At 36.8% G+C, this 67,696-nt stretch overlaps 3 long non-coding RNA genes across 3 annotated transcripts; all 3 read right to left on the reverse strand.

The window, feature by feature from the left end:
• Positions 1 to 16,497: 16,497 nt before the first annotated feature.
• LOC139780876 (uncharacterized) lies at positions 16,498 to 55,407 on the reverse strand. Its single transcript, XR_011720365.1, has 3 exons — positions 54,633 to 55,407; positions 53,920 to 54,212; positions 16,498 to 27,454 (listed from the first exon to the last, which is right to left on the reverse strand). It is a non-coding gene; the product is annotated as an uncharacterized lncRNA (long non-coding RNA).
• On the reverse strand, positions 47,501 to 49,443 carry LOC139780877 (uncharacterized). Its single transcript, XR_011720366.1, has 2 exons — positions 47,802 to 49,443; positions 47,501 to 47,677 (listed from the first exon to the last, which is right to left on the reverse strand). It is a non-coding gene; the product is annotated as an uncharacterized lncRNA (long non-coding RNA).
• On the reverse strand, positions 49,879 to 53,909 carry LOC139780878 (uncharacterized). The gene is made up of 2 exons (XR_011720367.1): positions 52,159 to 53,909; positions 49,879 to 51,824 (listed from the first exon to the last, which is right to left on the reverse strand). It is a non-coding gene; the product is annotated as an uncharacterized lncRNA (long non-coding RNA).
• Positions 55,408 to 67,696: the final 12,289 nt, after the last annotated feature.

Consider the following 67,696-nt stretch of genomic DNA (forward strand, 5'->3'; position numbering starts at 1 on the left):
ACCAATGCAAAATTATTGTTAGGGACTTTTGAAGGTCTCTAAATACGAATGTAATATCTAGATCTTAAAAATAATACCGTAAAACTGTTCTAATCATCCTATCGGTGTTACAGCGACAGCTTTTGGCGCTACCGAAGCGACAGTTTTTTTCACGTAAATCAAGTGACATTTCTGCATTTGGTCGGCCATATTGGATCCGCCATCTTGAATTTCCGAATTTCGACTTCACATTCGGAATCAGCGACCTCGAAAACCCCCTAGTACCGACTTTCATCCGAATCAAGTGACATTTCTGCATTACGGGCGGCCATATTTAATCCGCCATTTTGAATTTCCAAATTTCGACCAGATTCGGAATCAACGACCTCGAAAACCGCCTAGTACCGAGTTTCATCCGAATCAAGTGACATTTCTGCATTTTTTTAGAAGATATACAATTAATTTTTTTTACTTTCTTCATTCTCGGCGCTGCATCAGTCCGCCATATTAAATTTTCACAAAAGGCCACATGGCATTAAAAAGTAGACACTTCAACGAAAATTTTAAGCCCTGATTGGTTGAATTATGTCAAAAATTGAAGTGGGCAGGAGAGGACTCCGACACGCGGAGAATGCCCCATATATATATGTATTTTTTTTTTATAAAGGCCGCTATTCTCCGATTTGTTATTCCGGGACAATGTTTGTCAATTACTCGCGAACCGCAAATGAAAATATGGGACCAACGCGGCAAAAGATTTTCAAGGGATCGTATTTCACTGTGTTATATCAATTACAGTAGCAAATAAAAATTGCCCACTTACGAGCTTGACTCCTGTCGCTTCAAAATGATAAGGAAACGGACGCGTTTTCTTTTTTGCTTCCTCCGTTTAAACGAAGCTTTGAGCTGGAATAAAATGTATCTATATTATCTAAAATTGACGTAAGCTTTGAAATTTTGCCACTCACATGTCACCAGCTATCGTCAGCCTCAAACTTGAAGTGCGCACTATTACCCACTGCGCGCTAGTCCCCTACTTTCCCCTACACATGTAGGCGGGGGAGAGGCTACTACCTCTCCCCGCAGGCATGGGTGGGGGTGGACCTCGGTTTGCGTGGAAAGTTAAAAACCCGAATCATACAATGATAGATCTCATTTTGTCCAATAAGCAGGGGTGGGATGGGGTGGAGTGGATCTCGCTTTGCGTGGAAAGTACAATGCTGTCTAGAGAACCATCCACGCAAAGCGAAGTCCACCCCACCCCATCCCACCCCTGCTTACAGGGCGAAACAAGGTCTATTATTGTATTATTGTATCAAGTTTTCAACTTTCTACGCGAACCGTGATCCACCCCCACCCATCCCTGCAGTAGCCCTCCCCCGCTTACATGTGTACTTTCGGCACGATTACGATAACTGTATATAGCCCCTTAATTTGACGATGGTTTCTGGTAGAATTTTTTTTACGCTAAACAAAAAATTATTTAGGTCTTGTAGGGCTAACTGCTCTACCCAGTGAGAAATGTATAGTTGACCCGACGTCGAATCAATGTCGATAACACAAGTCAACATGAATTTTGCGTTTGAAATTAGGGTATGCAATTACGATAGGTTTATCGACAGTCATCCGAAAAAAATTTATATTTCATAAAAAAGTTTGCTTTTGTAGCCAGGAGAACGTTTGTACGATATTTTAAAAAATCTATGATTTTAATTTTTATCTGTTAAAAAACTAAAACAAATATATTTGTATATTATTTTTATTAACTTTAACTATTATATTAGCTTACAAAATAATGGAAAAAAGTTCGAAAGTGAACCCTGTTACTCTTTCTTTTATGTTCATGAGTACTTTTTCTTATTAAACCCCAAATATAGCTATATTTGGGGTTTAATAAGAGAAAGTACTCATGAACATAAAAAAAAGAGTAACAGGGTTCACTTTTGAACTTTTTTCCATTATTTTGTAATCTAATATAATATAGCTATATTTGGGGTTTAATAAGAGAAAGTACTCATGAACATAAAAAAAAGAGTAACAGGGTTCACTTTCGAACTTTTTTCCATTATTTTGTAATCTAATATAATAGTTAAAGTTAATAAAAATAATATACAAATATATTTGTTTTGGTTTTTTAACAGATAAAAATTAAAATTATAGATTTTTTTAAATATCGTACAAACGTTCTCCTGGCTACAAAAGCAAACTTTTTTATGAAATATAAATTTTTTTTCGGATGACTGTCGATAAACCTATCGTAATTGCATACCCTAATTTCAAACGCAAAATTCATGTTGACTTGTGTTAGTTACTGTTTCTATAAAAACGCAAAAATCTGTATTATTAGTATTACCACTACAAAAACAAACTTTAAAGGGGATATTGATATTTTTCCTTTATTTTGGTGCATGATGAATAGGAAAATCATGAAATGAATCCAAGGACAAGAAAAAAAATTTTTTTTGTAGAGTTGTGTAATCTAATGTCGAAATAAGTTGAAATTTTGGTTGATTCGACATCGAAGTTGTATCAAATATTAACGAACTTTCAACTGTCGTTTTAACTTTGTTCCAATGTCGAATCGACCTCCTTTCATAACGGTTTTTCTACGTTGATTTGAATCTGATTATACTATACATTTACATACCTCCACTAAATCGGTTTTATATATATATATAATATCCTCAGTTCTCTTATTACTATAGTTAAAAACTAATATGTTTAAAAATTAACTTTTTTTAACTTAAACATTTTATGTTAGTAGTAAGAGAATTATGCGAGTTTTTTATTAAACCGATTAGTGGAAGTTTGTAAACCATATAGTTATTCACATATTTTTATCTATAACAGTATTAAATTAATATGATTTTTATGTCGCACTTCCATATACCAAAATGTACATCAGAGATTAATACTTTAATTTTGGTTTAATTTATCTTTTATCCCTTTCTAGTTCTCAGATTTAGAAAAAGGTAAAAGGTAAGTTTAAAATTCTATATTGATAAAGAAATAGATTATTATAATTATCTTTACTATTATAATAAAGAGACAGAGTTTGTAGCCTTTTTTTTGTTCGCTATGATCTCGAAAATCATTTGACCGATTTAAGTGAAATTTTAACAGTTGTTTCTTTAGCGTCTCGAGAGTGTCATAAGCTACGTATGATCATCCTTATGCATATGGGGATTGCGCATGCGCAAATAATACACAAAGGCGGTAACTTAAGAGCGAATCTGTGATGTTATTTTTTGACCCGGTATTTATTCTTTTTGAGTAGAGACTAAATAAGTTGTTAAATTCACATCAATTAATCAATATCGAAAGTCGCTAAATTCACATATTAAATATTAATCAATATTGCAAGTCGCTAAATTCACATATTAAACGTCAATAACAAAAACTAACAGTACAGATATTGAGTAATTATTAAAATAGTAAAGAAAATAAATAGAAGATGGACAAAGAATTTCATCAAGAAAATAAAGAATTTAAAGAAAGTAAGTTTAAAAAAGATGTAGGGTGGTGTGGGGTGATGTGCAACATGGGGTGATGTGCAACGTTTCCGATTCCTGGTCTGCATGTCGACATTTGACAGAACCGCATACTGCCATGTGTTTGTGTCGACAGTACCCTTACGAAAAAGTAGTACTAGTAATCAGTACTCAGTACTGAGTGATCAGTACTTGTAGTATTGAGAGTATTAGTATGTTAATACTCATAAATACTGCAGAATGGTCAGTACTGTGTCTGTCAGTGCTTACAGTACTGGCAGTACTACAAGCAATAATACTCATTAGTACTTCAAAGTATTGAAGTGGTCAGTACTTTATCAGATTAATATTCGGAGTACTATCATGATAGTACTGCCAGTACTGTAAGAAACTAATAGGCACAGTACTGACCATTCTGCAATATTCATGAGTATTAACATACTAATACTGTCAATACTACGAGTACTGATTACTCAGTACTGTGTACTGATTGCTAGTACTACTTTTTCGTAACGTATCTTGGAAATACTAAATTAATAAAATACTAAATTAATAAAATACTAAATTAACACACTAAACTATCAATATGACGTTATTTTGATATCATCTTGACTTTTTGTTCTACTTGGATAGTACTGCGTAAGTAGGGGAGAGTGGGCTCCCTTGAGCCACGGGGTCCAATGTGACAGTGCGAGTTTTCTGTATTAACGTTCTGCAAAATAGTGACGGTGGGTATGAAAACTTTCGTTTTTAAAACATATAACTTCCATCAAAAAATTATGCCGAAATAAGCATATATACTTTAGTTAAAGGCAGATATGTAATTAGAGCTTTGCAAAGTAAATTTTTACTTGTCATAACTTTTTGATATGTATGGATTTCCAGGGATTCTACAGTTAAAAAAAAATTCATAAGACGTTTGTCGGGATCTAGGTTCAATACCAACGTGCGCACAAAAACATTTAATTGTTCTGTATCTGAAATATTTACGATAAATAATATCGATGTTCAGTGGGGTCCAATGTGACGCAGGTTGATGGGGTCCTCTGTACCACGCTTACAGAACTATCTAACCTACCTACGTGACAGCGCGAGTTTCCGTAGTGTGTTTCGATCGCGGAATAGTAAATGTTAGTGCCTAAATTTTCCTATAAAATGAAATAATTTCCATCGATAATCATAGCCACACTTTCATTTTCTCTTTTTTTCACCCTTTAGTTACAGATCACATGTAATCGAGTCGCTGTGAGGCAATATTCGTTGATCTCTGCTAGGTTACGACAAAAAGTGAGGTTATAGGACTTTGTTTTCAGTTTTCAATTTCTTAGGTCATCTGATGAAACAAATATGACACGATTATTGATAAATTGGTTCTCTAGCACAGTCTTGGTTTTTCAATTGACCAAAGATTTGTAATAAACAGGATTTAAATAGATCTCTTCTACGTGTCACAGGGTACCCTACCTTTCACATTACATGTCACAATGTACCCTACGCTATGGCTCAATCGACCCCACGCGTGGGATCCACTGTGACAAACGAAAAATTTCGAAATATCATTATTTTTGCAAAATATTTCTGAAAATTTACTTCTTAAATCATTTACAAACAAAGTTTATTATATTAAACATCGAATAGTCTCATTTATATTATAATGAAGTTATTAAAAATTATTTTTAATGTGATTTGAAAAAACGTGGTACAAGGGTGCCCACTCTCCCCTACTGCGCCTGTACCACACGTTAGTATCCCACGATTATTCGGTAAGTACTAAAAGAGTACTGGAGGGAGTACTGGAGGGAGTGCTGGAGGGAGTACTGGTGGGAGTACTGGAGGGAGTACTGGGGGGAGTACGGGAGGGAATACTGGAGAAAGTACTGGAGGGAGTACTGGAGGGAGTACACTAGAGGAAGTACTGAAGGGAGTACTGAATGAGTATTGGATGAGTACTGGGAAGGAGTACTGACGAAGTCAGTATGGTCGAATTTAGTAGTACTTTGAGTACTTATGTCTCCAGTACTTTCGCCAATACTTTTTTCAGTATTAAAACCAGTACTACTTTTTCATAAGGGTACCTTGTTTTAGATAAATAACTCGCGAGATAGCACGCACCCTGGTTTGCTGTACAAAAAGCGAGTTAAATTTCTCGAGCTGAAAGTTTTTTTTGCTTTTCACATTCATAGTGATTTCGTGAATTGGTTTTAGTCATCTTATAGGTAAATATTTTTATATTGTTAGTTTTTCAAGTGCTTTTGATAATCCAAAGCGATTTTGTGATTTCCTTACATTGTGTTGGTGTCACGCCAGTCCGCGCAAAATAGCGTGTTTGGGGTTATGTGCAACACTTTTTTTGGGGTGATGTGCAACACTCATTTTTCGCTAGTTTATCGCTATTTTACGATTGAACATGTGTATATGAAGTGTTGTTTTAATGCATTTTTCAATGTGTTTAGTCATTATGCCACGAAAGTATAAAAATAAGGGTATCGCTGTTCCGGTCAACTATTTTACTTGTGACAACTGCGATTCAGATGATGAAAAATAAAGTTTTTTGCGTTTTTCCTTTCATTATATTAATTTTTAAGCGATAAATAAATAAGAAATCAAATAAAAAATGATTTTTTTTGTGTGAAATTTCCATTTGTCAGAGGTCGATTACAACTCAGTGAAATTTTTTGTTCACCAGATTTCGATTAATTTGTATTTAAGAAGCCCAAAAACATTTAAGTCGATTGATGTCGATATTCATGCATTTTTTACCTTAATTTTACCTGTGTTGCACATCACCCCAAGATTTTTTGAAAATGCTAAAACAGACGTTTTTGAAAACTTGAAAAATTTTTAGGAAAAATTTAAAATTTTGAAAATCTAATTATGCAGAATTTTAGTATTTTCCTTCCTCTACATTATACAGCCATGATATATTCAAGAATTTGATTTTTGGATATGTTTTCCGAGCAACGAAAAAAAGTGTTGCACATCTCACCCCACACCACCCTAAATTTAAATATAAATTAAATATTATATTTACATTTATTTAAATGTAAATTTAAATATTATATTTACATTTATTTAAATGTAAATTTAAATATTTACATTTATTTAAATGTAAATTTAAATATTATATTAATTTGTAAATTATGTGAATTTAAATATTATAGTTTTAAATGACGGGATGGACGAAATATTAATTATGGCAGCTGAAGACTATGAAAAGGAGATGGGAAATGAAGAAGAGAAAAGGGAGAAAGATGATGAAAAAGAAATGGCAAGTAATGAAGAGAAAAAGGAGGACGATGAAAAAGAAGAGAGAAGGGAGAAAGGTGATAGTTTAAGCAAGCGTAAAAGCAAGCAAGACTATGAAAAGGAGATGGGAAATGAAGAAAAAAAAAGGCAGAAAGATGATGAAAAGGAAATGGCAAGTAATGAAGAGAAAAAGGAGGAAGATGAAAAAGAAGAGAGAAGGGAGAAAGATGATAGCTTAAGCAAGCGTAAAAGCAAGTGTAAGCGAAGAAATTATTTGGGGCCAGAAATAAAGAATGAATTGTTTCAGGGACAAAAATCATATGATAGACACGATATAATTACAAGAGTTTTTCATTTAAAAATGAAAAAGCTAATGAAGCTATGCACAAAAAATGTAATATTTGGGATGGTGAAATGTTACATGTTTAGTGTGGAGTGGCAAAAACGAGGTTTACCACACTGCCATATACTTCCATGGTTGCATACAAAAATTCAGCCAGACGAAATAGACAAATTCATTTGTGCAGAACTGCCAGATAAGGAACGTGATCCATTGTTATATGCAATAGTGTGCAAAAATATGATACACGGACCATTTGGAGAGCATAAAACAGCCCTATCATGCATGAAGAATAATAGATGTTTGAAGAGATATCCACGAAATTTCATTATAGAAACACAAACAGGACACGATCCAACTTACAGACGAAGGAGTCCAGAGGATGGAGGATATATTGCAAATCTATACTATTATTATAAAGCAACAGGGTTTGCAGTTTTTTTGTTCGCTATGATCTCGAAAACCAATGGACCAAATTTTTACCAAGCCTATATGAAATAGGGGTAGAATTTTCCGGGGAGTGTTATAGGGTGTATAGTTTTTCGTTACCGATCTTTTGGAAACCGGTTTTTGTAATTTTTTCAATTTTTCGGGAAATAATTGACGGAATCTCAAAGAATTGTATATAAAACAGGGGTTGAATTTTCCGGGAAGTGCCATAAAGTGTATAATTTTTTGTTACCGATCTCTTTGGAAACCGGTATCAGAAGTTTTTCGAATTAGCCTTTTTTTTGTTCGCAATGATCTCGGAAACCAATGGATCAAATTTTTACTAAAAGTATATGAAATAGGGGTAGAATTTTCCGGGAAATGTTATAGAGTGTATAGTTTTTTGTTACCGATTTTCTGGAAACCGGTTTTTTTTAATTTTTCTAATTTTTCGAGAAATAATTGACCGAATTTTAAAGAATTGTATATAAAATAGGGGTAGAATTTCCCGGGGAGTGCTATAAACTGTATAGTTTTTTGTTACCGATCTTTTTAGGAACCGGTATCTTTTTGGAAATTGGTTACGAAATTTTTCCAATTTTTTAGGAAATAATTGAGTGAATCTCAAAGTATTGTATACGACAGAATTGCATTTCAGTCGATAAAAAGTAATATTTTTCAATTTATAGCATTTTAGAGAGAGAGAAAGAGAGAGAGGGGGGAAGGGGAGAGAGAGGGAGAGAGAGGGAGAGGGGGAGAGAAAGAGAGAAGGGAAAAAAGAGAGGGAGAGAGAGGAAGAGAGAGAGAGAGAGGGGGGAAGAAAGGGAGAGAGGGAGAGAGAGAGAGAGAGAGAGAGAGAGAGAGAGAGAGAAGAGAGAGAGAGAGAGAGAGAGAGAGAGAGAGAGAGAGAGAGAGAGAGAGAGAGAGAGAGAGAGAGAGAGAGAGAGAGAGAGAGAGAGAGAGAGAGAGAGAGAGAGAGAGAGAGAGAGAGAGAGAGAGAGAGAGAGAGAGAGAGAGAGAGAGAGAGAGAGGGGGGGGAAGAGAGAGAGGGGGGAGAGGACGAGAGGGCGAGAGGGAGGAGAGGGAGAAAGAGAGAGGGAGAGGGCGAGAGGGAGAGGGAGGGGGAGGGGGAAAAGGAGAGCGAGAGTCTTATTACATATGTCCTCCGGGGCGAAGCCCGGGTAACCAGCTAGTCTTAATATATGTGGGAAAATAGTGAGAATAGATAATAGATGGATTGTTCCATATTGTCCTATGCTGACGAGATGTTTACAGGCTCATATAAATGTTGAATATTGCCATTCGGTACAGGGCATTAAGTATATATGTAAATATATTAATAAAGGTTCGGACCAAGCCACGTTTACTGTTCAAAATGAAATGGATGAAGTGAAGAAGTATGTAAATGGTCGTTACATAAGTACCTCAGAGGCTTGCTGGAGATTTTTCGATTTTTTAATTCATGAACGATATCCGACTGTAATGCATTTGGCAGTACATTTAGAAAATGGACAACGTGTGTATTTTACAGAAAACAATATTCAAGAAGTTATTAAAAATCCACGAAAAACAACGTTAATCGCGTTCTTCGACCTATGCAAAACGGACGAATTTGCAAAAACGTTATTATATCATAAAGTTCCAGAGTACTATACTTGGAACAATAATACATTTATGAGAAGAAAAAGAGGGCAAGATGTCGAAGGACATCCTGGTATAAAAAAGGATTCGGCTCTTGGAAGAATTTATACAATTCATCCAAATCAAACCGAGTGTTTTTATTTGCGAATGTTATTGCACCATGTCCGAGACCCAACTTCTTTTGAGGTGTTAAGAACGGTAAACGGTGTGATTAATCCTACATTTAAAGCGGCTTGCCAAGAACGTGGACTTTTGGAAAATGATGACCAATGGAAAAACACACTCGCTGATGCCGTTGAATTGCAATCGCCGAGAGGATTAAGAGAATTATTTGCAATTATTTTAGTATTTTGTCAGCCGTCGCGAGCAGTCATATTGTGGGAAACATTTAAATTAAATTTATGTGAGGATATTTTACACAAAGAGCGTTGTAGATATAATGACACAACCTTAACATTATCAGATGATATCAGTAATAAAGGTCTAATTAAAATAGAGGATGAGGTTGTTAGACTAAGTGAGAAATATTTGGTAGATTACGGTTTAATGTTACCAATACATAACCAAGAAAATGCCATAAACTCATTTGACGTGATTTTAGGATGTTCATATGATACGAATGAGTTAGAAGAATATGTACGTAACAACCTTCAAAAATTAGTAATTGATCAAAAAATGGCATTTGACAAAATTATGGATAGTGTGAACAATAATTTAGGAAAAGTATTATTCCTGGATGCTCCTGGAGGAACTGGTAAAACATTTTTATTAAATTTAATAATGGCTAATGTGAGATCAAAAGGGGAAAGGGTTTTGGCTGTAGCATCGTCAGGTCTTGCAGCAACTCTGCTTAGTGGCGGAAGAACGGCACATTCAACTTTTAAATTACCAATAAACGTATTTCAGGAAAAAGAAACAGTGTGCTCAATACGTAAAAATGGAACACTTGAGAAAATAATACAGGAAACAGTATTAATAGTGTGGGATGAGTGTACGATGAGTCACAGAGCCCACATCGAAGCAATCGATCGAACCCTAAGAGATTTAAAATCATGTAGCAAAGCAATGGATGGAGTGACATTTGTTTTTGCAGGGGACTTTCGGCAGACATTACCAGTTATTCCAAGAGGAACAAGAGCAGATATTATAAAGGCATGTTTAAAATCATCTTACATGTGGAATTTTATAGAAAAATTAAATTTGAGAACCAATATGAGAGCACATCTTGGGAGAGGGGACTTCGAATTTTCACAGCAATTAATAAATATAGGAGAGGGAAAAATAATCAATGAAAATGGTTACATAAATATTGACGAGAAAATAGGAAAGGTTGTAAATACTATAATCGAATTGATTGATGAAGTTTACCCTGATATTGAAAATTTAGTAGAGAAATCTTATAATTGGCTATGTGAAAGAGCAATTGTATCGCCAAGAAACGCATCAGTGGAGGAAATAAACAACATAATTTTGGAGAAGATAAATTGTGAAAGCCGAGAATACAGATCCATTGATACCGTCATTAATAATGACGATGTAGTACACTATCTCCAAGAATTTTTAAACGCACTTAATCCATCAGGTTTTCCAATGCATTATCTGAAACTGAAAATCGGAATATCAGTAATGTTGTTGCAAAATTTGAATCCACCGAAATTATGTAATGGCACTAGATTACAGATCAAAAATATGTGCAACAACATAATCGAAGCTATTATCCTTACTGGTCCAGCAGCAGATGAACTCGCCTATATACCTCGAATCCCCATGATTCCAACGGATTTGCCATTTCAATTTAAACGACAACAGTTTCCAATTAAAGTGTGCTTCGCAATTACAATTAATAAATCACAAGGACAGACGTTTAAATATGTTGGAATTGATTTGCGTGGGGAATGTTTTTCACATGGACAATTATATGTTGGATTATCTAGGACTGGAAATGCAGAAAATCAATACATTTTACTACCAGCAAACAGGAAAACGAAAAATATTATTTATCCAGAAGTTTTGTAAGTTTAAAATGGAACAATCAAAAATAAAAAGAAATTTGTATGAAGGATGAGTGTGAGTTAAAGTGTTGCAAACATATTTTTGGGAAATAAAGCAATTTAATTAAAAGAAAAGTTTCGTACAAAAGTTTAGTGTCAAAGTCAAAAAGGATGTGTACCCGTGCAAAATGGAAAAACGCACACGCACACGCACACGCTCACGCACACACACACACACACACACACACACACACACACACACACACACACACACACACACACAAGAGGTGTAAATCCGACCAGGCAACCTCCACGTGGTACATCTTGGGTAATGCTAATGCCGGCGGTATTGACACAAAACTGAGGTACGGCATATTATATGCAAAAATGCTTTATTTTCGAAATATAAGTTTGTAATATTGAAAATTAAAAAATAGCAAAAGCTACGTGTATGAGAGCCATGCATATGAGGTCGCGAGCGAAGCCGCGGGGCATGCTAGTATTATATATAAGTATTATATACATATATTTATATATACATACATATATATATATATTGTATATATATAGTTTATTTATATTTGAATTTATATATATTTATGTCGAATTAATCGTGCGTTGAAGCCATGAGTCAGTTCTACTCGCAAAAAAATTTTTTTTAAATATCCCTCCATTTTTAAAGTTTCGCGTTTAATTTTCAATTATTTATTATCACTCACATCAACTAGGGGAGACCGGAGCGGAGTCATCACTACAATTATCTCGAAATCTGTATGTTGTGTGAACTCGCCATTAATATTGTAAACACTACTTATTGTGCCCATGTGACCAACGGAGTTTAGTGAAATTATATGCCATGTTGTGATTTCCATTAAGGCAAACGTGTTTTCGGAGGTCAAAAGTAAAATTTTTTGCGCGTCGAAAATTTTAAATATTTTAAATATTATTTTCTCTCCGAATCTCGAGATAAGTGATTCTGAAGAGTAATGCATGCTGAACACGAATCCAGTGATAATATTTCATGAGCAATCAAACTTAAAATCTGTGTCCTGGGCGAAGTCGTCACCAAGCCATATCATGGAGGTTTCGGGCGAAAATCAAAGTCAAAGAAGCAGCAGTGGTCAGATTCCGGCAAGGACTTGGATAATATGTGTTGCGTGTGCTCAGAGATGACAGAATATAGAGCTGACGAGAAACAGTGCATTTCGTGCGAGCGTGGGGCACATAAGTGTGTGCGCTTTTCTTGTAATTATTTTTCGCCATCGTGTTTTTAATTAATGTTTCTATTTTTTTATTAAAAAATAATTAATAAAATGTTTCCTATCATTTTTTATGATCGAAATTATAAATTTTTATTTAAAATTCAGTCCGAGAATGGAGTGATGACTCCGTCTCGGCAATTTTGACATTTCAATTTTTGCACCTTTGTCGTTTTCACTTTATACCAGTTGAATAAAGCGACGTAGACCAAAAATGTCCTTATAAATTTTGTAGTCAAGGGTTCACTCTTTACAACGGTATACCATATTTTACTAAATTTATTTGTTTTGTTGTTAAAAATCGGCATCGAAAAAATAGTGACGACTCCGCCCCGGTCTCCCCTATACTTAAAACTAATGATTTAAGCAGAAAAGTTCGAAATTTATCCGCTGCAGACACAAATTTTGGCAATTTCCAAACTGCGCACTATTACCCGCCACTTTCATTTTTGCCCGACTTTGCATAGTCTTAAATATCGCTCGATAAATATTTAACAACAAAATTATTATCAAGTATGAGTTCACATACTTGTAGGCAAACGTTTAAAGGTTCCATAGCTGCATTTAAATTAATTTTAACTATAAAAGCCATTTTGTACCTATTAACAGATTTACCTTAGATGCGCACTATTATCCCACTTTCCCCTACTGTCTATATACACATATCAGCAAATTAAAGTAAATGTACCAATGCCTGGACACGTACATATGTCTGGATACTTTTATCATTTTAGTCCTTAAATAAGTTATAACGGAAAATTAAAATAAAAAATCAAAGATAAAAATATTTTTCTTGTATTATATTTTTATCTTTGATTTTAATTCGCATTATACTTATTTAAAAACTAAAATGATAAAGTGTCCAGACATAGGTCTTAAGGGGGAACCTCATGTAAAACGCTGAAGACAAGGCAATTTTCTGGAATTTTTTTTAAAGAGACATTAAAATGAAACTTATTGAAACTTGGGTAATGGTTTTAGCAACATTTGTAGATGTAAAAAAATATTTTTTTATTGCAAAATTCTTTATTTATAAGTAGCAACAAAGCCTATTTTCAAAGGCCGCGGCGCCGGACTTCACAATTGGCGTGCAGCATTGCGCCTGCAATTAATCACTGAATCAAAAATACAAAATCTTTTTACTTTTATTATAAGTTACCATTGTCGGTAAACCTATTTGTTCAGTAAAAAATGCAAAATTGAAAAGATAACAGGACTTGGAAAAAAAATTCGATTTTTGTGGAAAAAATGTTGGCTTTAATTATGCAATAAAAGTTATTTAATTTGATAAAATGACTAAACAAGTAGGTTTACATACAATGGGATTTAGTTATCTACATGCATGCCAAAGGGCAAGTCGATTGGTCGAATAGTTTATGAGTAATCTTGCACGCCAATTTGAAAAACATGGTTTTGAGAAAAACGCGTTTAAAGTTTCAAGTTCTCGGAGCGCGCGCTTTACTTGCGTAACGCTCAGGTATAAAATCGCCTATTTCAAGTTCGAATTTCGCTCTGGAACTTTGGGAACATATTCTAAAGATATTATACTAATGATTTATGCAATAAAAATTTTTTCGATTTTTTTGACCGGTTACATGAGGCTCCCCCCTTAAGTGTCCCGACATTGATACATTTACCTTACTTACCTGATACAAACTATTATAACTATTATAACTTAAAGTATTTTGTTCATACTTTTTAATAAATAACGGCTAAACTTTTGTAAGTTCGTCAGAACCATGTCCTTGATAATATACATTACCCTTATGGAAAAATACACTCAACTTTTGGTGTTAACCGTTAAAAAAACACCATAAAAAAACCCTTAAAGTTGGGTGTAATTTCGGACCGCCAATTGAAGGTTAACCATCATTTGAAGGTTAATCTTCAATTGGCGGTCCGAAATCACACCCAACTTTAAGGGTTTTTCTTTGGATAATGGTTAGCCTTCAAGTGATAGTTAACCTTCAATTAATGGTTAATCTTTAAAAATGACGGTATAAATCCTAAAAATATGAACCCTCAAATGAAAGTAACAAATATGGCGTCCCAATGAGAATCTCTTAAGGGCTCCGCTCGCTGAACCGGACTCCTCGCCTCGACCCTCCCTCTCGGACGCTAGCTGCCGCAGCTCTCCCTTTCCTGGCGGTGAGCTCTCCCTGGTGATCCGACTCTCGCTCGGTTGATCTCCAGAACACGCGCCGCAACGATCAATCCGTCAAGAAAGAGGTAACGAACTCGACACGTTCGAAGAAACGCAAGCAAGTGCGGCAATGACACCTAACGAGTGAGGAAGGAGGTGGGGGCTTTTTGAGAGTGGCGACTCGCGCGTCGCGCCATCTAATGTGAAACGATCGAGCGTTGTAAAACGCGAAAAGAATTCGAGCGCAATATCTGAACAAATTATTTAATTTTTAATAAGTCCAATTATTAATATTTATTTTCATAATTGAACTTATTTTTTATTTTGATAAATGTAAATACAAATATCTTATTGTATTAATATTTAATATTAATAATTTAATTAGTTGCTTAATTTAACTTCTTGTTTAATAAATGAGCGGATGTAGTACTGAAAATGTACCTATTATATAATATTTTAATTTTCAAAATTGTCAAATTACAAACAGGAATTTTGTTGTGACTTTTACAGTTATAAAGTAACTATTTAATGGAAACGGAAGCCTAAAAAAATTAATATTGTAACGCAATTATTATAATGCTCAAAAAATAAAATATTTACATTATCCATGTCTGCCAATACAATATAATTTTTTATTCATATTGTATTCTATATAATGGCAATGTTATTATATATTTGACAGGCAAATCAAAATAGCTTCGAATCGACATCGAAATGATGAAATATCGATGTCTTAACAGAAAATACATAATTTGCCTGTTTACAGTCTGGCGCGATGAATGTATGTCACAAATAATCTCTTTTTTTTTTAAATGTCATATAGCACAAACATCGAAATAAGCTTCAAATTTCGAGCATTATTTCGATATGATGTAATATCGATGATTTCGACGTCAATTAGACGTCGATTCGATGGGTCATTTCTCGCTGGGAACGATTAGTATGTCCCAATAATTACTTTTTAACCATTCTATTTACAAATAATAATTATTATTATGTTCATAAATGTTACATTTAATGGGTTTCCTGTTAGAAATATTTAACTTAATGCTTAAAATATTAAAATAAAGCTTGAACAAATTTCAAATGGAGACCCATGATTGGTCGCATGCAATCCGCGCTGCTCTCGATACGCTTCATGAGTACCTCGGGACCGTGAATCTGCGTAACGAAAACAGCGGAACGCTTGTGATTGGTAAAGGCTCTCGTTCCGCGATTTTCTGCGTACGCCGTTCCGCTGCATGAGTTTGCACCCTTAGGTGTCATGGCCGCACTTGCTTGCGTTTCTTCGAACGTGTCGAGTCCGTTACCTCTTTCTTGACGGATTGATCGTTGCGGCGCGTGTTTTGGAGACCAACCGAGCGAGAGTCGGATTACCAGGGAGAGCTCACCGCCAGGAAAGGGAGAGCTGCGGCAGCTAGCGTCCGAGAGGGAGGATCGAGGCGAGGAGTCCGATTCAGCGAGCGGAGCCCTTAAGAGATTCTCATTGGAACGCCATATTTGCTCTTTCATTTGAGGGTTTATATTTTTAGCGTTTATACCGTCATTTTAAGGATTAACCATTAATTGAAGGTTAACTATCACTTGAAGGTTAACCATCATCCAAAGAAAAACCCTTAAAGTTGGGTGTGATTTTGGACCGCCAATTGAAGATTAACCTTCAAATGATGGTTAACCTTCAATTGACGGTCCAAAATCACACCCAACTTTAAGGGTTTTTCTATGGTGTTTTTTTAACGGTTAACACCAAAAGTTGAGTGTATTTTTCCATAAGGGTAGGTCATTGAAATTGGTGAGGTTACCCTTAAGGGGATCCTATAGCCATCTGTATTACCGACAAAATTACCATTTTCGTAGTTCTAGTCTTTCGTCGCATTAATTTGACAGAATTGAACATGCTTCTCCACGATTGCAGTACATATATCAATGATCCCAGGAAACTTTAATTTTATATGAAAAACGAGAAGTAATTACAAAATTACAGATTTCCTTACCCACTTTTATCTCAATATAGCGTCTCAAATTGTAGACGAGCTGTCAACTCATCATAACATGTACTTCATATAACAGTTACACAGTTTGTACGAACGATGAAAGCAAGTTTGCTAGGGTTGAACTGCACGAAAGAACATTGTCAAATCGAGATTAGGAGTCTAATATAAGAGTACAATACGTATTACAATTTGTGCGTATGTGTGCGTACTATAACCTTGTCTATCCTTGTTTATATCCTTGTCTATACAAGAATAGATATAGGTAACATAGAAAACAATCGAAATTATCGACATCGTTGGAGTTCGGCCTTTGCTATAAGGTCCCCTTAATCTAGACATTTACCTAAATTCCTTCCTTTTTTTTAGAAAATAAGATAAAACTTCATAATTAGAGCCTATACAAGAAATCAATTGGGAAGAAGGTAAATTTTATCTATTCTTGCCCCCTGAATACTGTTGATAAAATTTGGAGGTCGCTTGTATTTTTTAAGATATCGTCATAAAAATGAGAAAAAATGCGATAAACTTTTAGTATTAGGGAACCACCCTCAATTTCCATAATTTTGTAATATATTGTCAAGGACATGACCCTGAGTAACTTTTTCTTATAACAAAATCGGTGGTTATTGCTAATTTAAAAAAAAGTTTGAAAAATATACGAATTTGTGTCAATGCTAAGGGAAGTAATTTGCTAATATGTGTATATAAACAGTACACATATATGCGGGGGAGGGGCTACCCCTCTTCCCTCGCAGGCAGGGTAGAGGTGGACCTCGTTTCGCCTGAAAAGTTGAAAACCCGAACCGTACAATGATAGACCTCGTTTCGCCCTATAAGCAGAGGTGGGGTAGGGTGGGATGGACCCTCGCTTTGCGTAGAAAGTATAATGCTGTCCAGAAAACCATTCATGCGAAGCGATGTCGACCTCACCCTACCCCACCTCGGCTTATAGGGCGAAACAAGGTCTATCATTGTATAGTTCGGTTTTCAACTTTCCACGTTAACTGATGAGGTCCACCCCCACCTACCCATACTTGTGGGGGAAGGGCGGTAGGTTACATGTGTACTGTCTACACACATCAGCATACATATCAGCAAATTACTTCCCTTAGTATTGACACAAATTCGTATATTTTTCAATTATAACTTTTAAATAAGCAATGACCGCCGATTAAGTTATAAGAACAAGTTACTAAGGCTGAGTTTCCACTGTGCGCGTCACGCGTCGCGTCATCTGTCGTTAACCAATCTAAACATCCCATCACAAATAATGTAATAGAATAGGATGTTTTGATTGACGCGACGCGTGACGCGCTCAGTGGAAACTCAGTCTAAGAGTCATGTCCTTGATAACATATTTCAAAATTATAGGAATTGGGGGTAGCTCCCTAATACTAAATATTTACCGTATGATCATACATGTGGTGATCCACCCACACAACAATTAGGTTGGGTTAGGTTAGTTTTTTTGGAGGTGGAGCCCCCCCCTCGCAGGGGCAGAACCCGCTGTCTATATACGGTATCATAAAATTATATACTATTATTCATTATATTTTCTTTGCTAATAACTTTGTAATAAGTAACGACCCCCAACTTTTATCAACAGTTTTGGATTCAGGGGGCAAGAATACATCAAATTTACCTCCTTCCAATTGATTTCTCGTATAGGCCCTAATTGTGGAGTTTTACCAATATTCATCACAAGGGAAATAATGTTAAAAAATATATAAAGGATACAGGGAAAAAATGATACTACTTTTTGTCAAAATTGATCTGATCATGTTATCTTGTAGCATTTTCAAAAAACTTTCATAATTCTTATCCGGTTTGATCAAGAACAGTTACAATTCAATAGAAAGAAGACCGAAAGATGTACCATGCTGAGAAAAAAACGATCATAATCCACGCGCTTGTTGGTATGGTAAGAACCATAGAGTCCAACATACAAATGTAAACACTAACAAGGAGAACTTGGTAACGCTGATATGAACCATACATTAACAGTTTATAGGAAAGGGAATTTTCTGAGTATACATATACCTAAAATAATATTGATTATTGATGTAAGGAAAAGTTAGTTGTTAATTAATATATACTTTTTATTCATCAAATTTTTAACGTTATATTGTATGAAAAATCAATAAAAAATTTTGACTATTTAAAAATTTGTTTTTTAACCCATTCACTGCTTTAGAGAATACTCGCACGACGATATCGCCCGTCAGACGCTTTGAACGAGAATACTTGCGCGACGATATCGCCCGTCAGACGCTTTGAACGAGAATACTTGCGCGAGCAATATCATCGCGTGAGTATTCTCGTCCAAGGCAGTTAACCCTTTCGGTACTGAGAGTGACTATAGTCACTGTCCACATGCTGCTCACTGCGGCCGATCAACTTGAAATGTTAACTTAAAATGCTTCTGTTGATAAATTTTTTAAATTGTTTTTGTTATTGAGTTTTATTACATATAATAATTGAAGGCGTTAAACGTCGAGTGCCTAGCTCTCTCGGCCGAATCGCGTATATCGGCAGATCGACGCTTCGGCCACTGGAGAGCCGTTTGCGTCCCGGTCGCTCCGGCTACTAGAGGACCGTTCGCGTCCCGGTCGCTCCGTACAGAAAGGGTTGATGCTTCTTTGCTTATAAATAACAATGATCTATACTCGATGTTGAAATCTTTTTTGTTATTAACTCTTAAATGGTTAGCGAATAGTCAATAATATTTTAGGTATATACTCAGGAAATCCCCCCTTATAAACTGTAAATGTATCTACAATCCACATTCCGTAGTTCCCAAATTCTCCTTGTAAGTAAACACTATGCATTCCGATGTTCACTGCCAGTACTTATATTTCAATAGCTTCCTAAGATATTTTGAAACTTAAAATTGCACTTTTCTTGAAATTACTCTGGATGGACATTAATCATTTTTCTCCTGTATCCTTCATACGAAATCAATATTTTGGCTCTCTTATGTAATCATTTTAACTTTGTGACTTTTTCAATATGCTCAATTATTTTAACACCTCTTTATCTGATCTTACTATAAGTATTAAATGGAAGGGTAAAAACCACAGTGGTATAAGTAAAAATTTTCAAAATATTTTCTCGTGTGCATAGATGCAATCTGTACAATATATAAATTGCATCTATGCACACGAGAAAATATTTTTAAAAATTTGACTTACACCACTGTGGTTTTTACCCCTCCAAATGTAAATAAACAGATAGCAGAATTTGAAAAATAACACTGCGTAATTAGGAATTCCTCTTTGTATTTAATAAATATTTGTATTTTCTGTTTTCGAAAATGCTTTTCAGTAATTTTATTAAATTTTTGTATTTTTGAATCTCCAAATATTTAAGATAGTTGCCTCGCGAGTACAATCCAAAATTGTATACTCTAAGGCTTATATTATCAGTTCACTTTTATCGATAAAAGCGCGCTTTTATTTCTGAAATGCTATAGTATATGTAACGTGAACTACAGCATCTCAGAAATAAAAGTGCGCGTTTATCGATAAAAGTGAACTGAGAATACGGGCCTAAGTCGACGTCAAAAAATCCAACTACCTATGGTTACAAGCTGAAAACTTTTGGATAGTTCTGTCCCTCACATAGAACAAAAGACTGTTCTTTTATTTTTCGTCTTCAGTCGCTCCTTCACGTCGAAAAATCGTGAAAATTCAGGTCTATTTATTATTGTATTTCTAAAACTAAACGTTCAATATTTGATTTTTTTTTTACTAGTATTCCTAAAGTGTCCTTCTACTATATATTCGTTTTTCATCACTTTCTTGTTGTTCGTTCTAATTATTAAAATTCAAAATACGAGACTTTCGTATATGCAATGCACGGAAAAGGTGCAATTTTTGATAGCGATTATCTCGCGTTCGGAACGGTCAATTACTTTGAAATTGTACAAACGTGTAGATATCACATTTATTAACGTATAGTTAAATTTTTCTTGCCTATCGATTCACGAGACAACTACCTTAGCAATTTTCATTTTTGCATCATTACGCTATATTAAACTTCTTTTGTTTTTATATCCTCTTTTTCTTTTAAAATCCTTGAATCCTTCAATTATCGGATCTTTGTATCCGCAAAATCATAATCGTCCTACAAGCTTCGTCAGATTCTTGCAACAATCCAGTTATAATTATATATGTCGTAGGCGAATAGTTATTTTAGAAAAATAGCTTTTGACTAGTCAAATGCTATTCAAATAGGCAAATGGTATTCAGCGAAACATGCATTAATGTATTTCAAGTAAGTACACATGTAGACGGGGGAAACCCTTCCCCCGCATAAAAACTAATCTAACTCCAAACCTATTTCTAAAAACGGTAAATATTTATTATCAGGGAGCCACCCCCAACTTCCATAATTTTAAAAAAGTAATGCTGTGAAGGTTTTAGTTGCGGGTCGTTGCTTATTAAGAAGTTAGATAATTCTTTTTCTGGCGGACGAATCATTGCACTACCCGCTGCCCCGCCTCTCGCGGGACTAACACCCCGCGTTAAAAACGCGCCAGTAGGGACAACCGGGGGGTTTTTAGTTGGTGAAAGTCCAACATAACCGCCCGCCCCCACCCCGGGGGGCGGGGATATCCGTACGGATTTTCCCCGCGTCAAAAAAAAAAAAGAATAATTCTTTAGAAAAACTTACACAGCTCCTTACCTCAAATGTTGATAAAATTATGGTCATTCGACACGTTTTTGAAACGAAAGAATGTTGTGTGAGTGGAAAAGTGTATACATGGATGCAGTGGGTGCCGGGGGGCTCCATCCCCGCAAAAAACTAATCTAACCCAACCCAACTGTTGGGAAAGATGTTTACCAAGAAAGCCGCAAAAAAATATCAAAATTCGGAAAAAGTCCTATTCTGAATAATTACCTACAATTTATTTCCATTTTCCTAAAAAGCGTTCAGGCAAATACTATTTGCCTAGGAAAATAGCATTTGAACACAAATAAACGGACGAAAGCCATTTGACCAGGCAGATAGCATTTGCCTAGTCAAAAGCTATTTTCCTAAAATAACTTTGCCTACGACATATATATATATATACACACATATATATATATATATATATATATATATACATACATACATACATACATACATACATACATACATACATACATACATACATACATACATACATACATACATACATACATACATACATACATACATACATACATACATATACATGTATTACTTATCGGCGTTAACATTAACACATTTTGGAATTATTTATAACAAAATTTTCTAATTTGTTTTTTCATCTTTTTGTACTCTGTACCATATTACTCGGTTCTAGGAAGAAATCTCCCCGGAAAAATCCTCTCCGGAAATGAGCTCCCGGGAAAATCTCCCCGGAAAAAATCTCCCCATCCAAAAATCCAATAATACTATATTTTAAATTGTGTGTGGCATTATTTGTGGGACTCCACTACCGTTAAACTAGATACATAATGTGCCTTGCAAACCACATGCGTGGGCTTTCCACGCGTGGAAAATTGTAAACCCATGTGGCACCTCGTTTCGCGTGGAAAGTGTATGCGTGGAGGCAGTAGGTTCCGCCCCCCTGCGGAGGGCTCCACTATCATTAAACTAGACACATAGTGTGCCTTGCAAAGCACATGCGTGGGCTTTCCACGCGTGAAAAGTTGTAAACTCATGTGGCACCTCGTTTCGCGTGGAAAGTGTATGCGTGGAGACAGTAGGTTCCGCCTCCCTAAAAAAAATAGGTTTGTAAGGCGAAACGGGATTTATTCCACACTCATGTGTCTAGTTTAAGGGGATCCTATAGTGGCAGTCGTTACCGACATTTAGTTAAATGAGTTAAACTTTTAATTGGCTTTACGGAATTGCAAAATTCTTTTACAGAATTGAAGTACGTACAAAAATGTAGGTCTGTCTGGTCGACTTTACATCAAAAACAAAAAAAATTAAAAATTTGAGCACATACAGCTGTCACTGACGACAATATTTGCTTATACAAAAATACTACAGGTTACATATACAAAATGATATACGGTCAGACCTAGGGAATACATTTCAGAACAATATCGTGCAATTAGAACTAAGATTGAAAGCCTAGAAAAAAAGATTACTTCTTTTAACTTTTATATGTGCAAAAGCACATTCAGGTTGATAGGATAAGCAGTATTGCGTGTAGCGAGAGATGGCGCAGCAATCGAACAAAGACAGATGCCTCTCGTTAGACAAGGACAGATATAGATATATAACATAGAAAACAGGATTAGAAATGTTGACATTATCGACGTCGAGGAAGTTCGGCCGACGCTATAGGATCCCCTTAACGGTAGTGGAGCCAAGTTGGAAAAAAAATGATCAAAAGTTTTATAGCAGAGATAGATGTAAAGTGTTGTATGGGTGGAAAAGTACATCCGTGGTTGCAGTGGGTTCCGCTCCCCTGCGGGGGGCTCCACCTAAAAAAAAACTAACCTAACCCAACCCATTTGTTGCGTGGGTGGACCACACATCGCTCATGTAATACAACAGCGTCATAACTCAAAAAATAGAAATTTTTAGTTATTTATACAGTTCGAATGGTCTTTGTATAAACTTTAAACTGGTAGACCGTCATATCTGTAACTTAAAAAACTCGCCATCAGAGAGCGTTAGTGTCGTTCTTGTCATTGCGCTTTGTAATAATTCGAAACTTTAAATTGCGTTTTTTAGAAAATAAAGTTTTTTGACTTATGACGTTGTTGTATGTGGTTAAAACCAAATTGTGGTATTGTGTGTGTATTGTGGTTAAAACCAAAAATACTATTGGATTTTCAAATGGGGATATTTTTTTGGAGATTTTTTCCGGAGAGATTTTTCCTGGGGGACAGAATGACGGTTACGTCATAATCAGGATCACGAATAGGATCCTCGCCGATCTTCGCTTATATATTCATTTAAGGATGTATGTGTGACAAATCAAATCCATTACCAAAAATCTAAAAATTTCATAGATTGTTCTATTATTACGTCTAAGTATCTGTGTAAAATTTCAGCACAATTCTCTTACTGGTTTAAAAGTTATTGTAATTAAGGATGTATTGGAGGTATTTCAAATATATTCAGAAAGTGCTGTAAATTGTTTCTAAATTAAATTAAAAATACTCTGTAAAATTTTGAAGTTATTTAAGAGTTATTTAAGTTTAAAGTTGATAAAATTAACATTATCCCTTATAGAGAATCGACACTTTGCTGTAAATATAAATAAAATATAAATAAACCATTAAGATATTTCTTAAACTTTTTTTATGTGTAAAACATACATCATTAATATTGTATTTTAAGTTTCAAAATTTTTTGCCACAAAAAAATTTTTTTTATTGTTTAAACAATACTAATTATTTAAATAACAAAAAATCATACTCAAACTGTTAACGGTAATCCCTTCTAACATATAAAAAATGTTGAGTTGTTTAACATACATGCAAAGTCTTCAATCAAGAAAACAAAATTATACTACATATAGCTATAGGTAAAACATCCTTAATAACAGTCACTACTGTCACAGCTTTGTTTGTTTGTATTTAAAGAAATTCGAAATAAATAATGTCGTTGTAAGGCGTATTTTACAATTAAAAAAAAAGTCGTTTACAATATGTACAATCAACATAATTCAGATAACAGTTTTTATATATATTCTTATGCACATTTATTTGCGCAGCAACACGCGATATAATAAATTAATTCTTTGTAGAACTATATAATCGCAATTCAGTTTATATGCAAAAACCATAATTAATTAACATTTAATTATCAATAATCCTATTTATATATTTTATTAATAACACACATCAAGTATGTTAATCACTTTATATGTTTCCTAGACCCTCACTGAGACACGCATTTAGGGATATAGTAATATCAATTCTTGTATATTTATTTTCTTTCTTGCATTTCTTATTTAAAGTTTCTATTAAATTTATTTATTTATCCATTGACATAAATATATGAATATTGTTATAATAAAATGTATTGGTAATTTTCCAGCTGCTTTTCTTCTACGATATTTTCTTTACTCTATCTTTCTTTTTATACAATTAGTTGTAATTATTCGGTGTATACAAGATATTCTAAAAAAATATGAGATTCAAAGTTCTTTTATTTTTCCGTTAATTGAAAAACGTTGGTCCATATTCTGGTTAATGTTGTATTTAGAGTTAAATCTGGTCAATTGTGAATCTATTTACATAATTTAATGTGACTAACATATTAAATAATATAATTTAATAGTAAAAGTATCACACATTTGAAGGAAAATAAAAAAGGAATATTTGATAGAATTTCAAATTAATGATATCAATTAAAGATTACATTGATTTGTCTCTTTAAACTATATTTTCTTACGAATAAAACTATTGGTACATGTATTTTTAGAATATCTTATATACTTCTTAGGCATACAGTTTTAAACATGTTATTATTTATTATGGAAGATCAACACAGTAATATCTTACAAAAAAATAATCTACAACAAGAGGCTTTATATGATCGATCATTTTTATTTTTATAAAGCTTCAACCTTTGGTTCTGCCTTCATTTCTACAATAGCTCTACAACGATATTGCATACCTTAATTTTTCTTCATTCAATTTTGTGTACTTCATTAAAGTTAAATAAAAACATGTTATTGTTTTTATTTATAGATCTGCAGTATTTATTTACAATGTAAATAATTGAAAAGATAGCCAAAGATTACGAGATATGGTCGTGAACCATTTTGATAAAACCATAAGTCTGAGTATATCGCTGAGCATATGCATTAAGAATCTATTATTAAAGAAAGAATGTAATTTTAAATTAGTTAAGAAATTATGATAAACAACGATTGATGGAGTGCAAGAATCCTAATTAATGTTTATATTTAAGATTTCATGGTATTGAATACCATGAATACTATATAATACTGTAAACAATATCATAGTTTCTTGATTGATTTATATAAAAAATTTTGAAATCTAAAGATATGTAGAAGCAAAAAATTAGAGATCCAAGGATTTACTTATCCTGTGGAATATGTAGTCACAAACATGATATACGGGATTCAAATTTGTGACATTAAGGATTATTGAAATTAGGGATTTATTTAAAAAATATAAAAAATTTTGAAAAGAATTTTTGAATTTTTATATTCTTAAATTCTTTCTTAAATCCTTAGATCCGCGACTATTCAAATTTTTCGAAATTGTCGAATTTTTATCACCGAATTTTATCACTTTCAAATTTTTCTCAATAATATAGATTCATAATCCTTTATATTGTTTGATTTTTAAACCATTTGATTCGTAAATCTCAAAATTCTTTCTTCGATTTTACGGTCTTAACGCTTTAAGACTTCTAAATTTTTGCATAACTTTTGACATTCAATATCTTTGGTTGTGTTTTACTCGACTTCTATTTTGCCGAATCTTTGTTTAAATATTTTAATTTCCTTCTTCTCCCTTATTTTATATTTTGATAAATTAATATAAATAATAAAAAATAATACATGTATAAAAAAAATAATTCGACAATAACAATTTATTATACATCTGCATGTTCTGAATTAATATTTTTAATAACAAATAAACATATCTTAAACGCAGCAGTACGCTACTTTAATACCAAATAAATAATATGTATTAAATCGGTTATTTAAGTAAAATAACATGTAAAATATGATATAATATCTAATCGAGAAAAATACTTCGTGCATTTATCTAATAGAGAATAAACGATATAAACTTTATCCTATGTGAAGAACGTTTTCAATTGTTGCACCGAGAAGGTAATTACCTAAGATTTATAGATTCACAGATTCTTAAATCTTTGAATTTCTAACATGTCGGGCTTTCAATTTTGCGGATTTTTAGATTCTGGGGAATATGGGAATGTATGTGGCAAAGAAACTCTACCACTTGCAAAAATCACAGATATACGAAAATGACATAGATATGAAATTACTAGTAAAATTATATAATTAGAATTTTTACATTTTGAGAAAATATCAAAATGTAAAAATAATTCATATTCCATAGAACCAATTTAAAAAAATCCAAGATGATGAAATCTGTGACTCATTTTATCGAAGTGTATAAACTAATAAAATACAAGTGCAAAGCATAAGCATCAGTTAGGTTGTACCGATGTATTCATATGAGCTAAAGTGATCATCATAATACCCACATGTTTTACATAGACATTTAAAATGGCATTAGTATCTAATAGAAACAATCGTATAATGTTAATCGTCTCTTTCTCCCCTTCACTCCATTCTCTTCTTCTTTCTGATCTAAAATGTTTATCATTTGAAGAAAAAAAGAACTTTTTAGCTCAGAACACAAATGCTTTAATATGTAAAGCTTAAAGAGAGTTGGCTTAAAGAGTTCATACTACCATATTTTATAGATACATTTCATGGAGAATTATTACATCATCATTATCTTGTAACAAAATTCATGTAGCGACTCATACCACGAGAGAACAAATGGTCTATTTTCATTTATATGAATTCCTTTTCATCTGCTTTCATGTTGCGTCGAATGATATTGATTGTTCCCATTGCGTAATAGATATACAATAAAACGTGAAATCCCAATAACACTTGGAGAAACAATAGAGAGTAACATTGCAACAGCATCGATGACGTAGTTGTTACTAAAAAGCGACAAGAATTAAATATAGGCAGGAGAAAGGTTTAGGGTGAGGCGAGAAATGACATTGTTGCGTATCGTTGCACGCGTTGTTCTTGAGCTCTTGATTATCTGGATAACCATGATGCGACAGTCGTGACAGACAACAACGGCGACGCCGCGTAACCGTTCCGCCGCCATACGCTGCTCCACACTCGGTCCGCTCGAAGTGGAGAATGTCTTTGTAGTTGAGAGAGCAGCGGGACTGCCGCCACCCTTGTAACATCTACGCAAAGCATTAAAATTATTCAAGTAAAATATGAATAAGTAAGATGCCATTTAACACGTCGGTCGCAGTACTTATGAGATATAGTTTCTAACTTCGAGATAGCGCTGTAGTCAAATGATAAGCAGTTGAATCTCCCTCCACGTAACCTTATCTCTTAAATTATGGTTTTGCACAGTTGCTTCTCATAATCAAGAGTCATTCATGGATATTCAAAAATAAAAAGTTAATAATCAACTCGAATATGGTAATAGTTTAATTAGAATATGGTAGTATGAGAGATACATGCGAGAATTGTATATGCAGTAAAAACTGTCTACATTTAACCGCCGAAGCCGTATAAGGTTCTTCCTTGGCGCTTCAGGACATAGACAACGTCCATGGCAGTCACAGTCTTTCTCTTTGCATGCTCGGTGTAGGTAACCGCGTCACGAATAACGTTTTCTAGAAACACCTTCAGTACACCACGTGTTTCCTCGTAAATTAATCCGGAGATACGCTTGACGACCACGACGTGCCAAACGACGAATGGCCGGCTTGGTGATACCCTGGATCAGGGATCGGCAAAAAAAATTTCCATTTTTCGTTCTTTAATTACTCACGAAATGAGCAATAAAACCAAATTAAATGTTTAAATAATCAGCAAATTAGTAATTAGTCACAAAAAATTACTAATTGCTTAAAAATTAATATTTAGGCAAAAGTAAATTACCCATTACTCAAAAAATGAGTAATTCGTTAGAGAAGAATTTTCCATTACCTGAAAATTAGTATTTAGGCGAACATAAAATAATTTTTATTTACAAATTGATAATTAGTAGACATAAATTTTTTTATTATTAAAATAATTAATAGTTCGTCAAAATGAATTAGAGTAGACCGGGGCACGTTGTCACATCGGCTTTATTTAAAAAACTAATAACCAGAGGGCAGCACCCGTCATTCCCAAAACGTGTTAGGCCCAGTTCAACAGTGGCCAGTTAGCTTAACTAGTAGTTAACTTTCACTCTCTGTCTATTTCTAACCTCAAAGGTTAGAAAGAGACGGAGAGTGAGAGTTAACTACTAGTTAAGCTAACTGGCCACTGTTGAACTGGGCCTTAGTGTATGCCCATCTTTGGTGTGTTTACAGTGTTGAGATTGCTCCAGCCGTGTTGACGTAAAATCAACTTGAAAGTTTTTTGCGACCGTAAGTAAAATTTTATTGTCTAATATTTAACGTACTGGACATGAAGCTTATGTTTTTTCAGAATAGACCTTTATATTATCTTAAAGTATGTACTTTTACCTACCGCGTGCAATACCTAACCTTATGAATATCTAAAACGTGTCGGCCATGAGGCTGTTTGGAGTAAAAAAATGCCCTCGGGGCACGTTGTCACGAATTTTAATGTCATAGGTGCAATTGGGATATGGTGCGCTCCTACAAACGGAAAACTGCGAGAGCCGCAGTAGTCGATCTAGAAGTAATTCGTCTTGCTGTTAACGATCAATAAGTTGCGCATTCGAGTGGAATTCTTGTATTTAGATTAAGACGAAAACTTCGTGCTTTTTGTACTTTTTTGAAATAAAATAAATGTTTCTGTGAAGGATTTTACTTTTTTACATTGCAGCGCACTATAATATATTGATATTTACGTTGAATACAGTTTGGATAACATTTTGCATGCAATTACATTTGATGTGACAACGTGCCCCGGTCACGGGGCACGTTGTCACAAGCGACCTGTCATTATTTATTGTTATGTAACAACTGTAGAGTAACAATCACACAAAATTCGATACTGTCCAATTGAAGCTGAGGGTTCACTCGAAATTTTGGCATATCACAGTACTCTCAAATATTGAATGTAAAAAATACAAAAAATATTGAAAAAAATGTGTGACAACGTGTCCCGGTCTACCCTACTATTTATTTGAAAACTAATAATTACACAGCCCCACAAAAAAAAATTTTTTTTTGTCCGGCGGACCGGACTAGTCAATTCTTACGTATTTTGGGTCGCTGAATCCGAATCCAAGGTCAGAATTCAAAAGTTGGTTCGTGTTTTTTTTTCTAATCTCAAAAAATATACTTTTTTAGTACATTTTGAGCCGTAATGAAAAAGCGCGAGCTAGTTTCGAAATTCTGACCGTGAATTCGGATTCAAAAGCTTGAATTACATAACAATTGACTAGATTTTTTAATACAAAATGGCAGATCCAATATGGCGGACCCAATATGGCGGATGTTTTTTCAAATTGATCCGATTCGCTTGAAACTTGGTACTCGGGAGTTTTTGTGGTCGCTGAGTACGAATCTAATGTCAGTTTTCCAAAATTCAAAATGGCAGATCCAGTATACCCGATGAGTTTTTGAAAATTGACCAGATTCGCCTAAAATTTGTTACTCGAGGGTTTTTGGGGTCGCTGAATACGAATCTGACGTCATATCATAACATAATCAAACTGAAAATGCAGTTTTTCCCACATGACTCTGAGAAAGTACAAATCTTATATATTTGACGTCCAAGACCACAATAGTCAAAATATATCCACCCTGGCGAAAATAAGAAGTTTCATAAACGTTTATTTGATGTTTACGTGAGCGTTTGCGGAAGTTCGTTGAGAGTTTAGAAACGGTCAGTAAAGAGTTCGTAGAGCGGAAATTGCAACGCTGCAGCGTTTGAAAGGCGTTTGTATATAGTGTTTTTGAGAGTTTGCACAGCGTTTACATGACGTATGACGTTTGCTGAGAGTTCTTTAAAACATTTAGAGATCCTCTGTTAAGCGTTTAGGCTGCATTCGGAAACGTCACCCGGGTACACACGGGTATACTCCCTTCTCCTTCTAACTCGCTGAGATAGAAAGAGAAGGGAGTATACTCGTGTGCACTCGGGTGACGTTTTCGAACGCAGCCCTGATAAGTCGAAAGCGTTTGCTTTCATCATTGAAAACTGCGTGCAGCCTCTATTAAAACGCTGTATATAACGTTTCATGAAAGTTCTGAAAAGCTGAGGCAACGCTTTTCAGAGAACGCTCAGTAAACGCTGCGTGCAGAGAGTTTGCTGTCAGATTTTTCAAACGTTTAGCAAATGCTTTTCCCAACGCCGTAAGACAAGCGTTTTCAATCCGTTCAGCAAACGCTCTTCTGATGGCGAATTGTAGAGGCGCAGTGAACGATTTGTAAGGCGTTAACGCAAACGGCTTAAAGACGCCCAAGAAACGCTTTTCCCGACTCCGTAACACAAGCGTTTTCCCTCCGTTCAGCAAACGTTCTTCTAACAATGCCGCTAGGCGGCGTATCTTTCTCGCATTTAAAATACATCCAGCCGCGTATATGAGCAAACCCCCTGCGAGGCGAAAAGCAGATTTTAACATTTAACGCTCTTTACGCCGTTTCTTCTAACGACAAGAGTAAACGCCCGTTAGGGCCTAAGCAGAATGGCTGTCTTGGTAATGCCTTAAGTCTTTGTCTTATGTAACGCACAATACTGTACAGTACAGGGGCCCAAAACCGGGCCACGAAGCTACCATCCGTGGGATTATGCCTGAACGCCTCTAAGGCCGTATCCTCTCTAGTCAAAAGTGGCAATGATATCTCTAGGACTCTCGTGAGTCGAAAGGCTCAAAACAATGTGACACACTACTAGGCGGCCGGTCCTCGCGGGCCGGTCGTCGCACGAGCCCGGTTTGCCGTACGGCGCCTCTGCCCGTCGTCGGGATCTCACCGCTTACGACGGCACGGCGTCTAACGGTCGAACATGAGTTTCGCGAGTTCGATGTCGAGACTCGGAATCGTCTGTAGACGACTTAGGTCCAAGACTTAAGGCATAACTTAGGGACAAAGACTTAAGGCATAAAACATTGCCAAGACAGCCATTCTGCTTAGGGCCATAAGCTCAATAGAGGCTGCACGCAGTTTTCAATGATGAAAGCAAACGCTTTCGACTTATCAGGGCTGCGTTCGAAAACGTCACCCGAGTGCACACGAGTATACTCCCTTCTCTTTCTATCTCAGCGAGTTAGAAGGAGAAGGGAGTATACCCGTGTGTACCCGGGTGACGTTTCCGAATGCAGCCTAAACGCTTAACAGAGGATCTCTAAATGTTTTAAAGAACTCTCAGCAAACGTCATACGTCATGTAAACGCTGTGCAAACTCTCAAAAACACTATATACAAACGCCTTTCAAACGCTGCAGCGTTGCAATTTCCGCTCTACGAACTCTTTACTGACCGTTTCTAAACTCTCAACGAACTTCCGCAAACGCTCACGTAAACATCAAACAAACGTTTATGAAACTTCTCATTTTCGCCAGGGTGGATATATTTTGACTATTGTGGTCTTGGACGTCAAATATATAAGATTTGTACTTTCTCAGAGTCATGTGGGAAAAACTGCATTTTCAGTTTGATTATGTTATGATATGACGTCAGATTCGTATTCAGCGACCCCAAAAACCCTCGAGTAACAAATTTTAGGCGAATCTGGTCAATTTTCAAAAACTCATCGGGTATACTGGATCTGCCATTTTGAATTTTGGAAAACTGACATCAGATTCGTACTCAGCGACCACAAAAACCCCCGAGTACCAAGTTTCAAGCGAATCGGATCAATTTGAAAAAACATCCGCCGTATTGGGTCCGCCATATTGGATCTGCCATTTTGTATTAAAAAATCTAGTCAATTGTTATGTAATTCAAGCTTTTGAATCCGAATCCACGGTCAGAATTTCGAAACTAGCTCGCGCTTTTTCATTACGGCTCAAAATGTACTAAAAAAGTATGTTTTTTGAGATTAGAAAAAAAACACGAACCAACTTTTGAATTCTGACCTCGGATTCGGATTCAGCGACCAAAAATACGTAAGAATTGACTAGTCCGGTCCGCCGGACAGAAAAAAAATTTCTTTTGTGGGGCTGTGTTAGTGGAAAATAATTGCTAATTTTTTCAACAATGAATAATTAGTCTCAGGTAAATTACTAATTATTAAAAAATTATTATCTGGTTCAATATAAATAACTTAATTACTGCAATTAAACGTGGTTAAAAAAATTATTTTATTAATATATGTTACATATATATATATCTCAAATTTTGAATCGAGTTTCTACAGTAAAGAGCAAAAACAAGACGCCGTTTGAATTGTGGCACAATAAAAAGCTAGATATTTCAAACTTTCACGTGTTTGGTACAACATGTTATTCACAAGTACCGAAAGTATTACGACGTAAGCTGGACAAAAGGGCGGTTCGTCGAATCTTTGTCGGGTACCAAGGAGAGTCAAATAATTATAAACTATTTGATCCTGAGACACAAAAGTTTACTCATGCCACAAATGTAAAGTTCGATGACGAAGTTAGAGACTACGAATTTGCTACGGTTACAGTGGGAGACAACACGAATCCTGAAGAATCAAAGGATCAAGTTAACAGCAATGAAGATGACGAATGAGTCGAAGAAGCATCAGAAGAGGAAGCCAAACCAGTTAAACCGGAGGGAATGAATTTGAGACCACGTGAATCATTGAAACGACCGGTGAAGTTTGGTCATGCGATGCTGGCAATTCAAGAGCCACAAACTTATATGGAAGCGATATCATGTCCTGAAGCAGAACAATGGAAGAAGGCCATCGACGAGGAAGTCGAATCGCATATGAAGAACTCTACTTGGTGTGAAGAAGAAATGCCATCAAATAAAAGGGCCATTAAGTGTCGATAGGTGTTTAAACTGAAACAGACTCCTGGTGAAGAGGATCGGTTCAAGGCAAGTTTGGTTGCCCGTGGATTTACACAACGCAAGGGCATCGACTACGAAGATGTGTATGCACCTGTGGTTCGAGCAGATAGTTGCAGAGTTCTTTTTACCAAGGCAGCAAAAGAAGATCTCGAAATGAAGCAGTTTGACATTAAGACTGCGTTTTTATGCGGTGAATTGCAAGAAGACATTTGGATTGAGTTGCCGGATGGACCGTGACCGAAGGGACATCGCGTGAAGCTAAATAAGAGTCTATGTGGACTGAAGCAATCACCAAAATGCTGGAATCTTAAATTCCACGAAGTACTGGAAAGTTTCTCGATGAAAAGGTCAAGCGCAGATGACTGCATTCACATTGGACGAAGAGGCCAGCACTTTATTTATTTGGGCTTGTACGTAGACGACGGGACAGTCATGAGCGATTCAGCGGATCTTTTGAACGAGTTCTTAAATAATCTCAAAGCAGCCTTGAAATAACGATAAAGGAACCACGATTCTTTGTGAGTTTGGAGATTGAACGTGACCGAGAGAAAAGAACGATTAAACTTCACCAACGTTCTTATATTGAAAGGCTAATTGATAGGTTTCGAATGGAAGATGCAAAACCATCATCAGTACCAGTAAACTCGTCGATCAAATTGTCAAAGGAGATGTGTCCGGCCAATGATGAAGAAAAAGAAGAGATGCGACAGAAACCGTACGACGAGCTACTGGGGTCATTACAGTTCGCAGCCAACATGACACGACCAGACATAGCGTTTGGTGTGAATTTGCTAAGTCGATTTAAGGAGAATCCGGGCTCTCAACACTGGATGGCGGCAAAACAGATTGTTCGATATTTGAAGGGAACAATCGAACAAGGAATCATCTACGATGGGTTTAACAAAGACGACACGGCATTGACAAGCTACTCTGACGCGGATTGGGCCGGAGATCACGATGATCGGAAATCGACAACTTGCTATATCATGCTGATGTGCGGCGGACCAGTGGCTTGGGCTTCGAGGAAGCAGGATGCGAATGCACTTTCGACGCTAGAAAGTGAATACGTTGCGGCTGCAGCAGCAGTACAGGAACTCATTTGGTTAAGACGATTAATTAATTCCTTAAATGATAATCAAGATTTCTTAGTATTATTGTGTGACAATCAGGGTGCAATTCGATATAGCGAAAGTACTCAATTTTATCGACGTACTAAACATATAGACAATAAGTGGAACTTTGTTAGAAAAAAAATTCAAAGTGGTAGGGTTAAAATAAAATATGTGCCTACTGAATATCAACTAGCCGACATTTTAACAAAGGGACTAGCTCGAGTACGTTTTAATTTTCTTAAGAAACTATTGTCATTGCGCGAATAACTAAATAGTGGGAGTATCGTAATAGTATTTAGTTTATCGCTGAGATAATTCTTTTAATGTTTTAATGGTCCTTATCATACATATAGGTGGATAACATTGTGACATTCCTCAACTTTGTTTTAAGCGCGCGCTCGTGTGACTCTAGCCCTCTATTATGTTTAGCTTGCTCTTCTTTACCGACTACTTTACCGATTGGATTTATTATCTCTAGGGTCGTTACCAGTCGTTCGTTATGTTCCGCGCCGCGCCTATCTAACCTCTTAGATTCGGCTGTACCTTTGTACGTTACGCACGTTAAAAGCTTCTTTCTCTCTGTGTGTTTACTCAATTAAACTTAATTCATATAAGTCAAGTGTGCTTATTATCAACCCTCTGCATCAATAGTCATTGATATCATCTCAAAGTACGGACTTTGCCCTTTCAAATGAAAAAAAAACTTTGTTCTACACCGATTATTTAGGCTGCGTTTCACTATTTACTCGCAGTACTGGCAGCACTGTAAATCCGTTCCAATATACGCGGCAGTAAGCTGTTAAAGCGTTTTCGTGTTCATGTGATGTCATAGATTTTGTCGTCACTTCCTACTTTCATTACTGCGGCTCGCGAGGTGAGCCATTCGCGGTAAAAACATGGCGGCTATGGCGGCACCTTTGGAAGAATTGGTCCTTGTGGACCTGGAAGGCAACAACGAGAAATATGCAGTAATCGTTAGTCACGAAGATGCGGAAAAAGCCCGAAAAGGTTACTAAATTAATATAATTAATATAATAATAAATAATTTCGATATTTTCATAAATCTGAAAACTGATTCTTTTTTATATATTTAGAATAGGTGCTCCTATCGTCGTGTCACGCCGTGTCTAAGATAGGTTAAGATAGGTTATATTTCTTTCTTATACATAACAACAGTCGCAGTACTGCGGATATCGTTCCGTTATAGCAGCGTTATATGCGGTAAAAGCAACAGAAGTAATTACGGAACGATCTTGCAGCTGTGCTCAATGACGTCACATCGTCAGTACTTACAGTGAATACAGAAACGCAGCCTTAGCAAGATATCGCAATTAAAAGTAACCCCTGTTTTTTTAGGATTTTAGCACGATACTGCCGGCATTTGCGTAACCTGATGTGCACCACGGGGAGCTTGCTCGGTCGGATTTTGCACAAAATATATATCAAAATATATATTGCAAAAAAATATATTTTTGATTTGTTTATTTTTATATATTTTATTTATTTTATTTTCAAATAAATCTGATTGCTATTTTTACAGATAATATACGTGTTTTTTTTCATTAACTATATAATTTAATTGTTACATGCTATCCGTTAAAGTTCCCCAATTTATAATATTCCATTAAAAAAAAAGTAATTCAGTAATAAAAATAAGTAAAAATGCAATTAAAAAATAGAAAATATTTACCTCTTTATCTATAGATCGAAATTTCAGGATTGCTGTCTATAAATTTATCAAATTTTTTGATAGCCATCGGTAGAGTCTATCTTATTAAAAAAAAATTATTTTCAAAAAAAATAAAAAAAGTCCCTTAAAAAATCGAAGTTATTGAAATCCCATCTTCACCAATGGCTTAAAAATTTCGAAACTAAGTCTAAAATTTGTGAGATTTTTTTGAAAAAAATCAAAACGATCGCATTGAGAAAAAAAACATTTTTTACTTAAATCCTAAAAAAAAACAGTTATAGTCCATTAAAAATTTTTTCGATATTTTTTTCGAAAAGTACAGTGAAAAACGAAAAAAAAAAAGATTACTTTATTTTTTACAATATCTTTTTTCTTCTTAAAGTTACAGGCATTTGAAATTTTTCAAATTTTAAACTGCATTTTTTTTAAATCCATAACTTAAGTATGGGTAGAGATAAAAATCTAAAAAAAATCATGGAAGCTACTTTCATTTAGTATGAAAATAAAAAAATTTCGGCCAAATTAAAAATGGTCGAGGAAAATCCTCGGTTGATTTGGCATGGAATACCCCATATATATATAGTATTGCGCCCGTGCCGAGACACCCTTTACTTGTGGGCTGAATTTGGCTCCACTCCGCAGAAGCTTCAAAGTTCAAGCCGAAGCGCGTCCCTTGACAACGGGACATATGGATTTATTGATTTATCATCGCCTGTCAGATTTATCTGGAGATTCGAATCATTCGGACCTGTTCTCCAAACCTTTTCTGTAAAAACGTTCCGAACCTGAATAAACCTGAGTTCCTCCTTTTAAAAGAGTGCTTCCTTTCTTACGCGAATTCGGGAGTGCGCGGCGCGAACGCGAGTGCTAGGGAAACAGCGGAGCGCAGCGCAACAACCCAGATAGCCAAGCCTGCTTTTAGCAGGCTTTACAAACTGTGTGCCACAAACTATACTGGCATAATTTTAACAGTAACAAAGCATGATCTGCCGTATCAGATAATGTGCGTAGAAATGAAATAGAACTCTAGCAGAATCTGACGTCATAATATGATGCCAGAAATAATGCAAAAATGAAACAGAATATGTCAGCATAGGAACAGTAAAATTTAAGTATTGCGTTTTGATATAATATGTCGACAAGAAGCAGACTAAAATCAAGTATAGAATAACATCAGGTCGTATAGGCAGACAATCGTCAGAAGTTGAGCATATTAGAGAGCTTACTGTGATGGCAGAAACGGAGCAAAAATCGAGCATGCCTTGCCATCTCAGACAGTAACAGCATAAATGCAGCAGAAGTGTCGCATGGTCTAACGTCAGAAAATACTAATAGAACCACAGCACGTATCATGTAAGATTTGCTCTTTATGTAAATTTTATTATCGTCGTTAGATGGCATCTTTTCTCGTACTTAAAATACGATCAAAATGGTATAAAAAGGGTATATAAATTACGGTACTGCACAACTTGTATCAGTTGTATCGTGGAGTCCACTTTTATAATGTGGCATACTTTTGAATTGATAGTATAATTACTGTCATTAATAACAATTCTTCCCACTGAAATATTGTTTACGGTAATAGGGGAATAAATTGTATATATATATGTATATATATTTTTGCCATCATATTGTGACAGCAGGCCATGCACCATTTCTGCTGTGTTTCTGCTGTTATTAGCTCATATGGTAAACCATGCGCAATTCTTGCTATATTAATTTCTATCACATCGTGACTGCATGTTGTGCACGATTTCTGCCGCGTTTCTGCGATTACATTGTGGGCAGCAGATCGTGCTGCTAGAAAATAAGCTTAATGAGGACAGGAATCTGTTCGATGGTCATGCTTGGATCTGCTGGCATACTGTCCGCATTCTGCTAGCATAAAGCTATTAGGGAACATATATATATATATATATATATATATAACATATATTAATAAAATTATTTTTTTAACCACGTTTAAATGCAGTAATTAAGTTATTTATATTGAATCAGATAATCATTTTTAAAATAAATAATTTTTTAATAATTAGTAATTTACGTGAGACTAATTATTAATTTTCAAATAAATAGTAATTTATTTTGACGAACTATTAATTATTTTAATAATAAAAAATTTATGTCTACTAATTATCAATTTGTAAATAAAAATTATTTTATATTCGCCTAAATACTATTTTTTGGGTAATGAGAAATTCTTCTCTAACGAATTACCCGTTTTTTTAGTGTGGGGTAGCAATGGGTAATTCACTTTTGCCTAAATATTAATTTTTAAGCAATTTTTTGTGACTAATTACTAATTTGCTGATTATTTAAACATTTAATTTGGTGTTATTGCTCATTTCGTGAATAATTAAAAAATGAAAAATAGAAATTTTTTGTTTTGCCGATCCCTGCCCTGGATGTTATCGCAAAGTACTTTACGATGTCGCTTCGCTCCTCCTTTTGCTAATCCTTTTCCTCCCTTACCGCGACCGGTCATGCTGATAACTTTTCAATCGCCATACATGCAATCTCTGAGAAGAGTCAAACGATTTTGGTCTTTCTAACTTTCTGTCGTCAGTTGCATGGTGTAACTAGCAAGGTGTGCTATTTTCTCGGACGAATTTTCGTCACGTTCTGCGCAGCACCATGTTTCCGCCATCTTGCAAAATCACATAACAGCCGCTAGCAACGCAACGATAAATGTAAACAAAATAGTGTCACGATACACAGGTTATGCACAGTTTTGAAGCAGCTTCGTAAGCTTTGTGAATGGCCACGTTCAGTAGAATGTTTATTTTGCAACTGTTGGAAGTTTTCTGAGCTCAGATTAGATTATTCTTTTAGATCTAGAGGAATAATCCAATCTGAGCTCAAAAAACTTCTAACAGTTGCAAAATAAACGTTCTGCTGAACGCAGCCAATGCAATATAAAAATTTTTTTATTATATACTTTTTATAATGCCGTCCGTGTTCATTTAAAAAGCGTAAAAATACATCATACATACATAAGACATCGAATAATTAATAAAAAATTCGGCAGAACATATTAGAAATGTAATTTCGTAACACTACAAAATGCGTGATATCTGTATAAAATTACCTTTTTCAAAAAAGGTAAAAAATGCGATAAGTACACGCGCAATGTATGTTGTAAATCCAAAAATCCAACCTAAATAGCTTTATTTCTTTTTGTATGAGGATAGATATGGCACAGTATTTCTTTAAAAACTGAATTCACCTTACCACAGTTTCTCTATGCTATCGACCTAATTTTAAGTTCTACAAGCTTCAGCTTTAATGGCCAGGTTTATGAACAGATTTTCGGTAGCTCTATGGGCTCTCCACTTTCTGCAATCTTAGCAGATATTGTAATGGACGATTTGGAAACATGTTGCCTAAATGTACTCGACTTTAAAATTCCATTTTTTTTTTGTAGATATGTGGACATCTTCGCGATAATACCTAGAGTGCAATTAAATCGTACACTTGACGTTTTTAATAACTACCATCCACGGCTTAAATTCACGCATGAAATTGAAAATAATGGCTCGCGCCCGTTTCTAGGTACTACGGTTATTAGAGATGGAAACCAGCTAATTACTAATTGGTACAGGAAACCGATTTTCCAGGTCGTTATATTAATTACTTTTCCAGCCATCCGTTCAAGTATAAAATTAATATAATAAGTAGCCTCCTTGACCGTGCTATCTTATTGTCGGATGAGCGCTTCCCACAAATCTAACGTTGACATTGTTAAGAAAATCCTCTTGAATAACTCCTTTCCCACAGAGGTCATAAATAAACACATTAATGTTAGATTAAAAAAGCTCCGATACATGCGTGATGATAATGGTAGTCGAAACAACGTAGCCTTTGATGCACACAACTGTGTGGCATTACCGTATATTAAGGGACTTAGCGATGACATCCGTCTCACATTAAATAAAGTAGGTCTAGACACTGTTTATACTATACCTAAAAAACTCGATGACATTATTAGGAGAGGTAAACACAGACTCGATACGGATCACTCTACTGAACTGGTTTATAGGATCAATTGCGATGATTGTAACGCTTCGTATATAGGACAGACTAAACGCCATTTACAAACGCGCATAAAGGAACATTGTAACGACATTAAAAAAGACGACAGCAATCATTCGGTTGTCAGCAAGTATAGGGTTTCATATGGGCACGATTTCAACTAATCCAATGTTGATATACTACATAAAGAGAAGAACACCAGAAAACGTGAAATAGCCGAGACATTTTTCATAAAAAAACAGACCGATACAATCAATCTTCAAAAAGACACGGATAACTTAAATCCTATATATGACAATGTTATCGCGATCGCTTGATTTGTTTCTCGTTCGACCAATGTTTATTTTCACAACCTTTTGATGTTCTTCAATTTATTTATTAAATCCCGTCCGTCTATTGTTAATCTTAGTCGCATGAACATGCTCGCTTCGACAATACGTGCGCTACTTCCTACAACGGCAGGATGGTTTTGTAACGATACGCCCCTTTTCAAAGGCATCGTTCCCGGCGAACACCCTCCGGATGCCGCCCGACCGATCCTCCGTCGGGCGAGGATAAGGCGCGGTGCGCCCACCTTTTTAAATATACCAAAATTACCGTGTGCGCGAGCAAAAGCGTGGCACCGGTATCTCCCCCCGCGCGGCTCCGACGAACGCCGCCGGGAGCCGATCCGCGCCGAAGACAAGCGCGCGTACTCGTACCACCGCGCGGCTCGTCTGAGGATCGGCCTCCCTCCCACCGAACCCGCCGCGCCGGGATATATAAGCCGGCGTCCCGGCAAGAAGAGACACTTCGTCTCCGCACCAGCGTTCCGCTATCCTCGACGAAGCCATCCAAGTCCTAGGGCGACACACCAACGAGGTCCAGTACTCTGTGCCTCGACTGAGAGCTCTCGGGTGTCCCCGACCTCCGTCAACCGAACTCCCGGCGGCAACGGCTAAGCGGGGTCGAGCACGCTCGGCCTCGTAACGAGCTCTCTCCCCACCAAAGCCCCGGGCTCCTAAAACCTACCGACCGGCCAGCCTGCACCTGACCGGCCGCTCCTACCGTGCCACTGCGACGCGCCGCGTATTCACCGCCCCCGTTGTACATATCGCGTTCCACCATATTGCAATACCGCGCCGTGTGCATTTGCACTATACCCCGTCGATCCCGCGTTCCGTCATTTATTGTAATACCGCGCCGTGTGCAGTGGCACTTTAACCTGTAGGTACCGCGTTCCGTCTTTCTTGGGTAATTGTATAGATGGGGGGGACTACCTTGGATGACCTTGATATTTTAGTATGTTGTCAAGGTCACCCTCCTGAGTGACCTTCAGAAGGTTTCAGCCCGCGCTCGTTATTCGTTAAAAAGTTATAAACAAAAAAAGTTTGAAAAATATAGCAGCCATTTTGAGTATTGAAACAATGATGAACATATCTTATATAACATATCAAAGTACATGCGTGGGCGGAAGGGCGCTTCGCCCCCCCTGCACCCCCCCGTGCACTGGGCAGTGTGGGTTGGGTTGATGGGTGGGCAGGGGGGGGCTTGGCCTTCCCCCGTACCCCCCCCCCCCATGGACACGCCTTCGGCGTGCCCAGGTAGGAAATGTATTTTGCTTTAAGCATGAGCGGGGGGGGGTTCGCCCCCACTGCGCCCCCCCATGCACGTGAGCCTCACTTTATAAATTATAAGTTACAAAGCGAGATTCACGTGCATAGGGGGGGTGCAGGGGGGCGCAGCCCCCCCCGCTCACGCTTAAAGCGAAATACATTTCCTACCCGGGCACGCCAAAGGCGTGTCCATGGGGGGGGGGTGCGGGGGGGCTTCGCCCCCCCCCCCCGCCCACGCATGTACTTTAATATGTTATATAAGATATGTTCATCATTGTTCTAATACTCAAAATAGCTGCTATATTTTTCAAACTTTTTTTGTTTATAACTTTTTAACGAATAACGAGCGCGGGCTGAAACCTTCTGAAGGTCACTCAGGAGGGTGACCTTGACAACATACAAAAAAATCTCGGTCATCCAAGGTGGTCCCCCCCATCTATACAATTACCCTTTCTTGTAATACCGCGCCGTATGCACTTGCACTATCCCCGTCGATACCGCGTTCCGTCATTTATTGTAATACCGCGCTGTGTGCAATGGCACTTTAACCTGTAGATACCGCGTTCCGTCTTTCTTGTAATAACGCGCCGTGTGCACTTGCACTATACCCCGTCGATACCGCGTTCCGTCATTTATTGTAATACCGCGCCGTGTGCAGGGGCACTTTACCCTGGCTGCGTTTCGCTATTCACTCGCAGTACTGGCAGCACTGTAAATCCGTTCCAATATACGCGGCAGTAAGCTGTCAAAGCGTTTTCGTGTTCATGTGACGTCATAGATTTTGTCGTCACTTCCTACTTTCATTACTGTGGCTCGCGAGGTGAGGTATTCGCAGTAAGAACATGGCGGCTATGGCGGCACCTTTGGAAGAATTGGTCCTTGTGGACCTGGAAGGCAACAACGAGAAATATACAGTAATCGTTAGTCACGAACAGTGATCGGCAAAAATTCTGTTTTTAGTAATAATATCGGCGGTTATTTTTAATTAATCAAAAATAAAAAATTTGAATGTTTTTAATTTTAATTAACAAAAAATTGGTAATTAATAAAATACTAAGCTCTAAATTTAAAATAATTATTAATTGATTAAAAATATAATACTCTGTCTGAAAAATTAATAAATAATCAAAAATATATTGCTCATAATTTAAAAATTAGCCATTATATAAAATAAATTGTCAATTTTTAAAAAAATTAAGGGAGACCGGGGCTAAAAGGTCAACGGGGTTGAAGCGTCAAATCAAATATCTCGGAACCTGTATACTGTGCGAACTCGCTATTAACATTGTAAACGCTGCTTATGGTACCCATGTGACCAACGGAGTTTCGGCAGGTTACCTGCCGTATTATGATTTTTACGAGGGCAAACGTGTTTTCGGAAGGTGAAAGTAAAATTTTCTGCGCGTGGAAATTTTGTAATATCTGCAATAATGTTTGCTCTCCAAATCTCGGGATACGTGATTATAAAGAGTAATGCATGCTGAACACGAATCCAGTGTAGTTTTTTCATTGTCGTTGATGTCTAATATTTCGTGGGCGATCAAACCTGAAACTTGTGTTTGGGGCTAATCAGTCAGTAAGCATCCGGGGCTGGTCAGTCACTGTGGCGCGCCGGGCGCACGACTTCAGCTCACGGCGATTTCAGGTTAGGTTTCCCTCGAGCGTGATTCTGTCTTCCCTTGCACGCGCGTCAGTTTGTATAGGAGGGAAATGGTACGCACGTTTCGTCGCAAAACGACTCTTGTCGACAAGGAGCAACTCAAGAAGGCAGTTCTTGCGGTGAGAAAAGATAAAATAAGCGTTTCCGCAGCCGCAAAACAATTCGATGTCCGGAGAACCACGTTGAACAACTGATTGAAGAAGAACGAGATAGAAAACTTGAATGACGTGGTCGTACTACATAAAGGACATATCTCGGTGAGTACTTAACGATTATTAATTTTTAAAAGCATGCACTCTGCTCAGCAAAGTTTATATTCATGCAACGTCTTAATTTCAAATGTAGGTTATGGACTCTGAAACTAAAAAGACTTTGGTGGAATACTTAGTACATTGCAACGATATGTACTTTGGGCTATCTGCGAAGGAAACCCGTGGTTTAGCCTTTGATTTAGCCAAAAAATTGAATCTGAAGGTACCAGTATCGTGGGAAGCCGCTCGCATGGCCGGTGAAGATTGGCTAAGCAGCTTTCTCAAACGACATCCAATGTTATCTATACGCAAACCAGAAGCGACAAGTTTAGCACGTGCCACCAGTTTCAATCGAACAAATGTAGAAAGGTTCTTTGCGCTGCTAAGATCTCTGATGGATAAACATCATTTCCAGGTGTGTAATTAATGAATAATGTTGCCAGTAATGAATAAAGGTTGCCAGTTTTGGTTAAAAATAACGTTTCTCATCATTTCCAGGCTCACTGCATATGGAATATGGATGAGACAAGAATTACAACCGTTCAGACACCGAATAGAGTCATTGGACGTCGAGGAGTGAAACAAGTCGGGCGAGTGACTTCTGCGGAAAGAGGAACACTCGTAACTTTGGCGATGGCGGTGTCAGCGACCGGGCATTTTCTACCTCCATTTTTTATTTTTCCTCGTAAAAATTTCAAGCAACATTTCCTTAACGGCGGACCACCAGGCTGCACAGGTGTAGCGAATTCAAGTGGTTGGATGAATGCGGAGCATTTTTTCCAGTTTTTACAGTTCTTCCAGTCCCATGTGCGTGCTTCCGTCGACGCTCCAGTTTTACTGATACTCGACAATCACGAATCACATTTGTCCATCGCTGGTCTCGAATTTTGTAAAGCGAATGGAATCGTTCTCCTATCATTACCGCCGCATTGCTCGCACAAAATGCAACCGCTGGATCGCACCGTCTTTGGACCGTTAAAGAAAAGTGTACACGCACAGTGTGATAACTGGATGTCGATGAATCCTGGTAGAACAATGTCAATATACGATATCCCCGGAATCGTGGCTAAGTCACTGCCACTTGCCGTAACGTATCAAAATATTGTGTCCGGGTTTGAATGCACTGGAATTTATCCATTGAACCCGGACATTTTCCAGGAATACGAATTTTTGCCGAGCAGTGTTACGGATAGGGAGATGCCTTCTACTTCCGCTCATCCCGAAGAAGTCAACCTCAACGCAGCCGACCCGGACACAGCCGACTCGGAGACAACCGAACCCGACACAGCCGACCAGAACGAATTCGATCCCTCGGCTTCTTCCATGTTTCGTCCTGGTGATACACAGAACTTGAGCGCGACGCTTCAAAGTATTCGAGCATTTCCTAAAGCCGCTCCGAGGCAACAGACTCGTAAAGGACGAAAACGAAGAAAGAGCGCCGTTCTTACTGACTCGCCTGAAATGATGGAATTGGCGGCTGAGCAGGCGGAGTCCATGCGGAAAAAAAAGGAAAACCTGCTACGAGAAAGACGTCAAAATCTACACCTGCCACTGCGCCGAGAAAGAGAGGCCGGCCCAAAAAAAATGCCACACAAACAGAACCGCAGCCTTCGACGAGCAGTGGGCGTAAATCGAAATCAAGGAAGCAGCAGCGGTCGGATTCTGACGAAGACTTGGATAATACGTGCTGCGTGTGCTCAAACAAGTTGACAATCAGAGCATATGGGAAACAGTGCATTGCGTGCGAGCGTAGGGCACACAACACATGCGTGCGCTTGTCAGGATCTGTATTCACGTGCCTAAATTGTTTTATGGAATAAGTAAAACAATTATTTTTTAATAAATTTTTAATTTTTCTCTTAAAAACAATTATTAAAATGTATCCTATCATTTTTCAGGATTAGATGTACGTATATGTATTGAAAATGCAGTGTGACTGATTAGCCCCGGGGGGGTGACGCTTAAACCCCGGCATTTTTGAGATTTCAATTTTTGCACCGTTGTCGTTTTTGCTCTATACCGGTTAAACAAAGCGACGTAGATAAAAATTTCCTATATAAATTTTGTAGCTAAAGGTTCACTCTTTACAGTGGTATACCACTTTTAACTAAAATTATTTATTTTCTTGTTAAAAATCGGCACCGAAAAAAAACTAACCTTTTAGCCCCGGTCTCCCCTACTCATTTAGAAAAAAATATTTATAATTTTTTAAAAAATTAGTAGTTTTTAAAAAGTAAATTATTTGAAAAATTAGTAGATAATTATTAGAAAATATATTACTAATTTTTTTAGAAAATTAGCATTTATTAATTTTGTAAAGTTTTTAGGAGTATATTAGTTGCAGTAGAAAAGAAACGATGACGTTAACCATACTAAATAATTTTTTCATACTGAAAATTCGTGTTTTTTGGGGGAAAATTTGCAATTAGTAGATAAACTATAAACATGCTTTGCACGCTTCCCCCCCCCCCCTCAGCCCCTTCCCCCCCAATATAACAATTATAATTTAATTATAATAATAATTATAAACAAATAATTGTGAATTTTATGTGTTCATATACGTATTTTTCTTATTTATTCAGATATTTCTTGATATTTTTAACGTTTCTAACTTGACGTTGGTTACCTAGAAAAACTTAATAACTGAATCAAATGATTTCACTCTAGATGAAGCAACATATATATAATTTTCGTTGATTAAACACATCTTTTCTTCAATCACACCAACTTTATCAAACATTTAAGTTTGAGAATTATTGTTTTTTTCACAAAATTATATTTTTTAATATAAATAAAGTTTAATTGTTTATTATCGACTTTCTTTGAATGTTTTTTCTGTTTTTTATTGCTTCTTTTAAAAACCTTATATGTACAAAAAAAGTTAAAATATAAAGTTTTAAAAATTCGCAAATATTTGAGTCCGCCATATTGGATTTATATTTTGGAATTTTTAAAATTTGTTACAATATGCAAAATCTACACCAACAATACCACATATATACAAAAAGGTCTAAAAAAATATTGATAATAAAGTACTTTTGAATCGGGGGATCACTTTTCGGGGGATCACATTGGATTTTTTTTATAAAGGATTACATTAATAAGAGATTTTCAATTTTCCACCGAGATAACTGGGAAGTACAAGTAGCGCTAGTAATACGCTTATGCTAAGCTATGCATTTCGTGTGCGATGGCTCTAATGCTAGCCACACACACTTTTCATAAAACGTTAACACTTTAACAGGTTTTGACCAATCGCGTATATCCGTCCCCTTCGTCTTGCCTAGTATCTCTGATTGTAATATTGTCAGTTACCTCATGTTCATACTTGTTTTTGCCAAGACAACTTATTTCAGAGTCAAGGATAAAAAATTATTTTTATTTAATTGTTAATTTTCTGAAAAATTAAAAAATATTTTTTTTAATTACTAATTTTTTGGAAAATTAAAGAATATGAATTTACGCCCCAGGATCGGCGTCTGACCCTACTGCCCTGAGTTCTCATTTATTTAAAAAATATTTGTTTTTTATTATTATTTTTTAGAAAATTAGAAATTATTTTTATTCAATTATTTATTTTTGAAAAATTAGTTATAATTCTCGATTTATTATTAAATTTTCTAAGAATTAAAAAATAATGTTAAACATTTATAATTTTTGTAGAAATAATCTTTTTTAGAAATTATTTACAAATTGTTAGGTAAATAAAAATAAGTTAAACAAATTTTTTATTTTTTTGGCACTTAATATTTATATTGTATTTTGGCTTATTAATGATTGCTTTGACATTTAAAAAATAAATAATAAAAATTTTTTTTTGCCGATCACTGGTCACGAAGATGCGGAAAAAGCCCGAAAAGGTTACTAAATTAATATAATTAATATAATAATAAATAATTTCGATATTTTCATAAATCTGAAAACTGATTCTTTTTTATATAGGGGAGACCGGGGCCTAACCGTCGCCGGGGTTGAACCGTCAAATCAAATATCTCGGAACCTGTATATTGTGCGAACTCGCTATTAACATTGTAAACGCTGCTTATGGTACCCATGTGACCAACGGAGTTTCGGCAGGTTACCTGCCGTGTTATGATTTTTACGAGGGCAAACGTGTTTTCGGGAGGTGAAAGTTACATTTTCTGCGCGTGGAAATTTTGTAATATCTGCAATAATATTTGCTCTCCAAATCTTGAGGTACGTGATTATAAAGAGTAATGCATGCTGAACACGAATCCAGTGTAGTTTTTTCATTATCGTTGATGTCTAATATTTCGTGGGCGATCAAACCTAAAACTTGTGTTTGGGGTTAATCCGTCAGTAAGCAGTCCGGGTGCATTTCCAAGGCATTTCCGGGCATTTCCAGGCTCACTGCATATGGAATATGGATGAGACGGGAATTACAACCGTTCAGACACCGAATAGAGTCATCGGACGTCGAGGAGTGAAACAAGTCGGGCGAGTGACTTCTGCGGAAAGAGGAACCCTCGTAACTATTTTTTAATAATGTTTCGCATAAAAATTTTAAATAAATTTTTATATTTTTCTCTTAAAAAACAATTATTAAGATGTATCCTATTATTTTTCAGGATTAGATGTACGTATATGTATTGAAAATGCAGTGTGACGGTTAAACCCCGGCATTTTTGAGATTTCAATTTTTCCACCGTTGTCGTTTTTGCTCTATACCGGTTAAACAAAGCGACGTAGATAAAAATTTCCTATATAAATTTTGTAGCTAAAGGTTCACTCTTTACAGTGGTATACCACTTTTAACTAAAATTATTTATTTTTTTGTTAAAAATCGGCACCGAAAAAAAACTGACGGTTAGGCCCCGGTCTCCCCTATTTAGAATAGATGCTTCTATCGTCGTGTCACGTCAAGTCTAAGATAGGTTATATTTCTTTCTTATACATAACAACAGTCGCAGTACTGTGGATATCGTTCCGTTATTGCAGCGTTATATGCGGTAAAAGCAACAGAAGTAATTACGGAACGATCTTGCAGCTGTGCTCAATGACGTCACATCGTCAGTACTTATAGTGAATACAGAAACGTAGCCCCTGTAGATACCGCGTTCCGTCTTTCGTGTAATACCGCGCCGCGTGCACTCGCACTTTACCCAGTCGATACCGCGTTCCGTCATTTCGTGTAATACCGCGCCGTGTGCACCTGCACTGTATCCGGGCCCATATACCGTGATTGCCGCCGGGCAAGGATCTTGTATGTATAATATTGAATAAACGTTGTCGTGTAAACTACATATCCGGTTACTGTCTCTGGGCCTCCTATCGAACCCCTGATCCGGCGAGCTAGTCCGCGTTCGATTACCTCACAAGGAAGGCCGTTACAGTTTTAATTGTCGCATTTACACTGCATCGATTCAAGTCACTACCATCGACATTCTACATCTTACACTTATGATTTTTTCGACAAAAATCTTCATGGGTTTAATGTGAGAGTGATGGTTCTTTGTTATTAGTAGGTATTACCTTGCTTTTAACTTTGCTCCGTTAATTTTAAAATATGACTTTAATTATGACCTCAGACCAAATTGCTTTGTAGATTACTTGATAAGGACCCGATCCAAGGGTCGAAACGTCGTAACGTTTGTGTCAACTTTATATAATAGCCAATTGAGTTGAAATAAAACCTCTTATTATTGTTAATCTATATTGGCGGAATATTTTATCATTTTTGGTTTATTTCTTTTTAACAAAATTATTGTACCCCAAAATTGACGTTACCTAACTCAACCCCTAGTGATGTTTTTCAAAAAAATATATAAAATCTTTAAATTGCTCCAATTACATATGTATTACGTCAAAAAATAACTTTTACACCTTTGAAAAATTAAACCCAAGTGGTACGTACCCTTGTATTCCCATGTAAGGATCTTTCTATTCCAACCCAAGTAGTAGCTTTAATTCTCCTTAAGAGAATAATATCATCAAATTGTGTTACCTTACTTAACCTAAGTGATATGTAAAAATGAATACAAAATTTAACATTTATTTAAAAGAAATAATAACTTGGGTTGAGTAAGGTAACACAATTTGATGATATTATTCTCTTAAGGAGAATTAAAGCTACTACTTGGATTGGAATAGAAAGATCCTTACATGGAATATAAGGATACATACCACTTGAGTTCAACTTTTTAAAAGTACAAAAGTTATTTTTTTTTAGGTAATACATATGTAATCGGCGCAATTTAAAAATTATATATATATATTTTTTTAAAATACATATCACTTGGGTTGAGTTAGGTAACGCCAATTTTGTGATATAATAATTTTGTTAAAAAGAAATAAAGCTACCACTACATAGGTTGGATTTTTAGATTTACAACATACATTGCACGTGTACTTGGCGCATTTTTTTATCTTTTTTGAAAAAGGTAATATTATACAGATTTCCCAAACGGGATTTGAAAACATTACAGACGTGTTTCCCAAATAATTTCATGTTGATCAAAAAGAAAAAAACGTTTTTAAAATTACGTCTGCTAACTATACGCTCAATTGACTTTTATTAATTATAAATAAACTATTGTTTCCTAAACTATGAGAATATACTCCTAAATTTGCCCAAACGATTCTCAAACAATTGCAATAATAAAAAATAAGAAATATAAAATTTGTCTGCTAAGTATACGAAGATAGGTCGCTTTAGAGACCTTATAATCAGAGTCTAGCCGTACGGTAACAGACTTTTAATTGGTCCGCCATTTCTCGTCAAAAGCAGGAGAACAAATAGAGAAAGAGATATAAGAGAGAAAAAGAAAGCGATATGAATGTATAGAGATCCTTAACCAGAGATCAGACAAACCGTTAAGGGGATGCTGGAGCCGCAGGCGAACTCGATCAGCGTCGATAAAGAAGTGCTCACCGACTATATCTGTCCTTGTATAGACAAAGATATAGACAAGGATAGCACGCTACATTGCACGCACACATACGCACAATACACATCGAAATTATACTTTTATATTACGCTTCCAAATCTTGATTTGGGGGGTTTATCGATGTTTTTATTGTTGTACAATTCAGGGGAACTTGTTTTCGCGTTCGTACCAATCTCTTATATGAAATACATCTTGTGACGAGCTGACAGCTCGCCGCAACTCGAGACGCCATATTGGGATAAAAGTAGATAAGAAAATCTGTACTTCCGTAATTTTTTCTCGTTTTCTATATAAAATCGGAGTTCCCCAGAATCATTAATGTATGTACTGCAATTCTGGAGAAGGATTTTTAATTCTGTCAAATATTAACGACGCTACGTTTCGACAAAAAAATGTCGGTAAAACAGACGGCTCCAGCATCACCTTAACGATCTCTGATTGGCTCCGTCGTTTGGGGTTAAACCGGAAGTGCGAGAGAGAGAAAGATATATAAAGCTAACCAAGAAATCCTAGCCGACCTAGCCATAAGTGTTCGTCAAAACTAGAGCTCGGAATACCCGGGTATCCGGAAATCTATCCGCTCGCCCGTTACCTGTTGTCCACAGATCTGGGCTGCGTTCGGAAACTTTACTCGGGTGCACACCGCGTCGTTCTATCTTTGTCATTTACTACAAATTGAACAAGAACAGAACGACGCTGGTGTGCACCCGAATGGAATTTCCGAACGCAGCCCTGAACAGGTTCCACGGGTACACAGAGATAATTCGAGTTAGGTTAGGTACCCATACAATGCGTACGATACGGGTACCCGAATTATCCGGATACCCGCGGAACCGGTCCAGATCCATATACAACGGGTAACGGGCAAGCAGGCGGGTCCGGTTCTTTATCCGAGCTCTAATATTTATTTAACAGTCAAAATAAACCGCCATCAAAAACGTCATATCCGATTTGACCTCACGACGGCACATTATCCGATCTCTGGTTAAGGATCTCTATGAATGTATATCGCTTTCTCTTTCTCTCTTATATCCTTTTCTCGCAGGATTTTGAGAAAATCCCCTTATGGCCAGACTCTGATTATAAGGTCTCTAGGTCGCTTAGGCCGGTTCTACGATCAGTCGTATGTCGGAACGTAACCGATGGTCCAATGAGGAAAATTCGTTTTCGAAAAGGAAATTCTCTTATTGGACCATCGGCTGCTTTCCGACTACGATATATGACAGATTGTAGAACCGGCCTTAATGATGCCGCTTCTTACTTCTGTAGTAGCCACTAGAGTCATTGCGGTCGATGTTCGCGCGGTCACAAGAGACGCCGCGTCGGAGGCCGGGGGGAACATCTGTCTGTCTCTGTCCCACTCACGATCTCAAACAACTATCTCCGGTTTTCAGGTTATGTTCATCTGCGGACATCGACGATAGCGACGAGTAGTGGCTATGTTAGAAATTAAATGCATCTTCCGCAAGCGACTAGAGTCCCTATATAAGAGTCTGGCCACTGAGGCTATTTTGTAACAAAATGGCGTCTCGAATCTTATACAGGGATTCTAGCATCTAGAATCAAGGACACTCAGAGACTGTAGTCGCCAGCCTTAACCTAAAGAAGAAGAAGGAGAAGGGAACTGTAGTCGCATTCTAATTGGTTTCGCCATTTTGTTACAAAAGGTTGATTGAGTCAATACGCGTGAGTCCACTCAGTGGCCAGACTCTTATATAGGAACTCTACAAGCAACCTACCTCCACCACTTAAAATTGAGCGAGTTTCCAGACCTGTGTGTAAGACCGTGGTCGAAGTAGCCCTTTATCGTATTCCGATCAACAGTTTGCTAACCGTAAATGATCTTCAAACGGCGGTAAATTCCGCTAGAGCTGATTTCTTCTGTTTCCAGTTAAAAGATCAAATTGCTCATTGATTTAATCTTTTTAATATAGCACGTTCGTCTGATTCCATGTTAACGCGTACTGATCGGAAACTGCTTTAAATTAAGGAAACAAAACATGTTCATGTTTATAGAAAGAGACTAATAATTATCGAACACTGCGCATGCATCTTTATTTTATTTCCTTCTCAAAAGGAAGTAGAAAATTTCAAATATCTGGGATTCACGTTTAATAGGAAAGGTAATTATGCCGATCATAAAAGAACTGAATAGGAAAGGAAGGATCATTGCAAATAGGGTTTGGGATTTAGGAGAAAGATTATGCAAAGATGATTTTAATAGGAGATGGACGCTTTTTAAGTACCTAGTGAAAAGTGTAATGGAATATGGAGCAGAGATATGGGGGTGGAATGAAAAAAAGGAGTTGGAAAAAGTCATGATGGATTATGTAAGATGGGTGTTTAGACTAGATTTTTGCACACCGAGGTATGTAATATTAAGGGAACTAGGATTAGAGAAATTAAAAATTGGTTGGGGTATAAGAGCCATGAAACATACAAGAAAAGAAGCAGAGAGAAAAAAGACGGAAGTTTAGTAAAGGCATGTTGAGATGAAAAGGACATAATGGCTAAAAAGAAAAAGGATTTATATAATTTGGAACGAGAAAGATTTTATAATAACAATGGTTGGAGCTCAGAAGTAATAAAAGAATTAAATAATGAAGGTAAAAATACTGAAGGCTTAGTAAGAATAAGGGAACAGGACATAAAGGGCAAATAATAAACAGTAAAATAGCAGAGACAAGGTATAATACAAGGTACAAAGAGATAGAGGTGAGAAACGAAACACCCAGTTATTTATTAAAAGAAAACTTGGATAAAGTAAAAACAGGAGATGAGATTAGAGCGATGGTAAAATTAAGGTGAGGCAATTTAGAGGATACAAATAAATATTGGCTGGACGAAAAGATACAAAGTGTAGATTCTGCAAGATAGGTAGGGACAACTTAGATCATTATATAAGCGAGTGCAATATCACAAGTATGTGGTTTGAGAATCTAGGTAGGAATAACAAAGAAAGATTAAAGAATATACAAATTTAGAATGAAAAAAGGAAAGGTGTTAAATAGATTATGGAAAAGGAGAGAGAAATTCTATAAAAAAGATAGGATAAAGGAAAAGAAAAATGAGGAAGAGGTAAGTTGGGAAGGAGCATGAGTAGGAGCAGTAATGGAAACAGCTTTATATATAACGGTTGTAAATAACAATGTATTGCGGCTTGTATGTAAAGAAGAAAGATGGATGATGTGTGGATGGATGCGTGTTTTAAGTAAGAAATGTAAACCAAGTCCTTTTTCTTGGCGTATAGCTGAAATAAAGACGTATATATTTCCTTCTCAAAATATTCAGCATGCGCATATTAATTTTCAGCTTGTCCTTGTAACCTATGTTGAACGTTTCTTTGGGCATGTTCCGAAATGTACTGACAGTATCAAAAATCTATAACATACGCAACGTAAACTATAGATTTTCAATGCCGTCAGCACATTGTTCTTCTTAATTCATAAAATTCAAGTGTTTCGTAGTAGTTGTTATCATATGAATGTTGTTATCCTGACCTCTTCTCTAGTCCTTGAACTTCCATCTCTCGACGCGCATGAGAAGGTGGTGTCGACATAGGTGTCAGAGCGGAGACAGGTGTCATTGTCGGCGTTGAGGCAGACGTGCCGTTGCGCAACGCAGAATCTTTTCGTCTGGACGCGGGGGAAGCCGGTGCCGAGCCGACCGCTCCTGAGTTTCTTAGCCAGGAATTCTTGCTACTACTGTTCTCAGCTTCTGTAGGCGAAAGTAATAATCCAGGAGAGAGTAACACGACTGGCACTCGAGCAAACTGTTCCGTTGGTATTCGCATCTGAAAAATGTCGTTACTAACTAAGTTATATTAATATTCAGAACAATTCAAACGTCAAGAAAAAGAACTCGATATAATAGCCTAAAATTAATTAAATTCAGCCAGTTTAAATCGTATAGTGCAAGATAAAAATTTACAATATGATATTACTTTTTATAAATCTAATATGCAATAATTCGCCAAAGCCAAAAGCCTGAAGAAATCAAATTGATAGTTAAAACTTAATTAAAGTGACTTTTAATTATTAATTAAAATACAATTTATCTTCGAAAATATAAATGTTTTAATGCATTTTTGTTTTTCGTCAATTTATAGATACTTCATATAATTGTAGCTATAGCTCAAATTACACATTTATATGTTAATTGTTCCAATTGTAATCGAAATTTATATTAATGTATGCAAAAATCGTATACTAACTTTCGAATAACATTTAACGCAGACGGTCCTCTTGCATAAGCGACAACGTTGTCCCCAAGGGCCTAGTAAACCGAAGCGTGTTTTCAGACAGAGAAAACAAACGCGTCTTTTCTCTACATCTTCTTTTACGCGCCCTTCCACAGGAAGAGACTCCAACTCAGCTTTTGTAAGCACGCTACGAATATGCACAATCTCGTCCAACGTTAATGACAGCCTTTCATCCAATAACATATCTCCTAGCGTCGCTTTCTGCGAAATGTGATTAAATTTGAATGTATTTATTTATGATTACGTCTTTTATGTTTCCATCTCATATATTGTACGTTTAAATCGCAAAGATGTAACTTTTAGCTCCTAACTATAATATTCTTATATTAACCCTCGGTTGTCACTCGGGGTCAAAGTGACCCTAGACTATTTTTTTTTATTAAAGTAATATCTTAAGAGTACTATGCAAAATTTTAAGCAAAAGACATTGAAAAATGAAAGTTGTGATTTTTTTCCGAACACTTACATTTTTTTAAGGATTCTTTTTAACATGATGCCATTCAAAAAGTTAATTTTTTATAATGAGAATACATTCTACAATGTTTAAACTTAATTCTAGAATTTTTTGCGATCCACTTAAACTGTTAGTTTTTGAACAGCAGCTGCTTGAAAATTGGTTGGGGTAAAATTGACCCCGTGTGACAAACGTGTTCGAAAAAAGAGGTGTGACAACCGAGGATTAATGTATTATTTTTTTATATTCTTCGCTGCTTTAACTATCTTCTAAAGAACCCCGCCATAATCATACGTATTTTGGCTTTCGGTGAAATTAGCTGAAACTTTGGAAATAAATAGTTTATGTGATGCTGATCAAACGTCACAAGGGCAATATTCATAAAAATCAACCGTTTAGATGCTATCATTGCTCAAAAGTCAAAATAAGGTGTTATTACTACTGGTGTTATTTAATACTATTGTGGGATAGTGGATTTTGGTGAAATTGGCTGAAACTTTGGAAATAGATAATTTATGTGATGCTGATCAAAAGTCATCATAAGCATGATCCCCAAAAATTGGCCTCCATGAGCCGTTGTCCTTAATAACTATAGTATAACAGCAACATCACCAAGCCTATTGTGCAACTAAAAGTACTTGAGTAAGCGCGTGTGTGTGCATGTGTGCATGTGTGCGTGCGTGTGTGTGTGTGACCTATAATACAATGTAAATAAAAATATATATGTATATTTTGTGTTATGTCTGTGTGCGTGAGTGTATTCGCGTGACTGTGCGTGCGCGTATGAGCGTGCGTATTTTGCCGTCGGCATTGGCGTTATCCAATGTGCACCGCGGAAAGGTTGCGCGATCGGACTTTGCACATCATTTGGCCCTTGAAAGAGCCGATTTTTACATGTATGTTTGCACTCGCATGTATATGCGTATATGCGTGCGTGCGTGCATGCGTGCGTGCTCGCGTATCTGTATCAAGAGACACGGTAGTGTCTCGCGCCAAGTACACGCGAAGCGAGACCGCACTCTTTTACGCGACGCGACGAGTTGCGAGTACTCGAGATGTTGAGATCTTAATAACGAGTGAACGGATCAAGTTCTAAGTAGGCTTGATCGATAGCTTGGGGTCGATTTATAAATAAAAGTGTTTTTATTTTTCCCTTACGTGCCCTACGAGCGGAGATATTGCGACGTCGTTAAAAGATACGTCGTCGTCTTTCACTCAATCAGAGAAACGTAACTTTCACTACTTTCAACGGTAGATGGCTCTTGATTTCCGATAAGTCGCGCGCGCATTATTATCGATCAAGTAGGTAAATTAAATCGATAAACTTATCGGTCAGAAGGAAGATTTCTATTTAGATAAATTAGGTCGATATAGACTTATCGGCCAGGAGGTTATCAAGAGACACGGTACAGCGCGTTCAACGCATTCAGTAGTTATAACCTATAGTGACAGTCGTGCCAGATGTCAAAATAGTGATAGTGTACATTTGACCGCAAGGAGCTGACGTCGAGGAGATGTTTAAGAAGGAAGGTATATCCAAAATTGCACACGTACGTACATATATATGCTGTCTTGTAAAAGTTAAAGAGAACGAGAAAGTGATCTGTAGCGCAATTCGTATTGTAGGCAAGTTAAAATATTAATTGATTCAAGTCCATTATATTATGATAGACGTTGATTTTATATCTTGATGTCTGGAAATAAATATTAATTATTCACGAAAGCATTAATTATTCACGAAAGCAATAATAACAAAATAAATTTTGGTAAATTTTATATTCGTATTCAACAATCTCTAACATTTTAAAAAATAATGAAATTAAATATGTTCTTCTCACACACAAAAAAGATTAGACTTTAAAAGGATTAATTAATATTTAATCAAAATATATCATAATAAAAATTATAATAGCAAAGTTTTTGGAAGTGGTGGACAAACAGTTTATATTTTTAATGCAAACTTTACCTCGAATTTTTATATTCATTGTCAGTCATCAGAGGATTTTTTCTGCAGATATAAGACTGACAGATAATGGATTTTCTCGTGATTGAGCGCATACACGATTTAGATACTAACTTTTTGAATTCTGTTACACTGAGACTTTACTTTGGAGTATGGCAAACTCTTTGGTAATGAAATTTTTAACAAGGTAAGATTATGGAATATAATTATAATTAAATTATCGTTTGGGAATATTATTATTATATATAAGATTAACATAATTATTTTTTAAGGTAATTATGAAGGAGAGGGGCTTTCTTACCGATTTGGCTAAAACTTCACAATTTTGTGTATTTTGGTGCGTAAAACATAAATCTGTAAGTTAAAACTGTCGCTCTCAATTTTAGGAAAAACGTTAAATACTCAAATTGACTGTTGCGTGGTTAGGATGTCTGTTATACCGACATGATGTAGATCATGCACATGATCATGCGTAGTGACGTGCATGGAATTACGAGATGGCGTTTGTAGTATTGAAAAAAATTTGCTTTTACCGTATTCACCAGATTTGGCCCCCAGTAACTTTTTTTATTTCCAAACTTGAAAAAATGGCTCGGCGGAAAACGATTCACGTCGAACGAGGAGGTCATCGCCCAAACAGATGCCTATTTTGAGGACCTTCCGAAATCCTACTTTTTGGACGGTTTAAAAAAGTTGGAGAAACGCTGGGAAAAGTGTATCGAGCTAAAAGGAGATTATGTTGAAAAATAAAAAAAAATCTCCCCAAAATAACTTGTTTTTCTATCTTTTTCTAAGGACTTATTGAACGACCCTCGTACTTTGAAAAATCTTTACATTGTGTCAATTAGAAAAAGAATGTATGATAACAATTTTATAAGATTAAAATTTTTTTTTTAATTTAACAAGGGAATACAAGGTATTTAAATACAAAGTTTACATATGTATTTTTTAGTGGATATGATAACAATTTTATAAAATTAATAATTTTTACATCCAACAAGGAAATACTTAAATAATACAAAGTTTACAAACATATATGTATTTTTTAATCAAATAAAAGATTTAATCACAAACAATTACAGACAAAGGTATAACACTACAAAATAAACATATTTTATTAAAATTATTACATTTTTCTTGTAAAAAAAACTTGGCGCTGCTAGACCTCGAAATGCGTGCGTGCGTGCGTGCGCTTACTCAAGTACTTTTAGTTGCACAATAGGCCTGGTGATGTTGTTGCTGTTATACTATAGTTATTAAGGGCAACTGCTCATGGAGGCCATAAGGTTGATTTTTAGGGATCATGCTTATGATGACTTTTGATCAGCATCACATAAATTATCTATTTCGAAAGTTTCAGCCAATTTCACCGAAATCCACTATCCAACAATAGTATTAAAATAACACCTTATTTTGACTTTTGAACAATGATAGCATCTAAACGGTTGTTTTTTATGAATATTGCCCTTGTGACTTTTGATCAGCATCACATAAACTATTTATTTCCAAAGTTTCAGCTAATTTCACCGAAACCCAAAATACGTATGAATCGTATGATTAGGTATGGCGGGGTCCTTTAGGTACATATTTTCCATTACTTTCTATATTAATACTAATTACACACGTGCGCTTATTCCCAGATCTTTATTAATTAATTTCTTATTAATTATTGAGAAACTTACAAAACGATAAAGAACTTTTTAAACACCCTATATACAGGGTATCAATTTTAATGTCCCCACCTAAATATTTTCTTTTCTACGACTTCTACAAAAAAATGTTTCATACAAAATTGTTTGACACGTTAAACGTTGTTTAAAAGCGACGCAAGACAGCGGTATCAATTTGTTTGCAGATGATGTTACTTTCCAGAAATTCACTAATTATCACTTTTTTAAAATAAAAACTGGTTTTCCTGGGGTGTTTTTTTTATGTTGTAGATCTCGTAAAATCCAATCATGTGTATTAGTTTAGAATTCACTTGATCTTTTCATGAGTTACACAATTTTTTAATTCTAAAGTATACCGGTATAGTTCTTATATTTAAGACCGTCTTAAGTACAATCTCAAGATGTCATAAATCAATCACAGAGCCGTATTAGCATTTTGAGACATTACTTAACCCCTTGACTGGCATTGACGCATATACATGCAGAAAAAAGATGTGCCAAAACTGGCATTGACGCATATATGCGCAGTGTTTTATTTTTCTCTAGTTAGCAAGATTTTCATGAAACTTGCTACTTAGAGGTTTTTTGGGTCGAGGAATTCGAATTTGGGATTAGAATTACAAAATTCAAAATGGCTGATCCAATATCCCATACAACACAAAATGTTTTTAAACAATATTTTTAAATATTTCTATAAAACTATTGGAAAAAACATTTTAAAATGGTTTTAGGAATATTTTAAAATGGTTTAAAAACCTCTTGCGGTAACATTTTTAAGAATATTTTAAGAATTTTTAAAAATATTTATAAAAATGTTCTTCTTTATCACCCAGACAATATTTTCTTAAATATTTAAAATATATTTTTGAAATATTAATTCAAATCTACATATTTATTGTTTTATAATCTCGTTCCAAAATATTAAAAAAATATTTTAAATTTATTTATTATTGGTTTTATAATCTTTTTTCAAATATTTTTGAAATACTATGAAATATTCTTAAAGGGTTAGGCCACCTTAAAACTTTCAAAAAACCAAATTTATTTTTTTTACTTAAAACATTCTTCAGGATGTCAAAAATAATATGCAATTGTTCCCAATGCTCAAAAAATTTGTTTTTATTCAAAAATATTGTTACTTAAAACTTTAAATGCGTTTTTCTTAAAATGCATTTTTCAAATTGGCGAGCAGTAGATCTCGAACAATTTTTGACCGATTTACTTGAAATTTTGACAGTATCTTTAAAACTAAATTATCTAAAGAAATACATACAGATTTTACGATTCATTAACAATTTTCTAAGTTATAGAGAATTTTATACAGTTTTTTTTTACCTAAAAATGAAATTTTTTGTTCAAATGCTTACCATTTCTTCAAAATTCTATATCTTGACAAATCCATATGTACTTCTCTAGCAAATTTCATGTAAATAATAAAAATTTTTTTTGTTTTGCCCTACGATCAAATGGTAACCACTTCTACTGCTCGCCGCGAAGCGTGTCAAATCAAACAAATGCTGCTTTAAGCCACCATTTTGAAAAAAATATCAACTTTAAAAAATTGTTTATATACTTCGAAATATGTATAATAAAGTGTATGAATTGGATTTTGTAGTTACTTTATTGTGTCTCCAAAAAAAATTCCAACAATCACGCAATAGGGTTGTAAAACAAACTTTTTTTTACGGAATTTTAATCTATGTATATGTGTTTAGAATATAGATAAATAGAGTAAGGACAGACAAAGTTAACATTACGCGGCTCCCATCTGGTGGGAGAAGGTGGGAAAAACTCTCCACCTCAGGAGGAAAATGGAGGCAGTGCAACGAACAATCGCTACACGAGCCTCCAGAGCGTACAGGACCGTTGCCCACGTGGGGGCGACTGTTCTCGCGGGGATTCCCCCGGTGCATTTGATCGCGCGAGCGCACGGCGAGATGAACGAGAGGATTCGTCGTATGCGCGAGACACTGGGGGAGATTCCAATCCCGCCGAGGGCGAGAGCGGCGCTGAAGTTGGAGATACGGGCGACCCTTCTCCAACGGTGGAAGGAATGGGTGGAAGACCCCCGTAACAAATACGGGAGAAGGGTCGTCGAAGCCGTCCAGCCGGTATTCGAGGAGTGGATGGAGGGCGTTAGGCAGAGACGCCTCGCCTTCCATGCTGTGCAGATAATAACGGGGCACGGATGTTTCAGCTCCTACCTGCACAGAATCGGGAAAGAGGGCACCACGCACTGCTGGTACTGTCCGGAGGGGGCGGACACGGCGCAGCACACGCTGGAGCACTGTCCAGCGTGGGCAGACGAGCGCCGTGCCCTCCGGACAAAGATAGAAGAGGATCTTTCACTCCCGGCCGTCATCGCAGCTGCGGTAAGGCCGGGAGACGAGGGAACAGAAAGTTGGAGGGCGTTCGTCTCCTTCTGCGACAACGTCATGTCGCGGAAGGAGGCGGACGAGAGGGTGAGAAGGGGGGAGTAACCGCCCCCCTCTTTCACGCCCTCAGATCACGGGGGGGACCTATGTCTCTCCCTCGTTCCTCCCCTTTCACGGGAGCTGACAGCTCCCAAGGGGAGAGAGGTAATCAACCGGACAAGTGGCGGGGGGACTGCCCTCCGACGAGGGTGGTTCCTCCCCCGGCACGACCGGACATCTTTCCTCCTTTAACAAGGAGGCGGGGTATTGATGGGAGGGGACAGCGGGGGATGGACGGGGTCTCCGTATCTCCCCAGGGAGAGGAGGCCCTTCCCTCTTCCGCTGTCATTCGTGCCGAGCAGGTCGGTGGAGGATGCGGATCGGAGGGGGCACGGGCGGAATCCCCACGGGGACCCGTCACGATTGCTCCCCTCCGGTCCGCGATGGCGGGAGGCCGGGACTCTGAGTGGGCTACGGCCTTACTTCGGAGCCTCGGGCCCCGCCTGCCCCAAGGGGCGCGAGGGGGGAGGGGTCGGTCACCCGATGCCCCTCCTCTTCTCGCGGGGTGGGGGGTGAGCGGGCGGTAGGGGCTAGTACCGCACGCCCGCTGCGAAAGCAACCCCACAAGGGAAGGGGCGACGGGTGAGTTGGTGGCGCTCATCCGCCACGAATTAGGACAGGTTCGCTCAGAAGGGCGAGGTGCGGGGGGGCTCACGGAAGTAATCATTGCGTTTCCCGGAGCCTCCCTTTATAGCACAGTGTTAGGGTCACTCGCGGGTGGTTTAGCCGGCAGGCTACGAGTAATGGCGGGACTTTATTTTAAGTCCCTGCTCTCGTAGAATCCGGCACTCCCCTGTCCCGCCCCGGGGGCAAGGGGTCTTCCCCCCGAAAGGGGGGTCACTGGTAAATCGAAACCCCGGAGGAACGGAGGCGCTCCACGATCAGAGGCGCTCCCCGATCAGAGGCGCTCCCCGATCAAGGGCCTTGCCCTTGTGACCGGTTGCCTCTGTTGACTGGTTGCCTCTGGTGACTGGTTGCCTCCAGGAATCCGGGGGATTCCAGTGATGGAAGATTACACCCGCGTCAGAAAAAAAAAAAAAAAAAAAAGACAGTTAACATGGTAAAATAGAATTAAGAGCGAAATCAATAACGCAGTTTATTATGTTACCGACCTCCCGTAAACGCACTATCGATCAAACAGCATTACTACTGTTACCATGATTCATCTAGTACAATGCATACGCGTTGGCGCTTCTTGATATTCTTGCGCGACGCATCTTCCTGCGCGACGCAGGCGCGTCGGCGTTTCCTGATATTGCTACGCGAGCGACGACAAGCGGGTCGTCATTCTCTTCCGGGCGCTCAACTAGTGAGCATCTTTTAGTAATGCGTAGATACGCACGTTACATTCGAGAACTTTCGAGAGACTGTCGATTAGACAAAATACTGCTGAAAACTCAGAGGACATTTTCCCGGATAGCTAAGAAGTATGAAAGGACTCTAGTCTATTTTATGACGATTCTACTGCTGAGGCCGGCTATTATATTACGAAGGAAGTTTATCCGTATTGGCGAGGACAGCCATTATTACTGGAAGACGCACATTGAAACATCGTGCCGACAGCGGCCATCTTTTCCTTTTGAGAATATTCTTGAAGGACGAGAATACATTGCGATGAGTATACATTGCAGAGATTATTCCAGAAACTCTATTCTGGAACAAGCCGATTACGGCTGAGTATAAGGTAACAATATAATTTCTAGTGAAATCAACACGAGTTACATGGCACGGAGGCTATAAAGCCTACTTATTTGATATTAATTGCAGAACATTCAATCGTGAGATATTCACTTATCGAACGAGATAATTTCTTCGTGGTGCGCATAAAGTTAAATAAAGAAGACGAGTCTCTTTACATTTCTTTTGTTCACGATGAACTTTCGAGACAACGAATTGATTACAGAACTTTTATAGTTTTTCGATGTATATGTTACTTAGTGTATTCGAAGCGTGATACATAGCGTGGTCAAAACATGAAATGTATCTTACTTAAAGCTGGATACATTGCAGGATAGAAGCGTGATGCATTACTTGTAAGAAGTATTATTACGTTTAATATAGTATTTATCCGAGAATAACCTACTTAGAACACTGAGTTTAAATTTAAAGTTTAAGTAAATTATATTCGAGTTATTAGCTTAAGTTTAATGATTGTATCATACTTTCTTACTTCTTTTTTCTGTTCATACTCGGTTTACATTGCAATCTTAGTTTATAAGTTAACGATAAGAGAATCTTAGTCAATAATGATTGAAGTGAATTTATGATTATTATTTTATCCTTAATTCTAAAAATTATAGAGTTCTCTAATTTGTTCTGCTGAATTGTGAATTCAATTCATTCTTAAATGTAATCAAAGAGAATCAAATTGCTGTTAAAAGGAATTCCATACAAGGAAAGGAAACCAAGTTAACTTGAGTTAACAAAACTTCAATCATCTATGACTCTAAGAGTATTTTTAATCATTTGTGGAAATTCTTTTATATGTTCTAATCTTCTTGTATATAGTTATGATTTTCCTTATATTGTTTATTCAATGTATTCTGTATACATTTCTTGGACTGCGTTTAAACTTTGTCTTATATTATTTGCTGCAATTCTGCGCAACGAGTTGTAATCACATGATTTATTCTTTATTTAAAATTATAATTTATTTCTTTCTGAATTAATTTGAGGCATTGTTCTTTCCTACCATTCGAAGAAACGATATTCTACCCAGCGCCTATACAATATGACTTTATGATACAAATTTTTTCCTCAATTTTTTTTCTCAATTATTTAACGAGTTATGACTTGTGAAATAATCGGATCCGCGAAGCTCTATTCAAACGCTCTAGAATGAACCGAAGCGGTTCGTGACGTCACGATGTGAGAGCCGAACGTGGCCGAACCTCGCTATTGCAATCAGCATAGCTACTACGGTTCTAATTTAGCAGTTTCGATATAAATGCAATGATCCTGGTTGTTTGTCCTGGTCGGGATTTTCAGGAAGCAAAGAAAATGAGACACAATGTTTTGGAAAATACAACATTCACATTGAAGATGACATAACCTTGAAAAGACCTCGAACACCTCCGTTGCTCCAAACAGATAGTTTGCATGAAAAGACTGAAAAAACTTTTCAGTTCATCCAATGTTAATGACACAGCATACCCTTTCTCTCGAACCCGATGTTCAGGGGCTCGATTCTTAAATTCATTCGCAAGAGAAATGTATGCGCAAATGTTGTTCTTACAGAAAAGTTGCAAATCGATCGGCTTTTAACCAATCAACTTGCAACGTTTCTGTAAGAGCAAAATTTTCGTACACGTTTCTCTCGCAAATGAATTCAAGAATCGAGCCCCTGGGCAAACTCTAGCCTTAATCGTGCAGATCTGTCCGTCTCTTTGGAGACATACATAACCTATCATCTGATCCCCATAAATCCATATCATGAACACATCAACTCGTGGCAGATTACGTGCATCGGCTTTTACAAAACCGGATTCAAGTTTATTTGCCATTTTTATGCTGATAATTATTCAAGAATCAGTTGTTGATGTCATAAAGGGCGCGTCTGGACGGACTCTCACATTATGACGTCACACCGATAGCGTGGCGTTTCAGATCACGTGACTATATTTTAAATTTTTATTGAACTTTGTGTAAGCGATCGTCTGAGGGCCCGCTGGAGATTCGAGCCTCCCGTTGCCACGAGACGTTGGCGCTACCGATGCGCCACAGCCAATAATCCGGCCGGAGCGTGGGCCAATCAGCGGTTCCGCACGTACATCGAAAGGACGGAATCGAGCTGGCGTGCGAGGGAGATTAGATTAAGCGAGCGTCACAGAAAGAGAGACACGCGGTTGTTAGCGTTCCGCGGATTAGCCAAGAGAAGCCGAGTACGGTTAAATATACAGTTATTATTCCTATAGCCGGAATTTATTCTTTCAGTCCCGTAGCAAATAGAATTAGCCTACAAATGAGCTCCAAAGCTCATTTTACAGAAAACATAGCATACAATTTTTTTTCTTTTTGCAATAATTATTATTTATATCATAGTTGATAAAAATGACAATTTTTTTTTAGAAATTCACTTTATAACCCGGGGTCCCCCCGTAGCCCTCGGCGGGGGAGCAAGGTGGAAAGTATAAGGGGAATGATAGGGTGTTGAAAAAGGGTGCTATGGATGAAAGGGAAGGTGGAGGAAGGAAGGAAGGTGTGAAGAAAGTTGAAAGGAGGCAGAGTGAATGGAGGGAAGGTACAATTATTGGAAGCTTCAGCTGTCAAGCATTGGAAGCTTGACGAGAACAATTTCTTCGTAATCGATGTTGAAGATCGAGATAATGATCATAGCCTTGCAGATTCACAACCTCAGGAAACGGCTCAGAAGAATCTTGTAGACGACGCTACCCCCGGTACTAGTCATGTACAACAATTTTAAATGGTAAAAGTTGTCAAATTTCCATATGTACGAGAAATATCACGCACACATTTGATATTTTTTGTCTATTTATATTTTTTCTTACAAATTCTACACCGAGAGTCTGATTTTTATGACAGCGTGAGACAAAATACAAATATCCATATATTCAACAGTGTATTACAGAAAAACTATTAAAGGTATGAAAAAAATGTATTGAACCTTTTTTATAGAGAATTTAATAAGCTTCATTTTTTATAATAACCTTCATTACGATAGGATCAACGATTAACGAGATATGAGGGAAAAACTAAATTGGAGCACCTTTTTTTCAAGATCGCGGATCGAGCCCTGCAGATAAAGGTCCGAACTTTTAATATGTTCAATAGTAGGGGAGACCGGGGCTAAAACGTCTACGGGGTAAATACGTCTAATCAAATATCTCGGAACCTGTATATTGTGCGAACTCGCTATTAACATTGTAAACGCTGCTTATAGTACCCATGTGACCAACGGAGTTTCGGCAGGTTACCTGCCGTGTTATGATTTTTACGAGGGCAAACGTGTTTTCGAAAGGTGAAAGTTACATTTTCTGCGCGTGGAAATTTTGTAATATCTGCAATAATATTTGCTCTCCAAATCTCGAGGTACGTGATTATAAAGAGTAATGCATGCTGAACACGAATCCAGTGTAGTTTTTTCATTATCGTTGATGTCTAATATTTCGTGGGCGATCAAATCTGAAACTTGTGTTTGGGGCTAATCGGTCAGTAAGCAGTCCGGGTGCATTTCCAAGGCATTTTCGGGCTCACTGCATATGGAATATGGATGAGACGGGAATTACAACCGTTCAGACACCGAATAGAGTCATCGGACGTCGAGGAGTGAAACAAGTCGGGCGAGTGACTTCTGCGGAAAAAGGAACCCTCGTAACTATTTTTTAATAATGTTTCGCATAAAAATTTTAAATAATTTTTTATATTTTTCTTTTAAAAAACAATTATTGCATGTATCCTATTATTTTTTAGAATTAGATGTACGTATATGTATTGAAAATGCAGTGCAGACTGTTATACCCCGGCATTTTTGAGATTTCAATTTTTCCACCGTTGTCATTTTTGCTCTATACCGGTTAAACAAAGCGCCGTAGACAAAAATTTCCTATATAAATTTTGTAGCTAAAGGTTCACTCTTTACAGTGGTATACCACATTTAACTACAATTATTTATTTTGTTGTTAAAAATCGGCACCGAAAAAAAACGGACTGTTTAGCCCCGGTCTCCCCTATGCCGAGATAAAGGTCTCCACCAATTTATAGCTTTTTATCGGTTATTTTTTCCATTCTCTATATTTTGATCTAATTTGACTGGACTATATGGCGTATGGCAGGGCTGTGTGAGCCACACCTGTGAGTACACGGTTTCCAAATTGCAAAGCAGGAGAAGGGAAGCAGAAGGAAGAGTGAATGTAAGTAGGAGAGAAGAAGGAGAAGGAGGAGTGGAGTGAGCACGGTAGAGGCGGTCGGGCGGTGTGAGCTAAAGAGAGAATATTTCACAGATATAGAGGGGAGAGGGAAGGAAGCAGGCGTTCGGCCGCCGCCCGGCGAGACGGAAGGAGCAAAAAGGAAGGAAGCGAGGAGAGAAAGAAACGAGTGAGCAGGAGAAGAGGACGAGAGGGCGGTGTAAGGGGAAGAAGGAAAAGAAAGGCAGACCAGAAGCTGCAGAGGGGTGTGTAGGGAGATGGAGCGGTCAGAGGAGTTGCTGAGGGTATTGGATAGAATAGGGGATAAGCTAGGAAGGATAAGAAGGGTGCTGGAGAGTAGGGAAGGGCTGTCGGAAGGGGAGGAGAGGAGGCAGAAGAAGCAGCGGAGGAGAGAGGGAGAAGGAGGGAGGAGACAGGGAGGAAGAGAAGAAGGCAGAAAGCAAGCAAGGGGAGAGGGAAAGAGAGAGGGAGAGAGAGAGGGAGAGAGAGAGGGAGAGAGAGAGGGGGAGGAGAGAGGGGGAGGAGAGAGGGGAAGAAGGAGGGGGAGGGGGATGGGGGAGAGGGAGAGGG

Source organism: Temnothorax nylanderi, unplaced genomic scaffold, assembly GCF_030848795.1.
Source record: "Temnothorax nylanderi isolate EJ_2023f unplaced genomic scaffold, tnyl_v1.0 TNYL_tig0302_pilon, whole genome shotgun sequence".
Lineage (NCBI taxonomy): Eukaryota > Metazoa > Arthropoda > Insecta > Hymenoptera > Formicidae > Temnothorax > Temnothorax nylanderi.